This window comes from Giraffa tippelskirchi, chromosome 9 (assembly GCF_054371585.1).
Source record: "Giraffa tippelskirchi isolate mGirTip1 chromosome 9, T2T-mGirTip1v1.2.pri, whole genome shotgun sequence".
Classification (NCBI taxonomy): domain Eukaryota; kingdom Metazoa; phylum Chordata; class Mammalia; order Artiodactyla; family Giraffidae; genus Giraffa; species Giraffa tippelskirchi.
Window position 1 is genome coordinate 124,532,997 of NC_137283.1, and position 72,089 is coordinate 124,605,085.

At 38.5% G+C, this 72,089-nt stretch overlaps 1 long non-coding RNA gene across 1 annotated transcript; it reads left to right on the forward strand.

Moving 5' to 3' along the window:
- Nucleotides 1–12,925: 12,925 nt before the first annotated feature.
- Nucleotides 12,926–45,690, forward strand: LOC145520958 (uncharacterized). Its single transcript, XR_014064950.1, has 3 exons — nt 12,926–13,705; nt 18,284–18,430; nt 44,623–45,690. It is a non-coding gene; the product is annotated as an uncharacterized LOC145520958 (long non-coding RNA).
- The last annotated feature ends 26,399 nt before the right edge of the window (nt 45,691–72,089 follow it).

Below are 72,089 nucleotides of genomic sequence, written 5' to 3' on the forward strand. Positions count from 1 at the left end.
GATGACATTCAAATTTATTTTCACCAATACTGTTATTCTATAACATGAAATGAATCACATGCTTTGTGCCTTATTTATTAAATTTTAAAAATACTAATTTGAGAAGAGATGTAGTTTCTCTTAAAGCAACCTTAAAATTACAGGTGAATTTAGACAGTATCACTAGAAGTGGAAGGCAGCCCATTTGTACTAGGGTTGAATTAAACCTTTTTGTTAAACTTCTTTTGGTTTTGTAACAAAATTCCTTACTGGACTCCATGGAAAGACCTGTAATTTCACTTCCTGGATGAGAGCTCAACTTTTAAATTAACACATAAAATATGCAGCACAAAGCATTCTATATATAATATAAGCAAATCTGAGCTATAACAAAGGCTTCATTATGTAGGCTGATTTTAGAGGATTTTAGCTCCAGGGGACATTAGAGATTTTGAGTACATTTAAGCTACTATAGCACCACTGTCCTCAGATTTAATTTTCCAAGAGTCATAGACCTGAAAGGAATTCACTAATTCACTTTTTCTAATTAGAGCTGGACTCCATTCCTTTGTTATAGACATTTATATTTAATTATATGAATAGTTGATAAATACACTATTTCAAAGCACTACAGAACGAATCAGCTATTTCTCACTTGCTCTCCCAGAATCTTACCTTATCTTAGCATCATTTTCCAAACATACAAACTCCTTTTAGTATTATTGTGTCACTATGATACAGTACAAATTGCAAAGGCCCCTCTACCAAACCACACATGTGCATATTTTTCTTCTTCATATTTAGAAGATTCCAGTGCAGTTGGACACAACAAAGAAACAAGATAATACCCTGAAAGCCATCCTAGGATATGCCTCTGAGGTGCATAATTCCATTTCTCCATGACTTGGTCCAGTTTCCTTATAAACTGTCCAGTCCTTGAAACTTCCATTGGTTCCCTCGGGTCGCCGTCTCTGGATCTGTTATGGAGCTTAACACATTTTACTCTTCAAAAACTTCTCCTGACATTCAGCCCAAATGTTCTTTAGTCTCACTCACAATTAATACTCCCCAGTACTGACCTTTGTTGGAAGTACAATAAACCATTCCTTTCTCTCCTGAGTGCTAACACTCTTTACACCCTGCGATTCCTCCCTAACTTAGATGTCAGTGAAAATATTAAAGTGCCTTCAAGATACACATTTCATTGCAGCTCACCTCTTGGATGATAACAGTTCTTAACTTTCAGAAACCAATTCGATCATTGATCCATTTGTTGAACAAATATTTTTTGAGCAGCTATTGTGTACTCAGCATTGCGCTAAGCACTGAACCTAAGGGACACAAACCTGTCACCTACCCTCATTTACACTCTTCAAAATCCACTATTGTCATCCACCACATAGTGCCAATAAAAGGCTCAGCATGAATATTTGTTTTCCTTTGCTGAAAACTTGGTAATGTCTTCAGGTAGCAAGTATTGCATTTCAAATTGTGAGTGAAAACTAGACCATTTTAATCCATTTGGTGCAAGACCAGGCCATTTAGAACTTTTATTACAGAAACCAGAGATGTCTTTTGTTCTCTTGACTGACTATGAACTGCTACATTATTTATTTAAAATTTTTATCGGAGCATAGTTGCTTTACAATGTTGTGTACGTTTCTACTATGTATGCAGCCAAGTGAATCAGTCTTAGGAATACATATGTGAAAGTGGAAGTGTTAGTCGCTTCAGTCGTGTCTGACTCTTTGCAACCCCATGGACTGTAGCCTACCAGGCTCCTCTGTCCATAGAATTCTCTCTGGAAGCATACTGGAGTGGGTTGCCATTCCCTTCTCCAGGGGATCTTCCTGACAGAGGGATTGAACCCAGGTCTCCTGCATTGCAGGCAGATTCTTTACCATCTGAGCCACCAGGGAAACCCAAATATACATATATTCCCTGTTTTGGTTTTTTTTTTTTTTTTTTTTCTCATTTAGCTCCATGTTCAGAGACAGGGATGGACCTAGAGATTGTCATACAGAGTGAAGTAAGTCAGAAAGATAAGAACAAATATCTTGAATTAACACATATATGTGGAATCTAGAAAATGGGACAGATGAACCTATCCACAAAGCAGACACAGAGACAGAGTGAACTGCTGCATTCTTTACTTCAAACATATACAGACAAATTATTTGGGAATGCTTTTGCTATGAGGGAACAGAAAGTTAAAAAGAAATTCTTTCCTTTTTAAAATCATTGTCCTAATTTCTCTGATTTTATAATAGATGTAATTAAAGCTCTTAAAATATATTCTTCAAACTGAATTTCACAAAATTGAAAAAAAAGAAAAAAAAAATCTCCCCCTAAGACAGAAAATGACTTAAAATAAGAGAACAACATCCAGGTACTCTTATAAAATATATTAGTTTTTACCCAATGCTGAGAAACAGATTTTGGTTCAGAAATTGGTAAATGGAATTGAAACAGAGAGAGACAGAGGGACAAAAGGACATGTAAGAGAAATGAGAAGGAAAAGAGAAGAGTAAATATTTGCAAAGCACAAAGAACACTCTGCTCACTGCTGCTGCTGCTGCTGCTAAGTCGCTTCAGTCGTGTCCGACTCTGTGTGATCCCATAGACAGCAGCCCGCCAGGCTCCGCCATCTCTGGGATTCTCCAGGCAAGAACAGTGGAGTGGGTTGCCATTTCCTTCTCCAATGCATGAAAGTGAAAAGTGAAAGTGAAGTCGCTCAGTTGTGTCCGACTCTTCGAGACCCCATGGACTGCAGTCTACCAGGCTCCTCCGTCCATGGGATTTTCCAGGCAAGAATACTGGAGTGGGGTGCCATTGCCTTCTCTGCTCTGCTCACTAGTAGGTACTATATTAGTGTTTATTAAATAAGGAAGAAAAGACTGTTTAAGTGAAATTCTTTTAAAAATAAAACAAAGATAACCTAGTTTAGGCTCTTACACTTCAGGGTTGGGGGTAGGGGGGGAGTAGTTGCTTTTCCCTCCTGAAGAGGCAGGAGAAGAACCAGTGGAGTTAAAGACCATCCCTTGACCCTCGTAGCACTTGGTAGCTTTGAAGCTGTTTTTGTTGAATATCCACACTGTCTGGAAAGCTAAGATATTTCATTCACGGTTCTGTAAATTTTTACTAGTGTGTAGGAAGATTAAAACAGGGGAAGGAAATGTTGGAATTTTAATGAGGTATTTCATCCCCCTCAATATGGAAGGAATTAATGTTGCATCAGTTACAAGATTATGTATTTCTATTGTAACTTGTACTGACCTAAAAGCAACCATCTGAGTTATAATTCTTTCTGTCTTCTGTACACAAAATCACTTGTTTTGGCTCATTAATCAAAACCACCTGGTAATATAAAACAAATTGGACAATTAAAGAAATGCTACAGACTCACAGGCATTAAGACCGGAGCACGTGCTACCAAAAGATGGCCTATCCTCCCTCCTAGGGTGTTAGGGAATCTGCCAGAGAGAAGCAAACATCATGTTTTCTATTAGCATCGATCATCACAACACCTAATCATCCAAATAGTGTTCAATTTCTATAGCAGGATAAAAGAAACAGTGCCAGATATCTGTTTCAGAAACCGCTATACCCTAAAAAACTGACTGTTAACATTATTTGCATTTTTCTATATACATATGCACTTACCAATTTCAGGCCATATATAAGTCCCTGATGTTTAATTATCCATAGAAACTCACTCCTTTGGAATGAACATTTGGATATTCACAATTAAAACACACTGAAGATTCATATAAGGTCATGTATAATTTCCCACACATGTTACCAATTATTTGAAACACACTTAACACAAAGCATATTGTAAACAAAATGCCATGAAAGCAAACGTTTTCTGAATAATCATGAAATTTCTGAAAAATCATGAATTCCCTTAAAATCTGGCCAAATGATACTAAATTATCAAATGAACTTAATGGTAAGACTGATGTTGTTTTTACAAAAGCAATATTCTAGGAGATAGCAAATGAATTTCATCAAGTGAGTTGGTCTACATCCATGTTCAGCAGCAGGAAGGCAGGAAAATCCTGGGATCAGAAGAATCAAGATGGCTAAATCAGAGACGTGAATGAGAAGTCGATATTGTCTCTCTAATGTTAATGATTATTTTTCGTGGAAGTCATGACATTAACCCACTGACACTTGAGCTACCACACCAACTAAGGTCACTTTTGTTTCAAGCCTTCAAAGCAAAATTTGTGTTCTTTGAGAAATAACAGAAGGACTTGCAGGTGTCTGGGAAAGTGAAAATGCTAGTCACTCAGTCTTGTCCAACTCTTTGTGATCCCATGGACTGTAGCCCACCAAACTCCTCTGTTCATGGATGTCTCTAGGCAAGAATACGGAAGTGGGTAGCCATTCCTATCTCCAGGAGATCTTCCTGACCCAGGGATTGAACCTGGGTCTCTTGCATTACAGGCAGTTTCTTTACCATCTTAAGACACTAGGGAAGCCCAGGTGTCTGTAAGGGTCTCCAAATCAGAGCTCTACCTGGTCATACATGGAACATGTTACATACCTCATCACCAGAATGAGCAAAATCACCAGTTTCTGGCTTTTTAAAACACGGTATATACAGAAGGTCAAGACTCCCTTACTGTGTTGGTAACTCTGTGCTATCTTTAAAAATATATTGAAAAGTTTTTATTTCATTCACTTATCCACAAAATATTTATGAAGTACCTACCATGTACCAGACACAAGTCTAGATGCTGGAGCCACAGCATTGGAAACAATAAAACAGATTAAGGTCAGTGCATTCATAGACACTGGGAGAGCAGAGAGACTCAAGAGAATATAGAAGATAGACTGTATGGATAGTATATAAAATAGTGATAGGTGAAAATGAATGGAAAAGAACAGAAAATGTGGGAAGAATAGCAATGTTAAATAAAATGGCTAGGGAAATGGCGAGTGCAAAGTCCCTGAGGTCAGAACATGTGTTCAGATACCAGCAAGAATTCCCAAGTGGCTGGGGCTGAGTGAGGGGAGAGAAGAAGATGAAGCCTGAAATGAGGGCGGGGTTGGAAGTAGGGAGCAAATCTTACAGTCATGTAAGCCTCTATATCATCAGTCCAGTCCCTGCACATGCGTGCTTCCCAGGACAACAGTCATACACAATGTAATACGGATTATGACCCTGTGGTCCTGGCAGCTATGATAAAGTCTTCATATCTGTGCATTTTCCAGTGGTTGGAAATAGTTATCAAGATCCTATACAACTGTGGAAGCACTTTGAAGAGTGTAACATGTAAATAAAATATCGCTTCTGACTCAGAAAGGGTCACAATTTATATCTTAGCCTGAAATTGCCCTTATCAAGCATAATACTTTAGGTTATATAAAGGCCACCTTGAAGTCACAGTTTTAATTGTCTGTGCTTTAATTTAAATCTTAATGTGATTATCGATATGAAATCCTCTCACTGTTATTTTGCCTCCACATCAATATAACCTATTTAAATTCCTGAGTATCTCCTCTTGAAATTAGAAAACAACTATTTGATGTGGAACACCATCAACAGGTGATTAGAGTAGCTAGTTTGGTCAATGGAGATAAGCAACTGAGTGGAGACTTTCATCTAGCACAGCTGTGGAAATATCCTGGGTAAACCAGGTCACATAAGACCCATATTCCTTTGGCAGTACTCATGGCTGCAGAAAATAGGTCTAAGAGCCATCTCGTTCTGGCCCTTTTCCAACCCAGTGATGAATCCGTTTATCAAAATCACTGTCAGGTAAATGTTCAAATGTTCTAAGACCTTGACCAGGGTATTCCTTAAACTTTAAGAGATGGAACACTTTGTAATATATTTTCAAATTGAAAGTCACTTATCCTCTTAGCACCCCAAGGAGGTTTATGAACCAAATTCATGCTAAGAAATATTTTGAAAAGAACCAGTTAGGCTTAGATGGAAAGTGTCAACACGGTGGATTGCAGTGTATTTCCAATTCTATCTAAAATAGGTTTTCATAATTTAAAGTTTAGGGTTTTATTTACTCAGGAAAAAAAAAGTAAATCTGAAGTACTGGAAACGGGATGCAATAAAACTCTAGGATTTCATCCAACTATTGCTTGGAAATGAAAATTCCCCAATGGGAATAGGTCTTTGAAATGGGACATCTGGGTTTTACTAAGTGGGTAATTAAAAGTTTGAAGTCTTGCCTGGAAAATGGGACAAAAGCTCAAATTACCAAGATAGGTGAGACATTCCCCACTGCCTTTATCATAGGAATGGCAGGGGTCCAGTCTCTAACAAAGCAAGGCAGAGAATGTGTGGAGCGTTAAACCACCCAAGGATAAAGAGAACTTTGAAATCTGATTTCTAGGGGATATTTTTCAGAAAGCATGCTGTATTTCCCACAGCTAACGACACATCCTCTGTTCCAAGTCCAGCATGTAGGGACTAATGCACAGCCAGGTAAATCATCATCTTAAAGCATCCTCTGCTCTTTACTGACTCATGCTCAAGACCTGGGCTTTCCAGGGCAATGGCCAGGCACCAGCTCAGAATGAAAGTCACCAGCTAGCTGTTCACCTGGATAGCCTCCTAAGGCATATAGATGCACCTCAAATTCAGATAGAAGCTGTCTGACTGTGCTTTATTCTAAGAATGAATAAGGTTGCAGGGTCCAATATTGAACTTAAATGAGAATCTGATTATGTATGGACTTTGAGTGGTCTTCCCAAACCAGCTCCTATAGGTATTCTCCCTGTATTTTTTATAACTTACTTAATTTTTCTGTGATATTTTTGTTTAAAAACATTGGGTAGCGCTTCTAGCTGGGTTGAAGGATTAGCAATAATAGACCCAGGAGAATGCTCAGGAAAAATTGCCACTGAATCATCACAGTTCAGGATGTGCCTCATAGTAATAACATTCTACTCAGCAGGTTATTCCATCCAGGGGGACAGTTTATAATATCATCTGACAGTGAACATTGGTATCTTTAGTGTCTTTGCATCACAGTCTTCCAGGAGGCCATGAAGAACCATGGCTCAAAGCTTGAAATATTTCACTTTTCATACAACTTTGTAAAATAGTAGGAAAAGTGTAAAGTATAATATTATGGTAGAAATGTGAGCACTGTGCCATGCTAAGAAAATGTTCAGTTAGTTAATAAGTGTAAATTAGTTTAATTTGGCACCCAAAGTAAGAATTTCCCAAGGCTAAGTGCAAATGTCCAACATTAGTGCTTCACAGTTAGAATTCAGAAATGTTCAGCATTCATCCTAATGTTGCAAATCTTCTAGAAAAAAAATATTTTTCACAATCAAGTCAATTTCAGTCTTATAGTAAGTTCTAACAATGGTTTATTCTTTTCAACCTACACTAAAAGGGATATATACAGCCTGAAAGAATAGATCAGAAAACAAGGCAAGAGGGTTTTCCAAGTTTGATTTTGTCCTTTCTGATGTTTGTGACCTTGAGCAAGATTCTGAAGCTCTCTGGGCCTCAAGTGTTCTTCATACAGGAAAAATCATGTGGCTATTTTACTTCAATCATGTTAAAATTTTGATTAGAAGCTGTTCAATATTTTACAAAAGACAGTACAATGAACAAACCATCTCACTAGGTCAAGGGCACAAGACCCGCTTCAACCATCTGCCTACTTTTGCCAGATGCCCTAGTCCTGCTTTCTAGGCCAGAAGGTGCTGGAGGCAGTTAAGCAAGACCAAAAATTTTTTTTTGCTTGCTTTCATATTTATCAGAACCCTCCAAACATCACAACTGCTACGGTTTGTCAGTTGATCTGGTACCCCACTGAACTACCCTTGACCTCAGGAGCAAACAGAGGACAGAATAATAGAAAGGTGGCCTACTCACCTGCTTTCCAAATACCATGCCAGCAGTGGATATGGAGAGCTGAGGATGAACCTCTGGATCTGCTGGCCCTCACTCTCATGGACGGCGAGATTGCCATAAGGTACCACCTCACTGGTAATCCCAGTGGGCATGTGTCCTCACTCCCTGCATCCACTTCATTACCCCGCCACTATTACCACATCTCCACCCACCCCTAATCCCATCCCTCATTATCCTTCTGGTCATCTCTTTAAAGAGTCTAGTATCACAGAGCTTCAGATCAAGAGCAGATAGACTGGCAACTCTGGATTCAGAGGTGTGGGCTAGACCGAAATGATATTTATTTTGTGTCCTCTTTGCACTAATTTTAACCCATTTACTACTATTCCCACACATGCCTTAAATATGGGACAAAGAAGAAAATGAGGGAAGAAAGAGCAAAAAGTGAGAACTTATACTTTCAAATAGAAGTATTTTGGTGTCAAGTTTTAGCCACTACCTCGGGTGGATAGTAAGGATTAAACTTTATTGAGCAGCTAGAATAAAAACTGTGAACCATCAAAGTTCATCCTTTTGCTTATTCTGACTTTCTGCTTGATTAAATCAACATGTAGCTTTTGAATCTAGTTGTATAACTCTTGCATTATCTCTCAGATTCTGGATTTTTTCAACATCCTTATTATCAAATTGATCAATTTTGTAATCGAATAGAAGTGGTTGTACTTTTCCCCTCCATTGAAGGTATCAAAGATACGAAAATCGAAAATAGTTTTTACTTTTAAGAAAAGTAACCAAAGCATAACTTACAGGTGCTAAATTTTACCTGACTAGACTCTGAACATAGCTTCTCAAAATAAACATTCTGATAAATAAAACAATATGATACATAGAAACATTATGAAAACTCAGTAGTTATAAAATAATTTGTCTCATAAAGCTCAATGCTGATATCCTTTGGAGGTTTAAAAATTCCAGAACTGAACTATAGTATAAAGTGCAAGGAGACTACAAACAAACCTTTTGAAGTGTTTTATTTTTTTTTAATATGACTGATACAATGACTACATGAAATGATCATAAAATGTCAAAGCACAAAATGTGGCTCCAACGTGCACAAATAATACAGTCAAGGACAGGATCTTGGAGTCCCCCATGATGCTACTGTGAATTTCCTGGTGAATCATGGCTGTAATCACCCCCGACTCCAGTTTTGAACACAACAATATAAATGCTGAAGATTCACGTGGTGCTTGGTGAGTTTAGCTCATAATTTAAAGCCCTTGAGGAAATGTCAATGAAAAGCTAGAACCCCATTCTTCAACTCACAAATGAGTGGCTTTGCCTTTTTCTCTGCTTTTATTCATGAGAAATTCCCCAAGAAACCCATGGCACTCTGCTGGTGCCGCCTGCAGTCTGTGAGATGGGGAGAAGTTTGACTCCTGCAGAGCATCCCCTGGGTGTTCCCTCGGAAGAGTTTGCCTAAGTTCACAAATTCTCTCTTGCACTTCCGCAAATATCAAGGAGAGGTAAACATGAAGAAAGAAAAAAGTCACCAGTATAGTAAAAGGATGTTAATGAAGGAAAATAGACTGGAATTAAGAAGAGGGAAGTCTTAGCCTAAATATCAAGAGGGGAAAGAACTTCCTGATAATAAACTCATTGGATTAAGGTGTTGAATGATTTTTAAATGACATAATAATTTCAAACCCATTTAAAACTAGATATCTACGAAAAAAAACACACAGGATTTTTTTAAAGCCTCCATTAGCTCCTAGAGGAGGATTTATCTATGATTAGACACATATTTTTATAATTTAGCATTTTCTAGGATATTCTTTGACACTAAAAATTCCTAATATTTACATAATTCTTATAATTTGCCAGTATTTTCTCTAAGCACTTTGGATACCTTAACTTATCCTCACAATAACCTTATGAAGTTATTACTATTACTAACCCCATTTTATGGATGAGGAAACTGAAACGCCAAGAATCTAAGTGACTTCCCCAAAGGCACACAGATTGAGCAGCAGAAAGATTCAAACTGGGGATATGGCTCCAATATCTCTTGTGCAGAGAGCTGCATAAAAATATCTTGATTTAAAATATCAACTTATTATACAGCTAATTCATCCTTGAGCAATTGTCATCATTCTACTTGGTCAAGTGAGGCAAAATTATAAAACAGGTAAAATCTGTCAACTTTGTACTTTTCTATGCCCTTTTTCTGAGCCTCATCTTCTCTTAGAGAATTGTTCCTACAGCCCCTAACAATTAGGATTCTTTTTTTTTTTTTAACTTTCCTCCTAGCAAAACCTGCTGACAGTTGTCAAAATGATTTAATAAACCTATTCCAAAGAAGGGCAAGTGCCCAGAAAGTGAAAGTCACTCAGTCATATCCAACTCTTTCAGTCCATGGGATTCTCCAGGCCAGAATGCTGGAATGAGTAGCCTTTCCCTTCTCCAGGGGATCTTCTCAACCCAGGGATCGAACCCAGATCTCCTGCATTGCAGGAGGATTCTTTACCAGCTGAGCCACTAGGGAAGCCCAAGAATACTGGAGTGGGTAGCCTATCCCTTCTCCAGGGGATCATCCTGACCCAGGAATCAAACTCAGGGATACAGGGGTCTCCTGCATTGCAGGCAGATTCTTTACCAACTGAGTTATCATGTAAAAGAATCCTCCAAATTTGTTGTTGTTGTTTAGTCACTAAGTTGTGCCCGACTCTATAGTGACCCCAAGGACTATAGACCACCAGCCCCTCTGTCCATGGGATTTCCCAGGCAAGAATACTGGAGTGGGTTGCTATATCCTTCTCCAAGTGACCAGAGCCTCCTGGTAAATAGTCAGTGCCCAATAAGTAGCTATTGAATGACTATTGACTGTTTATGCACTGCCTCTCCCCAAAATTGTCTTAATGACTTTCTAGCACCAAAAGTCCTAGGATTTAGCAGCTGGGCTTAAAAACTTCACATTAATCTTCGCATAATTGAAATAATAACTTCAAATTATGTAGCACAGTTCCGTAAAGCTAATCTCACTTGCCTATACTCAAGTCAATTCTAATGAGAGAGAGAGAGAGAAAGAGAGGAAGGTAGAGAGCAAGCAAGCCTGAATGGTATTGCCCAAGACTAAATCAAAGGTTACCCTTTTACAGGAGTTTGGGGAGTGGAGGCAGTGTTTGGGATACAGGGTGGAAAGTGTGAGAAAAGACAATTCTACACCCTGGAATTTCAACACCTTTCTGTATTCCACAGAAACCAAGAGCCAGCTCAAGGGAGAACATCTGCCAACTGCTTCCAAATGAAGGAGAATCATTCTTCCAACAAGAAAACAGTGATGAAGGGTCATCTTAGACTGAGAAGAAAATTGAATTTTCACAGTGCCAACATCAGGCTTATTTTTAAAATATTCCCTCAACATTTGTACATGCACTGGAAGAAAGAGAATCAGGAATGTGGTTCCTCAGAATTAAAAGCATATTGGAAAAATAGTTCTATTAAGCATGTGCCTAATTTAAAATACAGAAGTTTTATTAGGTTGAGATATACAAAGCTGACATTTTTGTAAACCAAAACTTGTCAAATAGAGGCAATTTCATATGGTTCGATCTAAAAGAGTATGTCATATTAATCGGTAGGTGGCTGTAAATCACAATAATACCTAATACTTTTAAGTTGTGTTGGCTATAAAGTGATTTTCCAATGCCACATAGCTGGCAGATGAAAAGTTTTATGACTAGCAAAGTCCCCCTTTTAATAGACCTGCCCTCGAGCATTTATTCATTTAACAAGTATATCTGAACATTTACCATGTGCCGTGCATGGTGCTCAAGGTCATTCTTCAATGTGGAAGAATCACCTACTATTTCCTGCTCAATTGTTGACCCCGAGAGCAATCAACTGTGAAGCCCTGAGTTTGTCCAGTGTGAGTCAGATCAAAATTGTAGGGGGATGAGTGGTGGTAAGAAATGACAAAGAGAAGTTGCAGACCTGATAATGAGATCTATCCACTTTTTTCAAGGGAACAAATGTGCACTTTAGACGCCATGACAAGCAGAGAAAGGGAGGCAGCCTGGGTAGAACACAACTTTAAAGAAACCCGCCCAGCCCTGTCTTGCAGTCACAGCTTTCTCCACCAAAAATGTCATCTCAGAGGGCTGGAAAGCAAAGTTGAAACAGCTCTTTCCAGGCCCATGGGACATGGGCCTTGGACCTGTAGCAGCATCACCTGGGCACTTGTTAGAAATACACACTCCCAGGTCCCACCCTAGACCTTCCCAACCAGACACTCTGGGGCTGAGACCCAGGAATCTGAGTTTTAACAAGTCCTCCAGAGGGGCCCGGGAGGGGGCGCTTGCAGATTCAAGAAGCTGAGGATCTCTGTTTTAGGGAAAAGGAGAGATCCTGCCAGGGTAGTAAGAAGGCTAAAGCAGCGCAGGACCCCACAAGGTAGCAAAAGAACAGAAGCCTTCCAGTCAGAAAGACAAATCCTGCTTAATTTCCCATTTACTTATGAAAACATGAACGCTGTGTCAGTGAGCATTTAGTCAATGAAAAATAAAATTACAAAATAAAAATAAAGCAAAAACACTCACTGAGTGTTTCTTAGGTCCCAGGATCTTGGCTAAGTGCGTCACAAAGGTTTCATTTAGTCCACAAGACAATCTTATCAAAAGCAGGTATTTAACAGGTACAGAAACCCTTGAAATCCGTGAGAAGTAAAACACTGGGAGGTTAAATAACTTTCCATTTTCCGAGCATCTCCCAAGTCACGGACTCAATTGCAAGTGAGGCCTCCTGATAGCACTCAGCTATCTATCTGCTGTATTTCAAAAGACACCCTAAAGCACCATAGCCCTCATTCCCATTATGAAAACATGACCGTTTATTCATACATTTTTCGATCAAAATACTGTAGCTCCCACGACAAGGTGAGAGGAATGAAGGACCGAGGCTCTCTTTGCTGACTTCCAACCCAAACCAAATACTTTCTAGTTTCATTTAGGGAGAAAGCATCCACCGGAGAACAAAGGATGTAGCGCCACCTAGTGGATGAATGTTCCTATTTATCTCAAAAGGCTTTTCGCTTGTGCAAAGAGCACTGTAATGAAAAGAGAAACTACTCTGCACAAATCACTACAAAGCGAGCAAGCCCAGCAAGGAGCGGATACTCTGTTCAAGAAGCTGGCTCAGCTGTATTTCTCTTCGGTCATGACCTCCTGTGAGTTGTCTGTGCCGCCGCCCGTCCTGGAGGAACACAGGACAGGACACGCCCAGCTAAGAACCCTGTTACCCGCCATCTCTGCGCACCGAATCTTGAAGCACAGAGAAGGCCACTGCAGGAATCTCCAAGAAGGATTAAGCTTGTACAACAGAAATGCTAATTCTGCTTAACTACGCGGACCAGCTAGGCTTCATTGAATAAGACACCCCTTTTATTGTCTGCACACTCTCCTGAAAAAGCCAGAGGGCAAGTGAAGAAAAGGAACACAAGACAGTGAAGTAATTTGACTAGGTTCCTTTAGTGACAAGGAGATCAAAATGACAGATTTTGCCAGGCTTAATCTGACTCTTCACCCAGAGCCATCAAGAAAGGGGGTATTGCCTCTGGCACAGGCCCCAGGGGTTGTCCAGATTGTTCAGGGAAAATTTCAACTTCCTGCTATTTCGTGATCTGCTCCAAATAGATAAAATTCCAATCTGTTGCAAGCCACCCACAGCAGCAGCATTTTCCAAAGTGTCGGAAATATTTGCTGTATGGCAATGGGGTTCTACATTTATTCAAGCTTAGAAGACATTGGATTAAAAAACAAACAACAACAAAGTCTACTGATTGAATCCAGAGCCTTCTTCACCTTTACCTGATAAATCTCCAAATGAAAGGTATGTCCCCTCCACTCCGTCAGGTATCCAGCCAAGGACTCTTTCCTTCTTTTTCTGGCAGAGCACCCAGTAGATTGGGACACACACAGAAAACCCTAACCTAAAGTGGGCCTATCACACCCCCAGCTTTCTTAGAGCACAGCTTAAAGTGAGGCAACCAAACAGGCTGTTGGGGTCAGTGTGGTGACTTTGGTAACGAGTATTTAAGATAGTCCAACAAATATGTCTTGGAGAAAAGCTAAATATCCATTGCCATTTTCCAATTTAATTACAAGTAGTTTCTCTTTATTTGGCTTCCCAGGTGGCACAGTGGTAAAGAAGCTGCCTGCCAAAGCAGCAGACACAGGAGATGCAAGTTTGATCCCTGAGTCAGGAAGATCCCCTGGAGAAGGAAATGGCAACCCACTCCAGTATTCTTGCCTGGAAAATCTCCTGATTAGCCAGTTCCATCAACCCTGGGAAATGAGATCTCTATCCAACCTTTGTAGACAAGTTAGAACAGTCTCTTTTTCCATCTCTGCCTCAGCACACATCTTTAAGTCTGAGTGTACTGCCTGCCCTCTGCCCCTCTCCAGATTTCTGGAAGCCACTCCTATCCGCAGAGTCCAATTCTTCCCATTAGCAATTAGGATGCACTTTGTGGTGGACAGAGGTTCTGGGAATTCATGGAGACCAAGTCACAGTCTCTGGTCTCCAGGAGCCTAGATTCTTATCTCTGGGCTTGCTCTTGTCTGCTCAGCCATGGCTTTATTCTCTGGTTCTAAAGACTGAGGATCATTAGCTGATTTGCCTGCCCCCTGCAGCAGCACCCAAGGGGTCCTGCACAGCTCTGCCCTGGATCTTCCTGTGGTTTCCCAGCATACCTGCAGCAGTCACCTTCGCCCCTACTCTTCACTGATCGGACTGAGGCCCATGTTGAAGCTGCTCTTGGAGATTTTTGCTTGTGTTTTGCATCCCATCACCATGCTCTCTCCTCGAAATCGCAAAGACTGTTTTTTATTGTTTTTCCACTTTTTGTAAAAATAAGTACCAGAGAGAGAGACAGAGAAATGGAGGCCCCAGGAACCCGCATGCTATCAATGTTCTCTTCAGTTCTGGAAAGCCAGGAGACAAAGAAGCTGTCACCCAGTCACTTCAAACACTCTGAACAGGCTGGCAGAGCTGTAGGACCATCCTAACTATAGCCCAAGGCAGTGGCCTCACAGCCTTTCCAGGCTCAGCTCAGCCAGTCACCAGCCAATGGGGAGGTCCTCCCCTGGAGACCCCCTTTCAGTATCAGATTATTATGTTTATCCTTGCAGCACTCTTTCTTCCCACCTAGCACCCAGACAGGATTTCCTTTTATCACCCTAATTTGACACAAAAGTGCCTCTCTTCCCAAATTACATGCAGGAGAGACAGAAAGAAATTCTATTCTTCCTTTCCTTTCTTCTGAGCAGCATTGTCCATTTTCCCTGGTCTCAGACGACTAAGTTGTTAATGCAATCTCGGGCTTGTGCAGAAACAGAACTGCCATTTATAACCTCACTTCTGAGAAATGGCCATGCCTAGGGCACAGACTCAGGCACCCAGGGAGAGAGGCCTATTCCATGATTGAAGGCATAAGTGCACGGGTCACCCTGCTTTCTGATATATAAACTTTCAAAATGGAAGTTTATGAGTTGGGGACTTCTTTCATTTAGGCATTGACAGAATGATCCTCTAAAGCCATTGAAGATAAAAGATTGGGGTCTGTTGAAAAATAAACCTTGCTATACAAGACTGCAAATGTGAGATGGGGGCAGGAGAGGCAAACTACAATTCCCAGGAGATAGGTGGCAGAAAGCCCAGTTCAGAGGGTGCAGAAGCTGACATCTGACATCCTGAGTAACTACCACCTCCCATCTTGCCCTTAATAAGGCTTGGTCCTTCCTCTATGTCTGGATAATAAGAAGTGCCAGTTTCACACTTTGCTTTGAAAGGATGGTGACTCCTGCCTTAGATCTGGGGGCGGGGGCGGGGGGGGGACAGAATCTCCAGTCTAAATTCCGGGAAAATTAGATATTTACACCTCAGGTTTTTTTTTTTTTTCTTTCCTACCATTTATGGGGACAGAGATAAAACACCATTCAGTGAATGTCAAGAGTCCGTTGGTTTTAAGAACAAATACTAAATTATTTAACATGATCATAAGGTCCTGTATGACCCCCTACTTCTTGCTGGCCTCCCAAACCTTGGTGATATCACTGACCATGCATACTTGGCTGATCCTCTTTCAGACCCTCCCAGGTGCCTGGTACTTCCTCCCGTAAGGTCTTTACACAACTGTACTCTCTGCTTAGAATTCACTTATCCCTTCAAATATTGTCCATAGCTCCCCTCACCCAATGAAAACCTCCTCGTCCATCAGTACTCAGCTCAAATGTCTCTTCCTCATCAGCTCCTTCCCCAGTCTTTAGTTGGGTTCTCCCACCCCACCCTTGCTGAGTACTTTCATAGCCCTCTTTGCTTCCTAGTGCTTTTCAAAATGAAAAGTGAGCAACTGCTTGGATAATTGGCTGATTAGGCCTGTCTCCCCCCGCTCTACTAGCAGAAAGAATTGCAGATAGAGGCAGCCAAATTGTGATATGAAGGAAGGCACTACAGGGCTTTGAAACAAATCTGAAAGAAACCTCCCTTAGGTCACAGCTTCTGCAGAGAGGCAATATCTCATAGAATCAAGGACACAAACGCTAGAGTCAGACTGCCTGGATCGTCATCTCAGCTCTGCCACTTGTCAGGTCTGTGACCTGGGGAAATTTGCATAACCTCTCTGTCAGATTCCTTCTTTGTAAAACTGAACTATTTGCACTCTGTGACCTCCGAGCTCTGCTATTTGCTCTTAGTTTGGGGTTTATTTTTGAGCTTTCAGCCAGACAGTAGGTATCTGAGGCCCTGTAAACTTGTGCTTCTTATGGACCGGACAGGGTTCTCTGTTCATGGTTTGGGTTGTGGGATTTCGTTTCATGCCTTTAAATTAAGTATAGGGGAGCACTGTGCTTTCAATGACCATTCAATGCTCTATATAAAGCTTATGGCTATGGACTGAGTTCCTTGACAATGTTTTGGAATATAAGTTCTAGTTTCATTGTCAAAGTTATGACCACAACATAATTTTCACCGAGCAGAGATTATGGATTTTTGTGTAAAAAATTATTTACAAATTATTTTGGAGTCATGATTGAAGCTCATTATTATATTTCCAAATTGGCTGTCTCCTGCACAATCTGATAAGAGGGCAACCTCACAATGTGGGGTGTCTTTCTTACTGCCCATTGCTGGTCTTTTCTGCACTTTAAAAACAAATAAACATGCATAAATATATAAAATGAAATGCAACAAGCTATGTGGTTGAATCACTAGAAAAGCAGGGAGACTGTATGGAGGCTTTCTCTGGGTGCTCAGCCCAGATGTTTTAAATCAACCACCATAGGATCAATGAGGGTATGACACCATCTCATCTTCCCCTTGACTGTAAGGAATAAATTGGCCATGTGACGATTCAGGATGGCCCTGGGTCTCAGGCATCCTCAGTCCATAAATTCTTCAAGCCTGCCTCCCTTTACACTTGACGCATACCTTTCCAGCTGCTCAGAGGCTCCAGAGAAGGCAGGAGCAAAGACTGGGCATGTATTTGCTAATCAAAATTGGCTTCAGTCTGAGTTTGGCACTTGAATTATGTCTCCTCCAATGAATGATTCCACCTGATATGACTGCAAATAACATTTGATTATGTTTGTTTTTAGTTTTCTACCTTAGAGTTTAAATGATTTTCCTTACATTTCATCCCCAAGTTCATGAGATAATTTATGACCTGATATCTACAAAGTGACTCCATTTACTATTATTATAACCATGTCATTCCTCCAAAGCTTCACTCTGGAATATTATGACAAAACAGCAAGAACATAATTTTAACACCCATAAAAATTATTACCATGCAGCTGTGCAAGTATTTCTTTCCTGTACCGAGGTCCACAATCAATTCTATTTGTGCACACGACACAAAGAGAGTAATAATTTAACACCCCTTGATGTTTTTTTTTCCTCCTTTTCCTGAAATCTATTCAGGAGGTAGTAAAAGGCCTCCAAAACCTAAGCTTTGTGCCAAATATCTGCAACAGTCCTCCTGCACAAACTCGAACGGAATAATTAAGAAGCTGCTTAAGTAACCATTTGCCACAAACCAGATTGAGGGATTTGAAATATGTACAAATATTTTTAAATAACCCCCCAAAGGGGAAATTCGTACTAATAAGTGAGGGCTGAGGCAGTGCCTGCTGCCAGTTCTGCGTCCTGGGAGTACATATGAGTAAATATAAACAGGTTCCAACATTTTTTATCTTCCCTAAGGTATCTGAAGGAAAGGCTCTGATTTTAACAGCTACAAATCTGGGGCAGAGCTTTTTCTAATAAGATTTCATAATCTTCACAGCACAATACTCTCTATGTGAGAGCAATCCCACAACTCGTAATTCCCCAGCAGTTAGTGTGCCAGGGTGAAGTTCTGAGTCTCAGATAACATTACGGCTGTGGTTTATGCCCTGATTGATAACATAGTCGATGGAAGCAACCTGTCCCAGAGAAAGGATCCAAAAAGCTTTGCATAGTGTTTACGATACAGATAACCTCCCGGCTGACATCCATGGAGGAAAGCCTTTGATGGATGAAAGAGGCTCGGAGATCCTGTGCACCCAGATAGCGCTGGTGAGTTTCTCGTATATCACTCTTTAGACAATTATAGCACTTTAGTCATTTTATTTAGTCACAAACGCTTAACTGATTTTTATAACAATATGTTTTGCAGAGAGTATTTGATAAATATAATGAAATCATTTTATGCTAGATCCCAGGGGACAGGCCAGGGAAAATGCTGTTAAAAGACAGTATTTCTTTGTTATGCATCATATTAGGTCTGTACTGTTACTGGAGCCTGAGTCTGAATGTTTGAGAGCCTCCATCACCAATACATCCTCTACCTAATTCCTTGCTGCTTAAAAGGTGATGAGTTGACCCCAGCATCAGCATTACCAGAGAGCTTGTTAGAAATGCAGAATCTCAGGTCCCATCCCACACTTACTGAAGCAGAAACTGAACACACGCACTGGTCTATAACATCTTAGAGCAAGCTGCAGCCCCAGATTGGAGCCAGTAAAAAATAGAAGGGAAAAGGGTGTGGACACCAAGTAACCAGGTTTTTTCACGTCCCCCCACCCAGCATCCTTTCCATGGGAGTTTGGCATTGACTAGCAGTTCTAAACTGCAACTGAAATGGCTCCAGTGGGCCGTGGATTACATGTAAAGTAGTAAACACATGAGAGCGTTATGCAAAAAAGGAAGAGAAGGCACTTCTAGAGAACCTGATAAAAGAATGTCCATGGTTTAGACTGAAACTTCTTATGCTGCTTCAGGGCAGTTGAATGAGTGTGGAGTGTGCAGAGCGAATGCTACATCCTCTGAAATCTATCAGTTTCTCAGGTGCCTTACCTGCACTCACAACTTTGATCTACCCTGATTCATTTCATTCCAAATAGGTTTCACTAGTCTCCTAGAGAATAGACAACTAAAAGAATGAGTTATGGTACACAAAAGGCTAATGGGGCATCCTTAAAGCAAAGAGAAACAACAAAAAAGGGAAAAAAATATTATTTAGACTCTAACTTCTGATGCACTTGTGAAGTTTCTGGTTATAGAGAATTCAAGATCAGATGCCATGTGCACCCTCTTTAGAGATTAATCATGACTTGGAGAGGCTCTTAGCTGATTGAAATGAACATTAAGTTTTTGAACTGCCAAAGGGACTCCTTTAGACAACTTGAAAAGATCAATAACCAGTGTAAATAGCATACTGACTACCTGCCTCTCCTAAAAACTGAGGTGAAGTGGCATGTGCAGAATGCTGGAGTTCAAATTGGCCAGCACCATGAAACCAGATGCTTCCAGAAAGCTTCCCAAAAGAAAGATGGCTTTACTGAAGAAAGAGTCTTTAACCTCCATGTGGCAGGTTTCTGAAACAGAAATTATTAGATTTTTCTGTTATTGGCTAAAGGGATGATTCAACTAGATTGTTTCCTTGAAATAGCGAGAGAGCCCCAAACTTATCAGCTTTCATGTTTTGCAGGAAATAAAAAATAATAGAACCAGATTATTTCGTTTTTGAAGTCCTTGGGTCAATCAAGAACAGCTCTGGGGTTCTATCACTATTTTGCATTCTACCAGGCCAGCTGGAGGCCAAGCTGGATACAGCAGAGTGCTTTCGTAAATGGATAGAAATGTCTAACATGAATGATAGGGCTCAAATCTTTTCAAAGCTATTATATTAACATACCAAAGATCCTTCAGCCAAACAAGGTCACAGGGCCATAAGCAAAAACCCCAAAGAAATATTGTTTGTTGTCTTTTGTCTTTTCCTCTAGCATTGTTTTACTTGATGAAATTGAATAACAACATCTACAATAAAGCTTTATGATGTTTACGCTTTACAAAGCACTGCCACATATTCTTTTATTTAATACTGAGAGCATCCCTGTGAGAAATATGTTAACATCCCTGTGTTATAGATGAACAAACACAATTCCCAAAGCTCTGCCCAGCATCTCATGGGTAACAGGTGAAAGAGCTGCTTTGTTTCTTTAAAAGAATGAGGTCAACACTATACTTAATTAAGAAGGAGATATGTCAACAGTCTCTCCCTAATCCCACCAGGAGAAATTAAAATTTTACAGAAAAGTATAGAAAGGCAAGCAATAAACAAAGAATTCAAGCCTTTGTGCAGGGTCATTTCCTAGAGTAATATCATTGCAAAGAGTTTTATTCCCTTATATTAAAATGCAACGTCTTGCTCTACACTGTCAAGCCCTTTTCATCACCCAGAATCCAAAATTAAGTCCTTCCTCCTCCTTGAAGCCTTCCTTGCATACAAGCCAAAAGTGAATATTGTTACCCTCAAATTAAGATGGTAGGGTTATTGATTACACATGAATCGTGATACCCTGCCTATGTGATGACTGCTCATGTCCATGGCTAGCCCGACTATTTGATACATGGGCTCTAGAGTGCAGGAACTGTTATCATATGAGTGGAATAACACAGCCTCCTGTAGACCCCATGGACCCTGGAATCAGCTGTGTCTAGATCCAGATTTCTGCATCTCCCCTTCACAACCATGGAATATTCCTCCCTTCTACCTCTTTCAGACTGCTTAATATCATAATGTCTCTCATTTTCACTAAAGCACTTCTGAGTATCACCATGAAAATATGTATGTCAGTGCCAAATCATTTGTTTCAATTCGAGGCATGGGCTGCTACCATGGAATGCAAAAGTAGGAAGTCAAGAGATACCTGGAGTAACAGGCAAATTTGGCCTTGGAGTACAGAATGAAGCAGGGCAAAACTAACAGTTTTGCCAAGACAACACACTGATCATATCAAACACCCTCATCTAACAACACAAGAGAAGACTCTACACTACACATGGACATCACCAGATGATCAATACCGAAATCAGATGCTAACAATGTTCAGTCAGCATTCTAACCCAGCCAGCACGTTCTAGGCATGGCACCTGCATTTCCTCTTCCTATTAAGTTCTTCAGCAGCAGCAGACCTCTGGCTAGTTTACATTTTAATCTTGTACCATTATCTAATGAAAGAATCTAAATGTTTGACATAGGAATGTAGGCTTAGGTCACTTTGCTTCATTTTCTTATCATGCCCACAGTAGTAGATATAATGGTCATCTGAGTTAAATTCACCCATTCAATCCATTTCAGATCACTGATTCCTAAAATGTGGATGTTCACTCTTCCATCTCCTATTTGACCACTTCCAATTTACCTTGATTCATGGACCTAATATTACAAGTTCCTATGCACTATTGTTCTTTACAGCATCAGACTTCACTTCCAACACCAGTCACATCACATGGAGTAGCCCTCACAGTCAACGAAGAATCTGAAATGCAGTACTTGGATGCAATCTCAAAAATGACAGAATGATCTCTGTTCATTTCCAAGGCAAACCATTCAAAATCACAGTAATTCAAGTCTAGGCCCCAACCAGTAATGCTGAAGAAGCTGAAGTGGAATGGTTCTATGAAGACCTATAAGACCTTCTAGAACTAACAACCAAAAAAGATGTCCTTTTCATTGTAGGGGACTGGAAAGCAAAAGTAGGAAGTCAAGAGATACTTGGAGTAACAGGCAAATTTGGCCTTGGAGTACAGAATGAAGCAGGGCAAAGGCTAACAGAATTTTGCCAAGAGAACACATTGGTCATAGCAAACACCTTCATCTAACAACACAAGAGAAGACTCTACACATGGACATCACCAGATGGTCAATACTGAAATCAGATTTATTATATTCTTTGCAGCCAAAGATGAAGAAGCTCTATACAGTCAGCAAAAACAAGACCGGGAGCAGACTGTGGCTCAGATCATGAACTCCTTATTGCAGAATTCAGACTTAAATAGAGGAAAGTAGGGAATACCACTAGAACATTCAAGTATGACCTAAATCAAATCCCTTACAGTGGAAGTGACAAATAAATTCAAGGGATTAGATCTGATAGACAGAGTGCCTTAAGTACTATGGACGGAGGTTTGTGACATTGTACAGGAGGCAGGGATCAAGAAAATCCCCGAGAAAAAGAAATGCAAAAAGTCAAAATGGGTGTCTGCAGAGGCATTACAAATAGCTGAGAAAAGAAGAGAGGCTAAAGGCAAAGGAACAAAGGAAAGATATACCTGTTTGAATGCAAAGTTCCAAAGAATAGCAAGGGGATAAGAAAGCCTTCCTCAGTGATCAGTGCAAAGAAATAGAGGAAAACAACAGAATGGGGAAAACTAGAGATATATTCAAGAAAATTAGAGATACCAAGGGAATATTTCGTGCAAAGATGGGCACAATAAAGGACAGAAATGGTATGGACCTAACAGAAGCAGAAGATATTAAGAAGAGGTGGCAACTATACACAGAAGAACTGTACAAAAAAGATCTTCATGACTCAGATAACCACAGTGGTGTGATCACTCACCTAGAGTCAGACATCCTAGAATGCCAAGTCAAGTGAGCCATAGGAAACATGACTGTAAACAAAGCTAGTGGAGGTGATGGAATTCCAGTTGAGCTATTTCAAATCCTAAAAGATGATTCTGTGAAAGTGTTGCACTCAATCTGCCAGCAAGTTTGGAAAGCTTAGCAGTGGCCACAGAACTGGAAACAGTCAGTTTTCATTCCAATCCCAAAGAAAGGCAATGCCAAAGAATGTTCAAACTACTGCACAATTGCACTCATCTCACATGCTAGCAAAGTAATGCTCAAAATTCTCCAAGCCAGGCTTCAACAGTACATGATCTGTGAACTTCCAGATGTTCAAGCTGGATTTAGAAAAGGCAGAGGAACCAGAGTTCAAATTGCAAACATCAAAAAATCAAGAGAGTTCCAGAAAAACATCTACTCCTGCTTTATTGACTATGCCAAAGCCATTGACTGTGTGGATCACAACAAACTGTGGAAAATTCTTCAAGAGATGGGAATACCAGACCACCTTACCTGCCTCCTGAGAAATCTGTATGCAGGTCAAGAAGTAACAGTTAGAACAGGACATGGAACAACAAACCGGTTCCAATTTGGAAAAGGAGTATGTCAAGGCTGTTTATTATCACCCTGGTTGTTTAACTTATATGCAGAGTACATCATGCGAAATGCCGGGCTGGATGAAGCACGAGCTAGAATCAAGATTGCTTGGATAAATATCAATAACCTCAGATATGCAGATTACACCACCTTTATGGCAGAAAATGAAGAGGAACTAAAGAGCCTCTTGATGAAAGTGAAAGAGGCGAGTGAAAAAATTGGCTTAAAACACAACATTCAATAAACAAAGATCATGGCGCCCGGTCTCATCACTTCATGGCAAATAGATGGGAAACAATGGAAACAATGACAGACTATTTTGGGGGGCTTCAAAATCACTGCAGCTGGTGACTATAGCCATGTAATTAAAAGACACTTGCTCCTTGAAAGAAAAGCTATGACCAACCTAGTCAGCATATTTAAAAGCAGAGATATTACTTTGCCAGCAAAGGTCCATCTAGTCAAAGCTGTGGTTTTACTCGTAGTCGTGTATGAAAGAAAGCTGAGCACTGAAGAATTGAACTGTGGTATTGGAAAAGACACTTGAGAGTCCCTTGGACTGCAAGAAGATCAAACCAGTCAATCCTAAAGGAATTCATTCCTGAATATTCATTGGAAGGACTGATGCTGAAGCTGAATCTCCAATACTTTGGTCACCTTATGCAAAGAACTGACTCATTTAAAAAGACCCTGATGCTGGAATAGATTGAGGCAGGAGGAGAAGGGGATGACAGAGGATGAGATGGTTGGATGGCATCACCAACTCAGTGGACATGAGTTTGAATAAGCTCTGGGAGTTGGTGATGGGCAGGGAAGCCTGGCGTGCTGCAGTCCATGGGAGAGCAAATAGTCAGACATGACTGAGCAACTGAACTGAACTGAAACAACTGATATATTAGGTTTAAACAATTGGCAGCTCATTCAGTAGAGTTCATTCACTCTCTTTCTATTACGTGACTATCTCATACCTTCTCATCCATCCCCCAGTTTCCAATATCTTCTCTCTCATGACTCTCAGCTGATGAACTTCTCCCCCGTCCTCTAAGAAAGTGGAAGCATCACAAACCAACTCCTGCCCACACGATCACCACATATACTGTCCCAGTTGCATCTGAACACCTGGAATCTAGTTTCCATCTTGTTACTTTGGTGATGGGTCCATGCTCCTGTCTATCACCAGCCTTTTACGTTTTTTCCAGATCACATCCCCTCTCGTCTATACAATCATATCACTGCACCATCACATTTCTCTCTCCTAATCATCAGGATTTTTCCCCCTTATAGGATCGTTCCCATCAACAATGTGCCAAAATTCCCCATGCTATAGCTTGGATTCCAATTAATAATAATTTTTAAAAACCCTTCCTAGATTCCACATCCAACTCCAGCTACAGCTCCATTCTATGACCTCATCTACAACAAAAATACTTGAAAGAATTATCTACATTAATGTGTCTAACACCTTATCTCCTCACCTAGAGGCCATTCAATCAGCCTTTTATTACCAGCAAATGGCTCTCCTCAAGGTCTTCTACAGTGTCCTCAATGCTAATTAATGTCAGCCTAATTCTCAAGGATTAGAATTATCCAGAACATGTAATACAGTTGAGCATTTTCCATTTCTTTGCAGTTTATTGAGATATAGGGACAATAAAAATCATATATATTTATTGTGTACGAGGTGATATTTGGATACACTCACCATAGTCAAACTAATCAATGTAGCCATCACTTTGCACAGCTGCTTTTGGGGTGGGGGACAGGAGGACCAGCTAGGATCTACTCTTTTAGCACATTTCTAGTATACAAGTCAGTATTAATAACTATAGTTACTGTATGTGTATGTGTGTTTAGTCACTCAGTCATGTCCGAGTCTTTGCGACCTCGTGGACTGTTGCCCACCAGGCTCCCCTGTCCATGGGATTCTCCAGGCGAGAATACTGGAGGGGTAGCTACTCCCCTCTTCAAGGGATCTTCCCAATCCAGGAATCAAACCCGGGTCTCCTGCAGTACAAGCAGATTCTTTCTTTACCATCTGAGCCACCAGGGAAGCCCCATAGTCACTATACTGTACATTAGATCTCCAGAACGTATTCACCCTGCACAAGTGAAACTGTGTGCTTTTTGACCATTTCCCCATTTCCCCCACTTCCCAGCCCATGGCATATACCATCCTACTCTCTCTTTCTAAAGGGTTCAGCTTCACTTGGCCATTCTTAGGATGTTTATTCACTTAGTTTGAGTCACCACACATTTAAAACTGTCCTTCTGCATCACTGGCCATTCTTTTCCCAGATTCAAGGCCGATTCTTCCTCTTTTTCGACCTATACATGTTAGAATGGCCCAGATTCAAGCCTACCATCTCCCCTACCATCACTCCCTCCCTGGGAGACCTGATCCTATTCCCTCCTGTCAAATAGACATTGATATGCTGAGAACCTCCCAAACTTGTATCTCCAGTGAGAACTTCTCCCTTGAATCTAGGCCCACTTCTTCCATCTGACTTGACATCTTCTCTTAGCTGCCTAGTAAGCGTCTCAAGTTTAGCATGCATAGCAGTCCAGCTCCTCATCCTCTCACCTATCCTTATGGCAGAGGAGCAACTCCATTTTCACAACTGCACAGGCCAAAGGATCTTGAAGTCATCCTTGCCATTTCTTCTTCTCCCACACCCTATATCCAATCCATCAACCAGTCTTTGGACTTTTACTTCAGAATTCTGCTTTTCGTGATCTGAACCACTATCATCCTATTATTAACTGTACCCTAGGTTATCCTAAAATCTTTTGACTGATTTCTCTGCTAACTTCCTGGCCTCTGTAGAATCATTTCTCTACACCAGAGGCAAGGTGACATTTTTAAAAGCTAAATCCAAACTTGGCATGCCTCTGTTCAGAAAGCCAAAATTCTCAGTGTCCCATGAGGCCCTAGAATTGACCTTATCATCTCTTTACCCAGTTTTCTTAAACTCGTCTCCCCTCCTTCCCCTCTCTCATGTTGCACTGACCTTCTTCTGTTCTGCAAGCCCAACCCACTCTTCCCTCAGTACCTTGTGGCAGATCATCTCTCTGTCTGGGAATGTCTTCTCCCAGATTTCCCCACCGTTTTCCTCCTCGGGGTGTCAGTGATGATCACTTTATTCATCACATGACCATGGAGGCCTTCATTAATTCTCCTGTATAAAAACTTTTCCACATTCTGCAGCCCTCTTTCCTTGTTTCTCCGAACCCTTCATTATCATCTGACCTGAGTTATACTTACTTACTTATGATTTCTCCTTGGAATGAAAGTTATGACCAACCTAGACAGAATATTAAAAAGCAGAGACAGTACTTTGTCAACAAAGGTCCGTCTAGGCAAGGCTATGGTTTTCCCAGTAGTCATGTATGGATGTGAGAGTTGGACTATAAAGAAAGTTGAGAGCAGAAGAATTGATGCTTTTGAACTGTGGTGTTGGAGAAGACTTTTGAGTGTCCCTTGGACTGCAAGAAAATCCAACCAGTCCATCCTAAAGGAGATCAGTCTTGGGTGTTCATTGGAAGGACTGATGCTGAGGCTGAATCTCCAATACTTTGGCCACCTGATGTGAAGAACTGACTCACTGGAAAAAAGACCCTGATGTTGGGAAAGATTGAAGGCAGGAGGAGAAGGAGATGACAGAGGATGAGATAGTTGGATAGCATCACTAACTCAATGGACATGAGTTTGAGTAAACTCCAGGAGTTGGTGATGGACAGGGAGGCCTGGCATGCTACAGTCTGTGGGGTCACAAAGAATCAGACACAACTGAGCAACTGAACTGAACTGAACTAACTTGTGGTTTCTTTTTCTCCTCATTAGAATATGAACCTCATGGGGCTTCTTCACCATAGCACTGATACGTAGTATGTGCTCAATAAATGTTTACTGAATGAATGAATAGCAACTTCTGTGAACACCTAGAAGGAAGAAGAGATTTATGTTTATCACTGTGTATTTATGATGTGTATGCCATCAGCAATGAACCACCATAGATGTTAGTCCAGACTAAATTGCTTAGCCATAAAAGACCTCCTTTTACCCACTTAACAGTTATTGAGGATGAGGATGATATAATGATTTTTAAGGCAAACAGAGAACAACACAATACACTGAACAACACATGGAGGAAATGATTTTTTTATTCTTCAGATACTCTGTAATAGTTACTTGGCTCAAAAATGGTGAAACTAAAATTTTGGACCCTAAAATATAGCTGTCCAATATGACAGCATCTTTTTTATATCGTTCCTAACAGAAAATACAATGCTTACAAAGAACAGTTACTATCCCCTCTGTTCTGGCTCCTGTTTGACTGTTTCCTGTTGTTAGAGCCCATTGTGAGAAACAATACAAAATTTCATCATCAGCTATTAACCAATAGTTATTTCACTCAAGATTTACTGGTTCACAACCCTTTTCTAGCCATTTTATGTCTAGAAATATTTGCTTCATTTTCATAAAGTCTTATTAGCAAATTCTTCAGCATCCCAAGTAACCATAACGATTAAACACATAATAATTGTAAATTGAAAATCTACATATGGGATTAGCTCAATTACTCATTTTGTGAATAATCAAGTCCCCAAAGAAACTCACATTCCATTGCTGTGTTATTTATTCTGGAATTGTAAATACAGCAACACTTGATGTATGTGGGCTACACCAATTTGGAATTCGAAGAAATTCAAACAAGGTGAGCAACGAAGGTTATCTTTGATTAGGATGTTCTTCTTAATAAGGTTGAATAAATTAATTTCATAGCAAAATATAAAGGGGAAAAATACTTGAGAATAAACACTCTTGCAGAACTCTTCAAAATAGGAATAAGACTTCTGTTTTGCTTTGGTTTTTTAAGGTAAAAAGTGCTTAAATATTCATTCAGTTACTTCAATTTCACTTAGTAAAGTTCTAACCTAATAGCAGAATCAACTTTGATACAATGGTTCCCTCAACTCTTTGATTTTATTATTTTAGGCTATAAATTCTTCTACTCGGCACTAATCCTGTAGCCTACACTGAGTTATATTTATTATCTTAGTTGTAGTAGCAGCTTAGAAGTAATAAACTAAATCTGAAGCACCATTAAATAAATACTGAAACTCAATATGCTTGCTATTTTAGACTTGTTTTTCCCCATGTAGTCTGAGTTAGTAATGTTTTAGTACATAAGAATACTCTATGTGGTGAAACCTTTTAAGGATCACCAACATTTTCTGAATAAGACAATTTAGGTGCAATTTACCTTTGATGAAATTGTTTTCAATTTAAAGCAAATATATTTTAGTGAATTTTATTTTTTGTCTTTGAGACATCAAATTGTTTTCTCAGTTAACTTTGCTAATACAAAATTAATTACATTGTCTACCTGCATAAAAATTGCAAATTTTATATTCCACTATAAGAATCATTAGCTATATATATGAAATCAATACTAAGGTTGAGTTCAATTGGGTTCAAAAGACTTTCAAAACTGGTAACTAAATTGGAAGACACAGCTTTAAGCTTCTTGTGCCAAAAAAATGCAAAATATATTTCTCCTTATTGACACTGAATATTTATTAACTCACTATTTATTGGCTTGCTTGTTATTTTCATTACTTGAAATGCCTTAAGGAACCATCAGACCCACAAATCAGATAATTCGGGCACAAATCATATGAATTAAAACTATCTCAGCAGACACCATGTTGGTATGTGGGAAAAAAATTATATTTTGCACCTGATGGTCTGCAAACTAGCAGTTTGCCTTCCAGAAGGGGAGGGAATTTCAGTGACAAGGGTCTTCTGAAACCGTCTGTGCCTGCTTCCCTGAGATTCAAAAATGGCCTTGTACATTCTCTCCGAGCCTCAAGGCTTGAAAGTCATCCAAAAGCTGGGGACCAATCTAAAGTAGATTGGCTTATACCCAAATTTAATGAAACTTCCTTAGAGGAAACTGATTTCCCTCATTATCCTTTATGTAGATAATATGTGGAATTAATTCTCCTTCACTAAGTTATCATTACGTTGAGCAGACAAACACAGATATAATATTATTAAAAGTAATGGAACGAGTTCATCCACTGTTAACTTTAATAGTTTGTATCTTCTCAAGTGTCCCAGAGAAATGCCTCTGTTTCATTGCTTTAGCAGATTAAAGGTCAGGGCTAAGGTTACCACATTTCATGCTCACTAAAGAAAGATCTGTACTCTCTCAGGCCTTAATCCCTTGGAGCTTTGAATGAAGCTGGCCTAAGAGCAAACATAACCTTTCTAAAGACTTCTTTCCAACTGTAGTGGTAACAGACACAGAATTGTATTTCTATATATTTATTTTGCAAAGTAATTCCAAAATATTTTTTTATAATGAAATTATAAAGAGACATATATGAGATATCTAACCTTTGTTATAGATTCTTCCTTTCTGCATCTTGGAAGTAGTATTTCTTAGTTAATATTCAACAATCATACTTATATGCTTATTAATATTCAGAGTGAGTAAAGGCTGGGCAGGTAACATCTTTACATTTTAAGCATCAATCTTGTTGTTCATTTTGCTGAAGTGAAACCTAATCAACCTTTCTTTGCTGCAAAAAAGGTTTTACTAAGCATCTCTCAGCTGTGTAAAAAAAGAGAATGCCAGAACTGAAAGTGCAATGGAAGGAGTATACACTTACACACACATATTCATACATACACACTTGCATATATACAATATAAAATATGTATTATGTACTTATATGTAAAACATGTACTAGATTGTCACAGAAACATGTGCTTACTCTATTTTAGTTTCATTCATTCTGCAAGTATTTATCAAACCTCTGCTCTGCATTAGGCATTGTGTTAGTACAGAGACTATAAAGACAAACATAAAAGTTTGTGCCTTTTAGAATAATTGAGAAGGCAGACTTAAATAGATATTGATAACTATTATTACATGAGAACCACTCAACATGTCAAAAACAAAGTTGTTGGCATAAAAAAATATTAAGAAAAGCAAGACTTCTGGATGAAATATAGAAACAGGATCAAATTTACCATCCTGTTTGAAAAAAAACTAAAATACCAGACAAAATATGTAAAGGCATAGTCATCAACAAGTTAGAAATAAAGGCGAATGACTGCCAAAACAAAAACCAAAAACCATGAAACAAATAAGGGGAGCCTTATCATGGCTCTAGCTGACTCCTCAGAGAAAGTTCCCAGTTTGTGAAGCAGGGAGAGGGAATTCAGGCAACATCTATTGAATATTCTTAGTTGAGGAGACAGAGTAAGGAGTTTAGACAACCCATCGTGACTGGTGTTTGCAGGGTGGGATACTGAAGAGGAGAAAATTGCCCAGAAAGAGAACTCCAAAGATTTGCAGATGGTCCCTACTTAAAGCAAGTAGAGACCAACTTGCATTTGTTACCAACCCTTTTGTGTTGTTACCTATAAGAATCCTTCCTTCCCATGTCACTTGCACCAATCAAAGGAAACCAAGTTCAGTTCAGAAGCAAAACAGCTTTATTCTTTGATCAAAGAATGGAGACGTGCAAGCCCATGCTCTAGAGCACATGCTCTTCATACAAAGCCATCTTGGGGGCTGCATTATGGAATTCTCCTCAGCAAGGAGGGGGCAGAATTCTTGCAGGTCGAGTGCAGCTATGCTGCTCACACTTCAGATCACAGCCCTGGATGTGGCATCTCTGTACAAGGCCCATGGTCACCACACTGAATTGCAATGTTGTGCACAGCACTTCTGCACACACCCTATGCAGCTATTTTGCACTAGGAGCTCTGGTTTGAAATGCCAGGTGTGAGGCCTCTGCACATGGCACCCTATGAGCAAGTGAAACTAGACTAAGCACAGAAGAAAAACAGATTTGACTTTTTTTTTTTTTTTTTACCAGGTTCTATTTTTATTCTCTGGGAATTGTTAATGGGCTTTGCCAGTGATACATTCTTGTGAGGAAACCACCTGAGGCCAGGAAAGGAAATACCCAGAAGGATTAAAGATAAAAGTACCAAGGAAACATATAAGACCAGGAAGCGTGCCTGTGCTCAATAATCAAAATGGAGGGGAGGGAGGTGGGAGAGGGGTTCTGGATGGGGAACACATGTACACCCATGGCGGATTCATGTCAATGTATGGCAAAACCAATACAATATTGCAAAGTAAAAAAAAATTTCTAAAAAATGGAAAATTTTATAATCTTTGGCATCAGAGAACTAAGAAGAGTATTGCCTCAAGAGTGGGGGGCAAATAAACACGGCTGTAGTCTCACATAACAAAGCTTAAAAAAAAAAAGATTTGAACTATTACCAAGTACTTTAACAGTATCTGAGTACAAATTTCAAGAATATTCTTTCAGAAATACAACAATATCCAAAATCACAATGTCTGACACCCACAAAAAACGTGTCAAGTGTGCAAAAATGAAGGAACACACAATATAACAGAGCAGAAAAAATTAACCAATTAAGCTAGACCGAATATGATACAGACGGCATTAAAAAGTAATTATAACTGTATGCCATATATCCAAAAGGCTAATGGAAAGAATGAACATTTAAATAGAAGATATGAAAAAGACCCAATTTGAATTTCTAGAAGTAAAAGTTAAAATTTCTGCTTTGTAAAATACATAGGGTGGAATGACAGATGACATTTCAGAAAAAAAGAAAGTAAAATTGAAAATATGGTAGTATGAACTATCCAAAATGAAGCACACAGAGAAAAAAGTTCCCTAAAGGGAAAGGACAGAAAAAAATATTTTAAAAATAGTGGCTTAAACTTTTGCAAACTTGATGAAAAATATAAACACACATATCAAAGAAGCTTAATAATCTCCGCACAAAAAATATATATAAATAAAACTATAGCCTGGCACATAAAAGCCAATTACTTAAAACTAGTGATAAGGAAATGTTAGAAGCAGATATAAGTAAAGAATTATGTGCAGAAAAGCATATATAGATGAAAGCAGATTTGTTGGAAATAATGAAAGCAAGTAGACAATAAATTTCTTTAATAAAATTATTAGAATTTTGTTTCATACAAAGATATTTTTCAAAAGTAAAGATAAGTTATGTGTTCAGTCGCTCAGTCGTGTCTGACTCTTTATGGCCCCATGGACTGTAGCTTGCCAGGCTCCTCTGACCCTAGCATTTTCCCATCAAGAATATTGGAGCAGGTTGTCATTTCCTACTCCAGAGGATCTTCCTGACCCAGGGATTGAACCCATGTCTCTTGTGTCTCCTGCATTGTCAGACAGATTCTTTACCACTAGCACCACCTGGGAAGGCAAGGATATTGGAGTGGGTTAAAGATAAGTTAAGGACTTTTAAAAAAATTAAGCCTTTATTTTTTAGAGTGGTTTAAGGTTCCCAGTAAAACTGAGAGAAAAGTTCAGTGATTTTTCTGTATGCTTCCTGACCCCACATATGCACAGCATCCCCTGTTATCAGCAGCCCTCACTAGAGTGGCACATTACTTACGATTGATGAACCCTCACTGATACATCATAATCTCTCAAAATGCATGGTTTACATTACCATTCACTCTTGCTGTTGTGCATTCTAGAGATTTAAACGAATAATAGCATGTATCCATCATTACGGTATCACACAGAATATTTTCTTGCCCTAAAAATCCTCTATGTTCTTCCCATTCATCCCTCGCCTTCTACTTTCAATCTCTAGCAATTACTGATCTTTTTACCATGTAAGACTTTTTCAGAATGCAAAAACTGAAAGAATTCACTATGAGCAAAGCTGAACTACAACAAATATTGAAGGATATCCCTCAAGCAGAAAGAAAGTGATACCATATAGAAACACGGATCTTCACAAAGAAATAAAAAGCAATGGAAATGATAAATGCATGGGCAAATATAAAGGCTTTTATTCTCATTAAACATCCACAAAAGATAACTGCTTAAAGTAAAAATAGTAACAGTATGTTGTGGTATTTATAATATATATAAAGTAAAATATACCATGTTAATAGCACAAGATGTACACTGTAAGAACTAAAGGAAGTTCACATGTCAAAATAAAGAGTTATAGTTAATAAACAAAGGAGTCAAAGTGGAATCATGAAAAAAAACAAACCTCAATCTAAAAAAAGAGGGAAAGGTGAATGGGAATACATGAGGCAAATAGAAAACACATAGCAAGATGGAGTACTTAAACTAAACCATAAAAATAATAACATTGTGTGTAAATAATTTAAACACTCCAATTAAGAGGCAAATATTGTAAAATTAAATAAAAGAGTGAAACAACTATATGCTAACAAGCATAAGATGTGCATGCACGCTCAGTTGTGTCTGACTCTTTGCGACGCTGTGGACTGTAGCCTGCCAGGCTCCTCTGTCCATGGCATTTCCAAGGCAAGAATACTGGAATGGGTTACCATCTCCTCCTCCAGAGGATCTTCTCAACCCAGGGACTGAATCCTAGTCTCCCGTGTCTCCTGCATTAGCAGGCAAATTCTTTACCACTGAGCCACCTGAGAAACCCAAATATAAAGATGGAAATAGGTTAAAAGTAAAAAGATGGGGAGAAAGTGTCCTGGGCTAACACTAATCATGGGAAAGCACTAGTAGCTATCTTGATGTTGTTGTTTGTTGCTGTTGTTTAATTGCTAAGTTGTGTCTGACTCTTTTTCAACCCCATGGAGCCCACCAGGCTCCTCTGTCTGTGGGAATTCCCAGGCAAAAATACTGGAGTGGATTGCCATTTCCTTCTCCAGGGGATTTTTCTGACCGAGGGATTGAACCTGAGTCTCTTGTGTCTCTTGCATTGCAAGCAGATCCTTTGCTGCTGAGCCACAAGGGAACTGCATCATGATATTAGGTGACATAAAACAAAGATGATGGCAGGAACAAATAGAAATGGATTGTAATGATTTTAAAAAAATCATCAAGAAAATGTAACAAACATTATCACTTACACAGAGTTTTGAAATATTTAACACATGAAACAAAGTATGAAACTGAAAGTAAAAATAGACAAATTCACAATTACAGTCAGCAGTTTCTACACCTCTGTCTCAAAAATAGCAGGAACAAATAGAAAATCTGTAAAGGTATAGAATACTAGAACAACAACATCAACCAATCTGATATAATTAGAAGTTATAGATTAAACTACCCCCAAAAACAACAGAAAACACATTGCTTAAAGTGAACATGAAACATACTGGGCCACACAAAAAATCTTAATAATTTAAATAGAATCGAGTTATTGAAAAATTTGTTCTCTGACGGTTTTATAGCTGTTCAGTCGTTCAGTTGTGGCCAACTCTTTGCAACACCATGGACTGAAGCATGCCAGGCTTCCCTGTCCTTCACCATCTCCCAGAGCTTACTCAAACTCACATCCATCTCGGTGATGCCATCCAACCATCTCATCCTCTGTCGTCCTCTTCTCCCACTGCCTTCAATCTTTCCCAACATCAAGGTCTATTCTAAATGAGTCAGCTCTTCATATCAGGTGGCCAAAATGTTGGAACTTCAGCTTCAGTAACATGTCTTCTAGAATATTCAGGATTGATTTCCTTTAGGATTGACTGGTTTGATCTCCTTGCAGTCCAAGGGACTCTCAAGAATCTTCTCCAACACCACAGCTCAAAAACACCAATTCTTTGGCATTAAGCCTTCTTTACGGTCCAACTGTCACACCCATACATGCCTATTGGAAAAGTAATGTCTCTGCTTTTTAATATGCTGCCCACTTTTCTCATAGTTTATCTTCCAAGGAGCAAACACTTAATTTCATGGCTGTAGTCACCATCTGCAGTGATTTGGGAACCCAAGAAAATAGTCTATCATTGTTTCCATTGTTTCCCCATCTATTTGCCATGAAGTGATGGGACCGGATGCCATGATCTTCGTTTATTGAATTTTGAGTTTTAAGCCAGCTTTTTCCCTCTCCTCTTTCACCTTTATCTAGAGGCTCTTTAGTTCCTCTTCACTTTCTGCCATAAGGGTGTTGTCATCTGCGTATGTGAGGTTATGATATTTCTCCCGGCCATCTTGATTCCAGCTTGTGCTTCATCCAGCCTGGCACTTCACAAGACGAATTCTACATATAAGTTAAATAAGCAGGGTGACAATATAAACCCTTGATGAACTCCTTCCCATATTTGGAACCAGTCTGCTTTTCCATGTCCAGTTCTAACTGTTTCTTCCTGACCTGCATACAGATTTCTCAAAAGGCAGGTCAGTTGGTCTGGTATTCCTATATCTTTAAGAATTTTCCATAGTTCCTTGAGGTCCACATAGTCAAAGGCTTTGGCATAGTCAATAAAGCAGAAGTAGATGTTTTTCTAAAACTCTCTTGCTTTTTCGATGATCCAATGGATGTTGGCAATTTGATCTCTGGTTCCTCTGCCTTTTTCTAAATCCAGCTTGAACATCTGGCAGTTCACAGATCACGTACTGTTGAAGTCTGGCTTGGAGAATTTTGAGTATTACTTTACTAGCATATGAGATGAGTGCAGTTGTGCAGTAGTTTGAGCATTCTTTGGCATTGCCTTTCTTTGGGATTGGAATGACAACTGACCTTTCCCAGTCCTGTGGCCACTGCTGAGTTTTCCAAATTTGCTAGCATATTGATTGCAGCACTTTCACAACATCATCTTTTAGGATTTGAAATAGCTCAATTGGAATTCCATCACTTCCACTAGCTTTATTCACAGTGATGCTTCCTAAAGCACACTTGACTTCGCATTCCAGGATGTCTGGCTCTAGGCTGGTGATCACACCATTATGATTATCTGGGTCATGAATATCTTTTTTGTATAGTTCTTCTGTGTATTCTTGCCACCTCTTCTTAATATCTTCTGCTTCTGTTAGGTCTATACCATTTCTGTCCTTTATTGTGCCCATCTTTCCATGAAATGTTCCCTTGGTATCTCTAATTTTCTTGAAGAGATCTCAAGACTTTCCAATTCTATTGTTTCCCTCCATTTCTTTGCATTGATCACTGAGAAAGGCTTTCTTATCTATCCTTGCTATGCTTTGGAACCCTGCATTCAAACGGGTATATCTTTCCTTTTCTCCTTTGCCTTTAGCTTCTCTTCTATTCACAGCTATTTGTAAGGCCTCCTCAGACAACCATTTTGCCTTTTTGCATTTCTTTTCTTTGGGGATGGTCTCGATCACTGCCTCCTGTAAAATGTCACTAACCTCCGTCCACAGTTCTTCAGGCACTCTGTGTATCAGATCTAATCCCTTGAACCTATTTGTCACTTCCACTGTATAATCGAAAGGGATTTGATTTAGGTCATACCTGAATGTTCTAGTGGTTTTCCCTACTTTCTTCAACTTAAGTCTGAATTTGGCAATAAGGATTTAATGGTCTGTGCCACAGTAAGCTCCCGGTCTTGTTTTTGCTGACTATATAGAACTTCTCCATCTTTGGCTGCAAAGAATATAATCAATCTGATTTCGGTATTGACCATCTGGTGATGTCCATGTGTAGTGTAGAGTCTTCTCTTGTGTTGTCGGAAGAGGGTGTTTGCTATGACCAATGTGTTCTCTTGGCAAACTCTGTTAGCCTTTGCCCTGCTTCTTTTTGTACACCAAGGCCAAATTTGCCTGTTACTGCAGGTATCTCTTGACTTCCTACTTTTGCATTCCAGTCCCCTATAATGAAAAGGACATCTTTTTTGGGGTGTTAGTTCTAGAAGGTCTTATAGGTCTTCATAGAACCATTCCACTTCAGCTTCTTCAGCATTGTTGGTCCGGGCATAGACTTGGGTTACTGTGTTATTGAATGGTTTGCCTTGGAAATGAACAGAGATCATTCTGTCGTTTTTGAGACTGCATCCAAGTACTGCATTTCAGACTCTTTTGTTGACTATGATGGCTACTCCATTTCTTCTGAGGGATTCTTGCCCACAGTAGTAGATATAACGGTCATCTGAATTAAATTCTCCCATTCCAGTCCATTTTAGTTCACTGATTCCTAGAATTTTGATCTTCATCCTTGCCATCTCCTGTTTGACCACTTCCAATTTACCTTGATTCATGGATCTAACATTCCAGGTTCATATGCAATATTGCTCTTTACAGCATCAAACTTTATTTCCATCACCAGTCACATCCACAGCTGGGTATTGTTTTTGCCTCAGCTCTGTCTGTTCATTCTTTCTGGAGTTATTTCTCCACTGGTCTCCAGTAGCATATTGGGTACCTACCGACCTGGGGAGTTCATCTTTCAGTGTTCTATCTTTTTGCCTTTTCCTACTGTTCATGGGGTTCTCAAGGCAAGAATACTGAAGTAGTTTGCCATTCCCTTCTCCAGTGGTCCACATTTTATCAGAACTCTCCATCCTGACCCATCTGTCTTGGGTGGCCCTACAGGGCATGACCAAGTGGCACTTACCTCAGTAATACAAGGCTGCAAGGTTTTTTTCATATTTAAAATTTGATAAATGTCATTCACTTTGTAGAGAAACTAAAAGGAAAAAACAATATGATCATCTCTATAGATCAGAAAAAAAGATTTGACAAAATTTGAATTTTAGCATCTATTCCTGAATTTAAATAAAAATAAAATTTCTCACCAAATTCTCTATAAAAATTAACTTCCCCAGTCTGATAAGGAGAATTAAAAAAAAACAACTACAAACCAAAGCATAGTTAATTATGAAAGACAATGTTTTCCCTCTATTATAAGGAATAATGCAATAATTTTCTTTTTCACCATTTCTATCTGACATTGTACCAGAGATCATACCTAGAGAATAGATCAGAAAAAGAAATAAAAATCTTTCACATTGGAAAGGATGACATGACATTTATCTAAAAAATCCTATGGAATCTACAAAAAAGCTACAGAACTAATAATGAGCTTAGCAGGTTACATAGTACAAGATCAACATATAAAAGTCAACTGTCTTTCTACATAGTCTAACAAAATGTGGTGTTCCTGTCTGCTCAGTTGCTCAGTCATGTCTGACTCTTCGTGACCCCATAGACTGTAGACTGCCAGGCTTCTCTGTCCATGGAATTTTTCCAGAAAGAATGCTGGAGTGGGTTTCAATGCCCTTCTCCAGGGAATCTTCCCATCTTCCAGGGGACCTTCCCAACCCAGGGAATGAACCCACTTCTACACTGGCAGATGTGATATTTACCACTATCATCACCTGGGAAGCTCATGAGCCTCCTGAGCATGGTATCAAAAAACAATGCCATTTACAATAGCAAAAATAATCTGAAGCACTGAAATAAACCTGACAAAGAACATACAACATCTGTAAGCTGAAAACTGTAAAACATTGCTGAGATGAAGAAAATTTAAATAAATGGAGAGATATACCATATTCATGACTGAGAAGATGATCTAAAGTTCATACAGGAATGCAAAGGGCCCAGAAGCCATTTGGGAAAAGAAGAACATACTTAGAGGATGGCACCAGCTGAGTTTAGGACATAAAAAGCTATAGTAATCAAGAGAGTGGAGGGCTGGCATTAAGATAGACATATAGGTCAATGGAACTGAATGGAGAAATATATCCACATTTACATCATCAGTTAACTTTCATTAAGGAGGCAAAGACAATTCAGTGAGTAAGGATTCAACAAACCATGCTGGAATGTTCAGATTCCATATGCAAAAGACGAACTTTGATCCATACTTTACATTAAAGATCTAATCCAAAAATTTAAAACAATTTATCTGGAAATGAGTTGGTAGTTTTTAAAACAGTTATATATACACTTATCACACAACCCTGCCATTTCACTTCTAGATATTTACTAAAAGGCATAAAAGGAAATATCCCTATAAAGACATATATGGCTATTTATAGCCATGTTATTTGTAATAGCCCAGAATAGAAAATAACTCAAATGTTTATTAACAGGTAAATGTATTAAAAGATTGAGATAGATCCATAAAATGGAATACTACTCAGCAATAAAAGGTAACAGACTGTTAATACAGACAACAATATAAACTAATCTTAAAATAAGCAAGCTAAATAGAAGACCAAAAAATGCAGATATGCTATATGTATGAATTTATATAAAATTCCAGAAAATACAGAGCATCTGATAGTGAGACAAAGCACATCAGTGATGGCTTGGGAAGATTGGGCAAGGAAAGAATCAAGTAAGGTGAGGAAATGTTTAGTGATAATGAATATCTTTCTTATGTAATCCAGTGATGGTGTCATAAGTTTATAAACATTCAAACTCATTAAAATATAAATTTTAAACATATGTAGTTTATGTCAATTATACCTCAATAAAGCTGTTAATAAAAGAGAGAAGGATTTTGTAAGTCCAAAATTAAGGTAAAATGTAGATCAGAAATGAATCCCAGAGTTAGGCAAGGAAAAATCAGTTTAAAGAAAAAAAGAAAAGATAAAAAGGAAGAGAAACTCTAGAAGGAAGTGGTCTTCAAAATATTGAAGGGCTTAGATATATCATTCAGAATATAGTGGAGAACATCAAGCCATTTCTCAGGCACTGGTGATTTTTAGGAACACAGCTTGAAAAGAATAATGCGAAGTCATGTTAAAGTCAGTCTTAAGACGTAAATGGAGGTTATAGAAGAGACATGGTCAGAACACTCTGAGGAGGAATGAAAGGAAAGGGATTAGGGAACAGGAGTCCAGGACTATAAAAGAGGGTGTTCTGGGATGCGAATCCTCAAGTGTGTTTGACAGTTGAAGGCAAGCAGCCTGTGGAGAGGAAAACTGGAAGACTTAAGAAAGGAAGGAAGGAACAGATGCAGCAAAATTTTAATTATAGGTTGGTATGGAATTAAAGGCACAGTGGTAAAGAATCCACCTTCCAATGCAGGGGACACAAGAGACACAGGTTCAATCCCTGGGTCGGGAAGATTCTCTGGAGTAGGAACTGGCAACCCATTTCAGTATTCTTGCCTGGAAAAGTCCATGGACAGAGGAGAATGGTAGGCTACAGTCCACGGAGTTGCAAAGAGTTGGACATAACTGAGCAACTGAGCACACCAGCACATGGAATTAAGAGTGAAAATGAATCAGGACACTTCAGAAAAGAGATAACCCTTGTTTTCCCCTGAGGGTAAAAAGGAGAAACAAGAAAAGAGAGATGGATAGAAATCCTGGGCAAAACAGTTAAAGAAGAATTAGTAGAGGGGGTGTTCATATAATGAGAGTTCCTATCTTCTAAGTGAAAAAGAAGGTCAAGGTAACTAGCTAAGTTATGCTAGGTGCCTTAGAGGACAGTTAGAAATTTAGAGTAGTTGCTATAGAATCATCCAGAGACAAGTAAAATGTTGGCAGGTAATACTGAAGGCTCAACCAAGTTTGAAAAAACACAAATTACTATAGGGAGAGCCAGCAGCAAATAAAGAGATATGGTTTTCTTTATTCAGGGAAAATAAATGGTTAGTTTGACCCAGAGCTGGAGGTTAGTCAGTGACTACAGCCAAAGGTCAAGAGGGAACAGATTGTGGTTGCTTCTTAAAGTGTATTCAAAATGGTTTCCTTGGTTCTGACACATCCATCCATTCATCAAAAAAAAATATTTACTTAGGATCTGGTAGACCTGGGTTGTGGAGCATGCAGGAACAATTATCTTCAATGAAGGTTAACAATATATAATCAGGAGGAGAATAAATACATTTATTGATTCCTGTTCTTTGCTGTGGACATTCGCCTGCAATTGAATCAAAGCATCTAAGGTTCCAGAAGAGATTTTAACGGTTATAAAGTTCAACATCATCATTTTATTGATGAGGAAATAGACATAGACTATGCTGGAGATTTTTCCAAAGGTAATAAGAAATATAACAAAATCCTTTAGATCCTGGTATTTCAACCACTCACCAAACTTATTTTGCAAAGTTGCTAGTCAACTTTATAGGCAGTATAAAGGACATTATACCTGGAAACACCAAAATATGTGCATTATTATGGAGGAAAATTTTGCTTAGGGAACTCTGTTCTAATGATGACTATAAAAATGCACTAGGCAGTGGCCATATCCATATATTCAAGGAAACTGGATAAAGTAAATTTTAAACTTGGGACAATATCATATTAGATAATACATATTCTTAGCATACTCCAGCTATAATACTGTTCTTTTACATTTACAACTGAAAACATGTGACTGTTTCTAATAAAACTATTTCACTGCCCAGTTTTTCCAATTTCTAGCTAGTTTCTTCACTATAAGGAGTTTATTTGGACTAGAAATTCTGCATTTTCAGCAAAAAAGAACAGGATCAGAAAGTTATTCCCAAATGGGAAATGAGATTATATGTTCCTTGAGGTCAGGTATCATGCTTATTTTATTCACTGCTATATTATGCAGCACTGAGAACATTATCTGTCATATATTAAATGCATAAAAGTATTATTGAATGAACTCATAAAATGAGGCAGATGGACACAATTGATCTTATTGGATGAAGAACATGGTGTCCAAAGTAAAGGTAAATGCAGACTTGACTCATGGAGACACTGAGGGATGCAGGGAGGTCTAACCTAGAAGGTGTAGGTACAGGCAGAGAGAAGCTTCACTATTTGGTACAGCAAACACAGCCAAGAATACCCAAAAGCAGAAGAGGTAGGAGGTTTTTTTGTTTTGTTTTGTTTTGTTTTATGACTCAGTGGCGTTATGGGTCATAATGACTAGTCCGTGGCACACAGAATAAGCTCTGTAAGATACAGGTGACAAGGATAAATTAGGGGAAAATCAGTAAGGTAGAAAAAGCACTGCATCTGAAGTCAGAAATATTGGGTTTGAATTTTATTTTTGTTTTTAATCAACAGTGTGGACTGAGCAATTTGCTTGACCAGCTGCTATTCTATATCCATTTTCTTGCTAATGGACCAGTAGCCACCTAATTGTCAAAACAGGGATAGGGTGGCTTAAACAATGAACATTTACTTCTCACAGTAATGTAGCCTAGGAATGCTAAAATCAAGACTGGCAGATTTGGTGTCTGGTGAGAGCCTACAACCTGTTTCCTAAGACAGTCATCCTCTCTCTGTGCCTTCATGCGGCAAATGGGGAGAGGAAGCCGGGTCTCTTTTGTAAAGGCAATAATCCCATTCATGAGCACTCTACCTTCATGATTGCATCACTTCCAAAGGCCCCATCTTCAAATCTCATCAATCAGGGATTACAGTTCAACATACAAATTTGGGGGAACACAAACATTCCACCTACAGCATCATTCTAACCTTCAATTCCTTCTCCTTTATTCTCTGTGTTGTATAATGACACTAGCTAGTAATCCAGACCAAGATGGTCCTGGATGCCTCCATCTCCCTCACCCTTATATACTCAAGCAATGATTTCATCTTTATTTTCCATTTCTTAAATATCTTCATACATATTCCCTTCTTTCTTCCATACACACTGCTTCCCAGGTTAGACTAACCTCTTCTTCTTCTAGTGTTTCCGACTGTAACTGCAATAGACGAGACCCCAGTTGGATTCCTGGGTCGGGAAGATCCACTGGAGAAGGGATAGGCTACCCACTCCAGTATTCTTGGGCTTCTCTAGTGGCTCAGCTGGTAAAGAATCTACCTGCAATGCAGGGGACCTAGGTTTGATCCCTGGGTTGGGAAGATCTCCTGGAGAAGAGAAAGGCTACCCACTCCAGTATTCTGGCCTGGAGAATTTCATGGGCTGTATAATCCATGGGGTTGCAAAGTTGGACATGACTGAGTATATATATATATATATACACCATACTCTACTATACTCTGCTATACTATACTATACGTTACATATATTTAACCACCCTACCCACATCCCAAAAGATAAAGTCCAAACCCATTATCATTGTATGCAAAAATCTTTCATGACATGAACCTTATTACCCCTTTAGTCTCATCTCAACACCTTCCCCTCTGTCCCAGTCATATTGAATTACTTGCTGCTTCTGTGTGTACTCTCCTCTTTTGTGTCGTGGAGAAAACCATCCCTACCAGAGTAACTACATCCCCATTCTTCCTTTAGGACTCAAATCAAGATTTTCTATGATGCCTTGCCTAGGCTCCATGACTTCTCTGGAAAGAACAGACCACTGTCTATTGTGCGTTTAATTCTCTTATAACAGCCACATACTGTCTTTCTTTCTTTTAACCATGTCAGTCTTTATGACTTTGTGATTCCTTAGAGGTCAGGAGCTATGTCTTATTTACCCTTAATTTCTCAACACATAGCACAGTGCCTGGCACATAGAAAGTACTTAATAATTGTCAGAAGGACAGATGATTGGATTAATGAATGTGTCAGAAAGTTCTAGAGGATGAGAAAATGGGCATGAGCAGAATTTTAAGGTCAAGGCAGTGAGTCAACATGGCAACCTATGTTGGCTTATTTCACACACTGTGTCTGGCTTTAATCTCCCAATTCAAATTCCACTATGTATAGAAGTCTTTAGCTTTGAAAAATTTCACCAGTAAAGCTACCCTCTGGCATTACTGGATCACACAACAGGAGAGAAGGGAACCAGCTGCCTGTAGGAAGTTTTTTTTCAAAATCAATTTTCAATTAAAACAGTAGGGAGCTTCCATTTAAATAATTTTTTGCTTTGTTAAAAGCTTGCAACCTGGAATGAGTCAATCTCAAAAAATTAATAAATACTATCAATAATTTGAATTAGGAAGCTTCACTTCCACCCACATAAACTGCTTATTCCTCTAAGAGAAGTTCATGATTTCCTTTCCCAGTGGTTTAGCTCATTATTTCAAAGTTCTATAGGCCTTATTCCAGGAAGATCTTGGTCTTCTTAAACACAAGTCAAAGAATCTTCAGAGCTAGACTGGTCTTTAGAGATATCTAGAACAATCCCTTCATTTTTATAGATAAAGAAACTGAAATCTAAAGACTGTAAGTACCCAACACCACACTTGCTGTGAAGTCAGGTCTTTCAACTCTCACCTAGTTCCATTTATCACCCTCATCATATTAGAGTCAAATAAAACCCATTCGAAGGAGGCAAGATGAATATCAAACCCCAAACACTACCTAACTCTGCCATCATGGGAAATCTTATGATACTAGAAAGTTTCTCAATGTTCCGCCAGTCATTTTACAAGAGGCTAGTTTGTAAAAAACACACATCCTTTACCATGTGTATTAAGACTGGTGCAGAAGTAATGTTGGTTTTGCATTGTTGAAATTTGATAGGAATACATTCTTAAATAAACATGGTTATATTATTCATAATTTTAATGCACATTTCTTGCTTTATATTTTTTTACTAATGAATTGTTATTTGCTCTTTATTTTATACCTATTTTAGACTATGGAAATGATGTTAGACAAGAAGCAATTTTGAGCAATTTTTTTTATTTGTGTTCAAAATGGGACAAAAAACAACAGAGTCAACTAACAATATCAACAGTGCACTTGGTCCAGAAACTACTAATGAACAAACAGTACAGTGGTGGTTCAAGAAGTTTTGCAAAGGAGATGAGAGCCTTGAAGAAGAGGAGTGCATTTCCTGGCCATCAGAAGTTAACAACAACCAACAGAGAGGATCATCGAAGCAAATCCTCTTACAACTACACAAGAAGTTGCCCAAGAACTCAACGTCGACCATTCTGCAGTCATTTGGCATTTGAAGCAAACTGGAAAGGTGAAAAACCTTGATAAGTGGGTGTCTTATGAGCTGACCACAAATCAACAAATAACTATCTTTTTGAAGTGGTCATCTTCTGTTATTCTACACAACAATGAACAATTTCTCGATTGGATTGTGATGTGCAATGAAAAGTGGATTTTATACTACAACCAGTGACCATCAGCACAGTGTTTGCACAGAGAAGTCCCAAAGCTTTTCTCAAAGCCAAACTTGCACCCAAAAAAAGGGTCATTGTCACTGTTTGGTGGTCCGCTGCTGGTCTGATCCACTACAGCTTTCTAAATCCTGGTGAAACCATTACATCTGAGAAGTGTGCTCAGCAAATCAATGAGATGCATTGAAAACTGCGACACCTGCAACTGTCATTGGTCAACAGAAAAAGCCCGGTTCTCCTCCACAACAACACCTGATTACACACCAAACAACCAATGCTTCAAATGTTGAACGAATTGGGCTATGAAGTTTTGCCTCATCTGCTATATTTACCTGAGCTCTAACCAACCAATTACAGCTTCTTCAAGCATCTTGACAACTATTTGCAGGGAAAATGTTTCCACAACCAGCAGAAGGCAGAAAATGCTTTCCAAGAGTTCATCAAATCCTGAAGCATGGGTTTTTATGCTAAAGGAATAAAACTTATTTCTCATTTGCAAAAATGTATTGATTGTAATGGTTCCTATTTTGATTAATAAAGATGTGCTTGAGCCTAGTTATAATGATTTAAAATTCAGGGTCCGAAACCATGATTATTTTTGCCCAACCTGGTAACATGCATTATTGTCTCCCTCTTTCATGGAATCCTCACTAAAGAATGGCACTTTTTCTTCCTTTTCATCTATGAACTGAATTGACAACTGAGAAATGACTCAAGGAATCTTACAGTCCGTTGGTCTATAGGGCCTATAAGGCACCGTGCTTTATATGAAATATTTGCTATTCTTTTAACTTCACTACCTGGATTCTACCACTTCTTCCTCTTTAAGGTGATAATTATAGTAATGACCTGACCATCAGGTATTTCTTGGGAATTAACAATCAACTGAGGTTAATGGTCCACAGAATAGCCATGGTCCATCAACTCCACCCAGCCTGTCATTAATCCCCAGGAAATGTCCTGCTTCCCAATTGTTATTGCTTAATTTAGACTCTTTTCATTCTCATCAAGCCTTACAATATTGCTACCTCCAACAAGAAGCTTTGTGTTTTATTAGTCCATGTCCTAATGGTTCAGCAAGGGTTATTTCCCTAACTGGTGATCACATAAAACTAGAATGTACCTTATTAAAAGTTACCTTAATAACCATTACAACATCTCCAGACTTTTTAATATTTTATATATTTTATATACGACTTTTAAATCAATACATGGGATAGGGTACTGTATCTTTAATGTTACAACCCTCAACTCATTCTCCAAATCCCTCTTAACCCTCTCCTCTCTCTTTACCTTACAGAATAAATCTTATTACTTTATTTATTTTTACAAGTTACTCTCTCCATTTAAAGTGGTTTTAAACTTCAAATGGTGTCATAAGTTGTCTACAACAATAAATGTTACACATCCCTTACAAGCAATTTCCAGACATTACACAGCCCACACCACTGCCACCTCTTTTACTTGCTATGCAATTCACTGCAATGCTTCATTTCATTCAAAGATGCACAAAGCTTTGCTGGCCCTATTTCTGGTTCATTTCCTTCTTCAGTTTGATGAATGGAGCTACAGGAAGGCTAAGAGAGGTGAGAGTGTGAGGCACAGAGAGAGAAGTCTAGGGATAATATGTAAATATTCAGAGTTCTTTCAGCATCAAAGTCAATTTCAAAAATACATCCAAATCCCTATTATGAAAAATATATATTGTCAACAAATAGTATTTAATAAAAAATGGGCTAAAATGATGCCAATTTTGTCATATTTTTATATGTGTATGAAGCAGAGTAAGAAAAGTCTGGGGGTGGGGGAGGGACAGGGACCATGATTTTTGTTAATTCCATTAATAGTTCTTTTCATACAAATAGAAGACAAAAAAAATATTAAGGATTCAAAAACAAGTATAGAAAGACATAAATGGGTATCAAGAGACCCAGGAGATAAGAGCTTCAGTCTTACATTTGCTGGTCATTAGTTGTATGACTTTTAACTGGTTATTTATTCTCTCTGGATCTCAGGTTCCTCATCTAGAAAATAAGGTATTGAACTAGATGATGTTATCATTTCCTCTTAACTGCAACTCAACTCAGTTCAGTCACTCAGTCGTGTCTGACTCTTTGTGACCTCATGAACCACAGCACTCCAGGCCTCCCTGTCCATCACCAACTCCTGGAGTTCACCCAAACTCATGTCCATTGAGTCAGTGATGCCATCCAACCATCTGATCCTCTGACATTCCTTCTCCACCTGCCCTCAATCTTTCCCAGCATCAGGGTCTTTTCAAATGAGTCAGCTTTTCACATCAGGTGGCCAAAGTATTGGAGTTTCAGCTTCAACATCAATCCTTCCAATGAACACCCAGGACTGATCTCCTTTAGGATGGACTAGTTGGATCTCCTTGCAGTCCAAGGGACTCTCAAGAGTCTTCTCCAACACCACAGTTCAAAAGCATCAGTTCTTTGGTGCTCAGCTTTCTAGATAAATAGATAACAACAACAACTAGATAATGTTTATCATTTCTTCTCTTGGCTTCCCTGGTGGCTCAGACTGTTAAAACTCTGCCTGCAATGCAGAAGACCTGGTTTCGATCCCTTCATAAGGAAGATTCCCTGGAGAAGGAAATGGCTGCCCACTCCAGTGTTCTTGTCTGGAGAATTCCATGGACAAAGGAGCCTCAAGGGCTACAGTCCATGGGGTCACAAAGAGTTGGAAACAACTGAGTGACTAACACTTTCAACAGCAACGTTTTATGATTATTTTAATCCATAATTAACTGTTTGAATAATCAACTATCAGATTTTAATTATATCACAGATTTTTATCAAAATAATTATTTTGTTCTACTTCAAGCTTATATCTGTACTTATATGTTTCCTTATTCATCAAATAATAGATGACATCCTATCAGTACACATACTAAGTCAAGTGAGCAGTATAAAAGACAGTAGTGTAAAAAGAAAAAGTACATGGAAGGCAGTAGATGATTCTTGCTCTTATACCATTTACCTTACAATCTAGTGGGTAAAACTTAAAATGATATTGATGATAATAAGTGGAGATAGGTAAGAAGTGAAGAAGGTAAAAAACATAAAATAAAATGGGCTAAGACAGAGAGTAGATAAACTGAGAATAGAAGAAACTGGTTGTGTATTCAAATCCAAGGTAGCCAAAATTGCTGGGAGAAGAGGTGAAGTTGGCAGGCTAGATGAAGCTGGATCTCATAGTTCATGGTAAGGAGTTTGAGTCCTATCTGAAGTAGAATAAGGCACTATTGGTGACTTTTAATATGCAATTGTTAACTGGAAAATTGACTGCTGACCTTTCCAAAAGGAATATAAAAATAGTTTTATTCCATCATTATATTAGCAATAGAAAGTATTTCAGTTAACCAAGTTTGAACACAACTTTTTAAAATTGTATCTTTTTAAATACCTGTGAGCAACTATGTTAGGTAAATGACTATGATGATTAGTTATATCTTCTATGTCAAATTTCTACTTATGCAAAGAAACTCAAGTGCTGCTTTTACCTTCAAAATGTGCTATAATTCTCACTATGATATATTTTACAATTATTTGGAGAGGATTCAGAATTCCATACAAGTCAAATGGATTTATCAAGGGAGAAGGGACTTAATCTGTACAGATATGCAACTAATAGAATGTTCAAAGACAAGGCCAGAAATTAAGAGCCATTGAGGACATTAATGAAAAAAGAAGGGAGCTGGGTTTAGGCAGCCAGATCTCACTAATGACAGCAATAAATGAGATTACTTTGGGTTTCAGAACTGTTTGGCATGTACCAATCTACTATGTGAGATATAATCTTCAAAGGGAATTGATAAAAGCCTAAGCATTGGGGACTTTTAAACTCAGACTGGGTCACACATAAGGAAGGATTTTCAAGGAATCAGTTCTGCACTAGGAAGAAACTGAACTCCATGACATGCTTCATCCTTATACTTTTCTACTGTTCAATAAAACTTTAAAGAATAAGGGAGGGAGAATTATTCATAATTCTTTTTATCTTCACATATACACAGTTTTTTCAAAGATAACTGTACAACTAATAAAAGTGAAAATATAACTTGCATTATACACTGCAATTTTAGATGTACAGTGGGTTAGATGACATAGAAGCAATAGATGCAATTCTCAGTTGACTGGATTTTAAGGAATTATGATTCTCTAGTGAGGCCTGAGGAAAATTATTTAGTTTTTTTACCACTCAGAATTTTCAACTGTAAAAATGGGGGGAACTAAGGGTGAAATTCTATACAGCATGTTTACATATCAGAGATTTTTGTCTGCGTTGCTCACTTAAACCCAGATTGTGAAACAGTTCTTGATATGTAGTAAGCACTCATAAATATGTTTTGAAATAATGAATCAGTGAGTGCACACATATGTAGAAAAACATGTATAAAAATATGTTAATGGTGTGCAAGTTCACCAAAACTCTGTTATAGATTGCAATAGCATAAAAAAAAAAAAAAAAAAGCTTAAAAGAAGCTTCTTCATCTTCCACAAATGATTTGAATAGAAAGAACATGAACTGTGAAGTCACACAGATCTGGATTGATGTCACAGGTTCATCACTTATGCTAACTCTGTGACCTTGGAGGACTGATCTGGTCTGCCAGTGCAGGAGATGCAGGAGACACGGGTTCAATCCCTGGGTTGGGAAGATCCCCTGGAGGAGGAAATGACAACATTCTCCAGTATTCTTGACTGGAGAATCCCATGGACAGAGGAGCCTGGTGGAACTGCAGTCTATGGAGTCACAAAGACCCATGACTGAGCACACTCCACATGCACGCATGCACTGACACTGAAGATGTCAAATACGGTATGGTTGAAATTTGCAAGAGAATTTAACTGAGTTAAAATATGAGAAAACACTGAATATTGTATTGCCTGACATATAATGAGCCTTCATTAATGGTCACTTTTTCTCTGTTTTCAATTAAATTCTGTATTCCTATATACAACTTGGCCAATTACTCACTAAGATTACTTTCAAAAAGAATCTTTGCTTCCCTGTTATCCTTGGCTGGGGCTGTTTGGTGCTCACAGCATATAAAAGCAAGAACTAGATATTTGAGTTCTACATGTTTAGCCCAAATCTCTCTTTGGTAAATTTTTACATTCAAATGTATTAAAGTTAAAACTCTCAAAAGGAACCCAATAATAAACAAAGCTCTTAAAAAGAATGTTAAATATTACAACATGTCTCTGTTAATCGTGGACATATTTTTGTTCTTACAGATATATGCACACATAAAATAAAGCATTTATTTGATTGTGAATTACAGGTTGTTAAGATTTGGCATCAATTACAAAAATCCAAATTGAAAAAAAATAAGAGAAATAATATAACATAACCCACATCTTTACAAATACAAACACAAATAAAACGCAAACAAAAAAGTCTACCTAATTTTTAAATTCTTACATTTTTGCTTGCTTTAGTTGCTATAATTCTAAAAAGAAAGAATAGACGGATCACTCAAACAAATTAAGTCCAGTTAATATACATGTTATCTTTCAGAAATCATCTAAAGAAATATTTGTGGCAAAGATAATCACTGATGGTTGAATTTACTGGAAAAACTAATTTTGAAGTAGGTCAGGAATTTCTTCAAAGCAGTAAATACACTTAAAAACATCTAACCTGTCAACTATAAATGGACTAACAGTGTTGATCCTGCAAAATTTTTTCACTGTCAAGAACCAAGAAAATGGTCAGCACCATGAAAACTATAAATTGCTTTTAGGATTTATAGTTTCCCATCCTTCTAGAAGTAGCATTTAATAAAATAATCTGGTTCTTACTCCAATTCAATCATTATAGAATAGAGATTCTCAAAACCAATTTGCTTTTATTTCTTTACTGAGTTTTAAGCACCTTTCATCCTCAGAACCAGAGTCTTGCTATCAAAAAAAAAAAAAAAAAGTATTTGTTCATAAGCTCAATAAGATTTATGAATTTTTGAGAGAAAATACCAATGACCTGCAGTGGAGATGTTCTCCCTCCTAAGTCGCTTGTATGGACAGCCCATAAAATGACACAAATCCCTGGGAATTTGCTTGACCTGGGTTTGTGAGGGTTTTACTGTTGTTTCATCTCTTGATGGAGAAGAGCAGGCAGGGAAGTGGTATTTGCCGAGCACTTACTCTGTGCCGTATACTTTATATACATTATAACATTGTATCCTCAGACAACCTGAGCAAGAAGAAGTTCATATGTTCACTTTACATTGGAGAAATTGATGCTCCAATAGACAGTCCATCTAGAAAGTGGCAGAACCTGACCTAGGCAGGGCTTGAGTCTGTTGGCTTCTATCTTTCCAATAAATCATCTCAATGACACATCTTCACCTGAGAAGATAGCTAAGGACAGCTAGGAAAAAGATACACTCTGCCAGGAAGATGTGGAAGGCCTGCACGTTTCAAAAACAGACAATTATTTCAGCAAACAGCCTAAAGTACAGAGCTGGCATTAGCAAAGGAGCTGTAAGGGTTTTAGTTTAGCAAAATAGATGTTCAACTCTTCATGAATTCTTCCTGTCTGCTCTCTCGTATACCCACAATACCACAGATCTCAAACTTTACCTTGTGATTCCAGAGATATTTCAGTGAGCAAATGTTTACAAACATTTTACCTCAGATGTGCAGCTAAGGGAATAACAAGAATCAGATTTCATTTCAGCATCTCCCTCTGCTGTGGTCAGAATCACAGTAAATACAGTGGTGACAGTAACATCTTCCACTTGTTGAGATATTACAAGTCATTATGCTAAGGGCATTTCAAGCATTATATTAATGAACCTTCAACAACTTTTTGAGGTAAGAACTATTACTTCTCCCACTGAAAGGTGTAGGTGATATGGCTTAAGAGGTTAAACAAGCCAGCTGAGGTCCCACAGCTGGTGAGTGGCAGTTTGGAGATCCAGAATCTCGTATGTCAGACACCCACATTCATGCACATGGGTGCTCTGTGCCCCCATCACTACTTGGTTCCCTTGGTCTCTCCTCCCCAAACTTCACCTCCACCCAAAGATGGGTTTTTACTCAGGCTTCAGAGTGGGTACCACAGAAATGATGGCTAGAAAATGTTGTCAAATTTATACACTAATTATTTTCTGTAATTTGTAAATTGTATGCAATTTATACCAAAAAAATTCTGCATTTCCTTTTGTTGAAATCAGCTTTTTACCATCTTGCCAGGCCCCACATAGCCCAAAATGTGTTCATGATATTAAAGATGTTTGCTAAACCCAAAGGTAAGAAGGGGTTACCTGTCTCTCAAGCAATATGATTCAGAAACAAAAGAGACCACTCATGAGAGATACAAAAATGTTTTCCTATTAATTTTCTTCATTTATCTTTTTTGGAATATTTTCCAATTCCTTTGTTAAAGGAGTGTCTTGCTATCTTTCCCCTTTTATTACATTAGCTGTTTCAGGTTTCTCTTGTTATCAGCATTTTTCCCTATCTTAAAAGCAGAGTTATGAGTTTTCTGTCCCTTTAGACTTTATAAGAGAGTAAAAAAAATAGAACTCTATGGAGGCTTTGCCTTATTCAACATTTTACTCAACTTGCACGTCTGAATCAAATCATTCCAGTGTTAATTGATTGGAAATAGTGTTTACTAGTTCACAACTAGAAATAAAATTTGATGGACTTGACCTTGTTCCTCAGGACATATATCACCAAATTTAGAGAAGTTAAAAATGGAAGCAATCAGATGAATTTTGTTGGTGTGTGAGTTCAGTGGATGTGTGTCAGAGTGTGGAATACACTTGTCGACTCTCACAGACACTCTGCGTAACTTCACACAATTTTTAAAACTCACAACTTTGGTAAAGAAAATACAGCCTCTGTTATTGATAGTAAGTTCTCTTGTTTTTCCTACCAGTCATCCTGATGACTTGAATTACTAACAGGATGACTTCTTTTTAACTGCTGAAAATATCCTCTCTAATTTGGGTTTAAAGGGGTTTCTAAATGACTTGTATTTCCTATTCACATGTGGGGAGTTAATACTCTATTGAAACTTGAAACTCGCTTGCAAAATTAAAATGAAGAAAGTAATGCTTCAATGATATAACTTCCTTGACTATTTTTTTTAACCAAGTGAAATAGGGGACCATCAGTTAAAGCTCAGGCACTCCTATGAAGCTGAAAATACTTAGCATCCAAAAAAAAAAAAAACTGCTGTAAGTGGGAAGTTTCCAGTTCTTTCTTTGAAATAAATCAACCGGAAAGTGTCAGGAAACAAAACTAGGGTATTATCTCATGGTCTGGAATCATCTGGCCACAGGCCCTAATTCAGAGCTTCTAGAAAGTTTAATATGGACAGCAAGTAGTTTTAGTCGTGGCAGATCCCAGCTGGGAAAGAAGGAAGCTTCTGTTGTTGTCTTGGATAAGCTGACATTTCTGTCAGTCTCTCCAGCTATAAAATACACGTTAAATCCTTGCTATATAGAACAGTCATGTTTTTAGGATTACTAGGGGAAGATCAGAGCCTTAAATATTCACTAATTGGATTTCAAAAAGATGATCTGATATCATGACTGTAGAGTACCAAAATAGAGGGAAAAAATAAAATCAGTCTGGCCTTTTCTCTGAAGGCCCCCATTTTTCAGGATCTGGGAAAATTACTACTATTTCAGTAGTAACAGAAATAACAATTGTTTTTTGTTTTAAATAAGAGGATAATTAAAAGCAGCTTTAAACCTCTTTACAGGGTCCTTTTTTTGTTTTTTATTTTCCATGTTCTCCAGTCTTCAAAGATTATATTATCCCCAAATGTATTTCATATTCCCAAATAATGGTTCAAAACTCCATCTTCATGACCTCAAGAGTCTAATATTTTGCCTAATCCTCCTCTCCACTGAGGATATTTTAATATGTTCAATAAACAATTAGTGAAGCAGAAAGACATACTGTTCTGTACACAGAAATCGTACAAGAAGAGTTTTCTAAGGAATAATTAAAAGCAGAATTTAAGGGCTATTTCTATGTCATTCACACTGTGCCACTTAAATTGCATTCCACCCCATATCTAGGTAGGATCCTGGCTCCCTGAGCTCTCAGGAGACAGTGTATATTTCTCCGTTATAGATAGTACTTAGCACGGTGGAGTATGGAGGCTCACCTTTGTGACTCTTTTCCTATAAGACTCTTCAAAGCATGCCAATATGTTCTGTTTCATAGTCCTGATATCTATCACAATTCTTAGCATATTAACAACAATCAATAAATATTTATTGTGGAGATATTGCATCCTTGAAAGGAAATCTTTAGAGTTAGAAATTTAGTTGATATAGCAACTGTTCCCAAGTGTTTATTTGTGATAAACTTAAGTTTCTTCAATTTTGATCTACTCATAGATTAAAATATTATAAATATCTCCCCTTCATTGTTGGAAGACTCAGGGGGCTTGGTTGCCTCAGCAACTTTGGTTTTTCACATTCATGGGAGAGTCAGAATAACATGAGTGATGGTATTTATTGACCACATGCTGTGCTGTTCTAAGCCACTTCAGTCAGTGTCTGAATCTGTCCAAACCTATGGACTGTAGCTCTTCAGGCTTCTCTGTCCAGGGGCTTCTCCAGGCAAGAATACTGGAGTGGGTATCCATGCTCTCCTCCAGGGGATCTTCCTGACCCAGGGATTGAACCCACGTCTCTTATATCTCCTGCATTGGCAGGCCAGTTCTTTACCACTAGTGCCACCTGGGAAGTGCTTCTTGATCACCTACTTTGTGCTAAATACAGGAAAGAGAGAGAAAGAAACTGATTTAAGTCACTTATCAGCGTTGGGAGGTAGATGCTGAATCTGAGAGAAAATAGATTGAAAAAAATAAAAGGATTTACTGCACAAGTTAGACATTTTCATGTAATTGAGATTCTAAGTAATAGATGTTTAAAAACTAAAATGATCGATCATGTTCTAAAATATATTCTTGCTGTTCAAAAATCTTAAAGACTCTATTTTTTGTTGTTGATTTATATCTCATATCAAAACCTGCTTCAGGCCTCTCCTTCAGCATCCACTGTATAATCTGCATTTTAGATTTTTTTCAAAAAGAGTAACAAAATATTTGTGCATGAAGTTACATTAAACAGGCCCATCTCATTTTTTATAAGGTTGCAAATGAGTGTACTCCCAGCACCTCTCCATTTGAATATAAACCCTTTAGGTCAATAATTTGTTAAGGTTTTATATAGTCTCAGAACCCTTACTTCAGACAAAATCTTACTATAATCTTTCAAAACAAAAAATTGCCTACGTGGCTCCACTTCCCTAGGCTGCTGCTAGGGCTCAAAGTAGAGTTGAAAGCTGTTGTCCTAAAGATCAAGTTGATTCCTATAAGAAATGAGCTCTTAGAAAATCTTCAGGTAAATAAACATCAAGCCCAGTCTTATTGACATTTATACATAAAACAAATAACTGTGAAAAGTTTATTTATTGAAATTAGTTTATCTAAATAACTTCTATATTTCTATGATGATGAGAATAGACATTGGTTCCCTTGTGTCTGTAAAAAGGCAAAAATGAGAAAATGAAGCAGTGATTGAAAATTAATGTGTTCAATTATTCTTCTCATTTTCATTCTTCTAATTTTATTTGGTTTCCTGGGATTGTCACTATGTTATTAAAACAATCTCACTGTACTAAACATACATAAAAAAATGTCAGGATATAGTAGCTCTATAGCAAATATTAATACACAATTTATATTTCATTTTATAGTTTAGAAATTGCTTTCACTTGATTTTTTTTTTAATAAATTTATTTATTTTAGTTGGGGGCTAATTACTTTACAATATTGTAATAGTTTTTGCCATACATTGACATGAATCAGCCATGGGTTTACATGTGTTCCCCTTCCTGGACCCCCCACCCACCTCCCTCCCCATCCCATCCCTCTGGGTCATCCCATTGCCCCGGCCCTGAGCCCTTGTCTCATGCATCGAACATGGAATGGTGTTCTGTTTCACATATGATAATATACATGTTTCAATGCTATTCTCCCAGAACGTCCCACCCTCACCTTCTCCCTCAGAGTCCATAAAATTGTTCCATGCATCTGTGTCTCTTATTCTGTCTCGCATATAGTACCAAGTCACTTGATATTTAATATTTGCCCGGTCCTTGGCAGCAAGCACCCCTATTTTTCAGATAAAGACACTAAGGTTCTTCAATGTGGCTAACTATAAAACAGGCATTTATAGTAGGCTCAGGATTAAATTGTTCATACCCAGAAAGACAATTTTTTCTATTCTGCATTGTTAATGAATAATTTTTGAAAGAGTAAAATTATGATCCTCAGAAAAAGATAAATGAACACATGCCAAAGGTTTAATATAACTCGCTAATGAAGTAACTAGTAAGATGTTAAAACCAGTCCAAAGGTCATTTAAGTATCTAGCTCTATGAAGGCAATTAAACAGATTGCTGAGTTAGACACAAAACTGGTTAATGTTCAACATAGCCAAACCCCACAACTTTGGGGATTATCTGTCTCATCACACAAAAAGCATTTATAACTATCCCAGACAAAAATCAGCAAGTTAACTACTGCCAATACATACTTTAAAAAAAATAGCCAAATAAATAAGAAGTCAAGCTCAGCTCTGTTATGAAAGAATACCCAGTATTCTCTTTTGCTTATTTCTACATTTCAGATAATTTTACAGTATATTATATAGCTGCTTTACTAGAGACAGAAGAAAAAGACACATCGCCTTGGATTTCCAAATAATGGGAAATTGGCTATGAAAAGTTGAGAAATTATAGTACAGAACAAGCTTGGCCTGAAGGCTTTAGGAATAGTAGCTATTAATTTTCAGTGAAGGAATCAAGAGTGTCTGCCTAACAGGAAGAATTGCAAATAATGCCAGACTTGGAAAACAACCACGACAGCCATAAACCAAAAGTTTGTCTTTAAGAATCCATTTTTATTAACTATTTCTTGGTGTTCCTGCTCTGTGCCAAGAGAAAAGACTGCTCAAACAATAAAGATAAAGTCCCTGCCTGCCCTTCAGGTCATCCCTGTATTGAGGGGAAACTAGTTCTTCAGCAGTAATCTGATTATGATACTAGTTAAGTTCCTATGGAAGCATAGGTGAGGGACTCCATTTGAGAGAAGAGGTGAAGAGATCAGGAAAGGCTTCCTGGAGAAAGTGTCTAGCCATTGAACACTGGTTTGAAGGAAGCATAGAAGTTATCTGGGAGAGGGGAAGGGAGTACTATGGGGAGATTCATGGGCTTTTAAAGTGCTCGGGGTTATAGAGCAGGAAGTGAGGGTGAGGAGAGAAATAAGAAATGAGGTTGGGGAGCCATCAGGAGGGAGACAAGTTAGGGGCTTCTCTGCACTGCTGAGATCGCTTCATCCTGCAGACAAAGGAGCCTATTGTAGCATTTTCAACTGAGAAATACAGTAGGTCTCTGGTGGCAGGATGAAGAAGGGACTTAAAGGGGAAGGGAACAGGAAGAGCAATTAGGAGACTGATATGGTTATAAAATAAGGAGATGATAATGGAGATAAGAAAAGTGATCCAAGACTGTGATAACAGGCTAGGGGAAGCTGTTATGCTTCCTGGGGATGCTCGCCTGACTAGCTGTCTTTCAGCTTACTCTGTCTCCCTCTTTGACAGCAGAGGAGATGGTTTTCTGCTGTATGGGATGGCTTAGCTGGAAGAGAACCAAGGTCAAGTCTCCCCTGGGAGCCATTAGAAGCAGGATGGGCGGGTAGGGGGGAGGCAGGCAGGCTTCTCTCAGATGCCTGTGAAGCCCTGACAGTCCCTTGCCTTCAGGACACCTCCCGCTCCTCACTTCTCTGCTCTCCGCTGATCCCACTCCCTGACCCGAAGTCACAGACATTTATTTCTTTTCTTCACTTTTTAGTTTTCACACTCTGGGCTCCATCAGTGACTTCTGAGAGGAAGCACTTGTTCATAAAAGAGCCATCCATTTCCACACACGGCAGACAAAGGAACTTCAGCAGCTTTATTCCGCCGTTTCTTCACAATTACCCATTTCTTTCTCAGGGCCAAAAAAGTTGAATCGGCTTTGAAATCCAAATGAAACTCCCAAGCACTTGCTAGGTACTTCATTCTGAAAGTAAGGGAGCCCAGGAGAAACAGATTTCTTCAGACACCTAAGAAAAATGGAAAGCCCTTTTCTCCACCTAAATCCATCAGCTCTCTCAGCCTTAGTTCTTCCTCAAACTTTTCTGTCTTGACATCTCCTAGGAAAATGCACATTGTCAGCTTGACTGTTGTTTATTTTTGGTTTTATTTTCTTTCTTCTTCTTTTTTTAATTCTTTTTGTGGTTCTTAGCCAACTCAGTAAGAGTTACTCAACAGGTCTCCTGACATTCTGAGTTGTGCCGAAATGAAAGCACACAGGCCCAGCTGAAATGCAGAAACATCCCATGGGTGCTGAGAACCACAAAGATGCTTTCTAAATTTGTATCCTTCAAGGCAAGAGACCTTTAATTAAGAAAGGATATAAATATAACAAATGTAGATGAATTCCCTGAAGTTTTAAGTAGGGACCCCAAGATTATGCCAGGGATAAAAACTGTGCCTTGAAAATTCTTGATTGACTCCACTAATGAGAGCCTGAGATTTCTCCCTCATAACCCCATGCCTATCTCCTGATTAATTTCCTTCCAATACTTAATCTTCAGTGCCTGACACTTTAACCACTAAGTTTATTATTCTAAAAATAGTATTCTAGCTGTGCCAACTTAGCAGATACACATGTGACAATCTCATTTCTACATCATTTCCTTAGGTGTTTAAATGTTAATATCAGACTTGTACAAAATGTAATAAACAACCACCCTAACAGAGATAAGTAATTTTTCATCCAGCACTATGTCCTAACTCCTATATGTGAAAGGACTTCCACAAATTTTTCCACTCTGAACCCTCAGTGGAATGGATAAATGATCTTTTACGGGAACAAAAAGGAAAGTCACTATATTTCCATCTGTGAGCAGGAATGGATCTCTAGCTATACAAACCGATCAAGGTAGCTTATCCCACTCCACCTTGGGCTGTGCCATGTCAGTGAATTTTTATGACAACTTCTAAGATAAAAATAAATTATGGAGGATTTTTCTCGAGACTCTAGGTTAAGAAATTCATTATGCTGGGAAACAAGGCAGGAGTCAGGCATCAAGACAAAATCAGAGGGAACAATTTAAGTTGGGTAGTAAGATGAGATTTATGTCTCAATCCTTTTTCCTCTCTTGGCAGTGATAGGTGAATGGATACACAGGAAGATAGTTCAGTTCACATAAAACCTTTACTAGGAAAAGGAGACATCGTTACACCTCACCGTAGTCTACTGAAAGCCCAGCGCTTGTAGTCATGAATGTGGTTGCCTCGGTGCACCTGATTTTCCTACAATTATAATGTGCCGCCTGCTATCACCACCTGCTGGAAGTACTGCCCTGCTTCCTGGGCACACTGCTTCCTCCCTCACAAGCAGAAGACTACAGTTGCTGGAATGAAAGATGAGTTTGGCTCCTTGCCAGTGTGCCCAGGAACAGGTAATCAATAGGAAAAACACACCAACCTTGGATTTCTCCTTTAGCAGTCTTTTAAATGAAGGTCTCTACTTCACCCCACCCTCTACCTCCCCCCACCACAAAACAAAAATCCCTGTAAATTACACATATAATATTTGAGGCAGCATTGTTAAATACAGTTCTCAAAACTCCATATCTCCATGGTGTTTTACAGCACACCCTAAAACTTTTTTCTCTTCCTCAATGTCATATTAATAACTTTTTAACTCCAGTGGTTCAGATATGAAAGAAGGATCATTTCATAGTCACTTCACAAGTCTGGGAAAGCATAAACACAGGTGAACAATATTGTACTGTCAATATGTTTCCATGCAGACTTTAAGTAAGTTGTAGTGAGCTATTTACACTCTTGTGTGTTGCGCAAGGACCCTTGAAATTGCACCGCTTAATTATGTGACATCTACTTTAAGATAGTCAGAAAATATCGCATGCGTCTCTCTTTATCCTCTTACCCACCACAACAAAATAGAGAAAAAGATGGAAAATGTGCAAATTGAAAAATCTTTGGGTAGAATATTGCCTAACATAACACGTTTGCTGCCATGTTTCAGTAATGCAACAAATTATTGGTGTCATCTTGGGACCTCTGGGTCACTCTTATCCATTCAGATCTCTGTCTCCAGCTCAGGGTTGCCTTCTCTCCCTCTGAGTCCAGCATTATCCTACAGGCAAGATGCAAACCACCCAAGATGACTCATACAATAACTTGACTTCTTGGTTCCTTGTAGCTCCATCTTTAAGGACATTCTCTTTCACTTATACACAGCCATACATTTTATGTCCATATTATAGACACTGACTCCTTCACTTCTAAAATATAAATGTAGACATTTTGCTCTTTCACCACAGCTTTGTTATTTTCTGGCATTCTTAGGCTTCAGTACAAATGAACTTTTCTTCAAGCTTTCTGAACCACAGTCCGATCTTCTCTCTCCATCTTTATCAATCCCCGACGGGTTTTCTTTTCTTAGGCAAGTGAATCCACCACTCCCAGAATGCTGCTGATTGTATCATCAATTTCCTTTTCCTATCATTTTCCTGTCCACCCACTTGGCAAAATCCAGAAAATCCAGTGTCTGTCAAATGAGGCAGATTGCTGCCAACATTAAATAGCAGTCACCAGTCTCAGCTGGGAGCTCAACAGGTCCAGATATTATGCTCTATTTCTCTATCATTCACTCCAGTTCTCCACCAGAGCTAGTTCAACATTATGAAACTGAAGAGATGAGGCTTGTCTGAGATACAGGTGTTGGGGTTATTAGTACACAGGTGGTAAGTGAAGCCCCGGATGCAATTGCCCAGGGAGAATTTGAGGAGTGAGAAGGAAATGGCTCAGGAAAGAACCTTGAGTAACACTAATATTGGAACAGGTGTTCAGAAGAAGAAAACACAGACTTGCAAAAGAAACTGACAAGAAATGGCTAAAACTAGGGGAGAAAACCAAAGAAAAAGTGGCATTGGTTTTGTCAAGCAAATTGATCACATTAAGAAGGAGAGGACAATGAAAATGTCAAACATTATTGACAGAACACATGAATTTTATAGACTAACCCTCCAGGTTTAAAGAGAGAGATGTCACTGAGGATGGTGGAGAGGGAGTTTCAGTGGGAAAGAGGGCAGATGCCAGATTTCATCAAGCTGAAGCCTAAGAAGGGCATAAGGAGTAGGGAAAGAGTATAATCAGTTTTGACAAGAAGTTTGGATGGGAAGGCAGACTCAGGAATACTAATTGAAAAGCATTAGATCTTGAGATAGAGGGTTGCTATTAACTCAAAACCTACCTTTGAAGTATTTAAGAGTGACTGGAGAGTCTGCAGAAACTACCTGAGATTTCCTCCAGAGAAAGAGAAAGAGCTAGTCTACAGAGTTGAACAGAAAGGGGCAGTGGTGAGAAAGATGGCATCGTTTTCTCTGTGCGTCCATCAAAAAAAAAAAAATACTGTTTGCTTAAAAAGACTTTATTAAATCTCTTGGTTGTTTGCCATTGCTGTAAGCATATGTTCAAACTCTTTAAAGTGGCTTAAAGCCCCTTGCTGACCTGGCACTGGCCTAGCTCTCCTGGGCAGTCACCACTCTTCCCAGACCTTGTTCCAGCCATGGGGAACAATTTCTCACCTCCATGGTTTTGGATACAAAGTTCCATCTTCCAGGAAGTCTATCTCCACTATTGTCCTGGCCAACACATATCTACCTCTCATTGTAGAATTCCTTCCTCAAAGGAAGCTTTTCCTGTTTCCAAAATCAAGGTCAAGGGCCCTGTCTCCACATTCCCAAAGCATCCTGCACTTGCCTATCACACCTTCTTTCACAGGTTATGCTACAGCTATGTCTGACTGTTTCTTTCACTGCACATTTGAACTCCATGAGAACAGAGGCCATATCTACCTTATTACCATTATATCACCAGAACCTAGTACATGGCTTGATGTATAGTTGCTCAATAAAAACAATTACCCAAGTGACAAATCGATACAATTTAAAGAAAAGCTAAAGCATTTGGTTAATCATATGACAATTTTATTCAAAATTAGCTGAGATTATTGAAAATAAGAGTATTTTATCTATTACTACTATAGTTTAAACATTTTTAATGACATCTAATACTTCTTACCCTACTTGAGTCATTTTTATAGCACATTTCATATTCTAATATGGGCTTTCCAGGTGGTGCTAGTGGCTAGTCAGGTAAAGAACCTGACTGCCAATGCAGGAAACATTATTTATTTATTCATCATGCTGACTATGAGAGTTCCTTCTCTAGAATATAAGCTTCCTGAAGGCAAGGACCCTTTCTGTTTTGTTCATTGATGCATCCTCATACAAGCATGCCCTGGAACATGAATAAATAAAGGGATGAATGAAATGTTTCTCCATGTTCTTTTCATTAATTAGGAATTTAATAATATAAGATTTTTTACCCTACATCTGAAAGTATGTAAAATAACTTACATATTCAAACATGGTGCAACCTAACTCATCTCCATTTTAAATAAATTCATTTTATTATGCTAAGTGAAATAAGTCAGACAGAGAAAGAGAAATATTATATGATATCACTTATATGTGGAGTCTAAAATACAAAACAAACTAGTGAATATAACATAACAGAAACAGACTCACAGAAACTGAGAATAAACTAGTGGTTACCAGTGTGGAGGGGGGAGTGGAACACAGGGGTGGGGAAGTTGGAGATACAAACTATGGGGTGTAAGATAGGCTCAAGGATGAATTGCACAACATGAGAAACATAGCCAATATTTTATAATAACTTTAAATGGAAAGTAATCTTTAAAAATTGTTTTAATTTTTAAAATTTAATATTGAAAAAGAACTAGCAAAAAATAAAACAAACAAATAAAATAAATCCAGTCCATCCAAAAGTAGCAGAGCTACTCTTTCCAATAATTACAGTTGGGAACAATAAATTCAGTACTAATTTTTACAGTAGATAAAGTTAAGTGGGAAACCTGCAGTATTATATCATTTTTACCTCCCTGACAGGAAAAAGGATAAAACTTTCATCTGCAGAGTCAAAACTGTTCTTGCAACTGTTCTCATATAGGAATTTATGGCAACACTCCTTGCATAAAGTACACAGAGTCTTACAATGGATAATATCAAAAAATTACATTTTTTCACTAAAGGCATAAATAAAATGGGCAAAAGGACAATTCTCACATCAACAGAGAGCACAACATTTTGTCATAACTCAGCAAAGGCATTTTTGTAAAAGTCTGGTGAAATCGTCTAGACACTCTAGTTATGTTAGCCTAAAAATACAGAGAAAGATAATCTCTGTTGATTAAAATGAGAATAGAGGTAAATTAAAATTTTATTTGAGACAGGGATCAAGAAAATCCCCATGGAAAAGAAATGCAAAAAAGCAAAATGGCTGTCTGAGGCGGCCTTACAGATAGCTGGAAAGAGAAGAGAAGCGAAAAGCAAAGGAGAAAAGGAAAGATATTCCCATCTGAAAGCAGAGTTCCAAAGAATAGCAAGGAGAGATAAGAAAGCCTTCCTCAGGGATCAGTGCAAAGAAATAGAGGAAAACAACAGATTGGGGAAGACTAGAGGTCTCTTCAAGAAAATTAGAGATATCAAAGGAACATTTCATGCAAAGATAGGCTCGATAAAGGACAGAAATGGTATGGACCTAACAGAAGCAGAAGATATTAAGAAGAGGTGGCAAGAATGCACAGAAGAACTGTACAAAAAAGATCTTCACGACCTAGATAATCACGATGGTGTGATCACTCACCTAGAGCCAGACATCCTGGAATGTGAAGTCAAGTGGGCCTTAGAAAGCATCACTACGAACAAAGCTAGTGGAGGTGATGGAATTCCAGTTGAGCTATTTCAAATCCTCAAAGGTGATGCTGTGAAAATGCTGCACTCGATATGCCAGCAAATTTGGAAAACTCAGCAGTGGCCATAGCACTGGAAAAGGTCAGTTTTCGTTCCAATCCCAAAGAAAAGCAATGCCAAAGAATGCTCAAACTACCGCACAATTGCACTCATCTCACACGTTAGTGAAGTAATGCTCAAAATTCTCCAAGCCAAGCTTCAGCAATATGTGAACCATGAACTTCCAGATGTTCAAGCTGGTTTTAGAAAAGGCAGAGGAACCAGAGATCAAATTGCCAACATCCGCTGGATCATCGAAAAAGCAAGAGAGTTCCAGAAAAACATCTATTTCTGCTTTATTGACTATGCCAAAGCCTTTGACTGTGTGGATCACAATAAACTGTGGAAAATTCTGAAAGAGATGGGAATACCAGACCATCTGACCTGTCTCTTGAGAAACCTGTATGCAGGTCAGGAAGCAACAGTTAGAACTGGACATGGAACAACAGACTGGTTCCAAATAGGAAAAGGAGTACGTCAAAGCTGTATATTGTCACCCTCCTTATTTAACTTACATGCAGAGTACATCATGAGAAACGCTGGGCTGGAAGAAACACAAGCTGGAATCAAGATTGCTGGGAGAAATATCAGTAACCTCAGATAGGCGGATGACACCACCCTTATGGCAGAAAGTGAAGAAGAACTAAAGAGCCTCTTGATGAAAGTGAAAGAGGAGAGTGAAAAAGTTGGCTTAAAGCTCAATGTTCAGAAAACTAAGATCATGGCATCTGGTCCCATCACTCCATGGGAAATAGATGGGGAAACAGTGGAAACAGTGTCAGACTTTATTTTTGGGGGCTCCAAAATCACTGCAGATGGTGATTGCAGCCATGAAATTAAAAGACGCTTACTCCTTGGAAGGAAGGTTATGGCCAACCTAGACAGCATATTTAAAAGCAGAGACATTACTTTGCCAACAAAAGTCCGTCTAGTCAAGGCTATGGTTTTTCCAGTGGTCATGTATGGATGTGAGAGTTGGACAGTGAAGAAAGCTGAGCGCCAAAGAATTGATGCTTTTGAACTGTGGTGTTGGAGAAGACTCTTGAGAGTCCCTTGGACTGCAAGGAGATCCAATCAATCCATCCTAAAAGAGATCAATCCTGGATGTTCATTGGAAGGTCTGATGTTGAAGCTGAAACTCCAATACTTTGGCCACCTCATGTGAAGGGTTGACTCATTGGAAAAGACCCTAATGCTGGGTAGGATTGGGGGCGGGAGGAGAAGGGGACGACAGAGGATGAGATGGTTGGATGGCATCACCGACTCGATGGACATGGGTTTGGGTAGACTCCGGGAGTTGGTGATGGACAGAGAGGCCTGGCGTGCTGCAATTCATGGGGTCGCAAAGAGTCAGACACGACTGAGCGACTGAACTGAACTGAACTGAACTGAACATTTTATTGTAGATGTTTAAGAGGCAAATTTTAAAACAGATGGCTTACAATTTAAAAAATAACTTTGTCATATTGAGACAGCAGTACCTCTTTATTGGTCAAAATTTGAGGAGTAAAATAATGTACACATGCAAAGTACCCAAAATCCCGCCACTCTAAGGGAACTTACTGTAGTATACACACTAGCACATCATCCCAACACACATACATACACACACATTTTCAGCCAGCTATGTCTAAAATGAAATTATAGCTCTCCCTGAAGTTTATGATTCACCTTATACTACATAACTATATGTATTTTATAACTGAAATAAGATCTTAATATTCATGATATTTTTAATTTGGTTTTCTCCCTAATTATAAATGCACTATGACCACCATTCACTTCAGACCAGAGAACATGTGCTTTATACAGAGTATCTATACAGCTGATTCTTGAATAACATGAGTTTGAACTGTGTGAGTCCACTTATAAGCAGACTTTTTTTTTCAATTAATAAATACTATAGTACCATATGATTCACAGTTGGTTGAATCTGTGAATGTGGAACCACAGATATAAAGGAACCATGGATATAAAGGCCTGACTACAAAGTCATACTCAGATTTTCAGCTGTATAAAGGATTGGCACCCCCTGACTTCCATGTTGTTCAATATATTATACAAAATATATAGTATATATACATATACTTCATTACTAGTGAGTCATTGTAACCTCAAAGTTCTACACTATATATAGCATAAAACAAGGTAAGGTGAGCCTGAAAATGTTTTAGATTTTTTTAATCCAACTGTCCCCTTCATTCAAAGAAGTAAATATCACTAGGACTTATAGTTATTACTTTGTATTTTCAACACAGAATGTCACTAGACCAACCAAAATATTTTACTTGCAAAATACATCTCTGAATAGCTAAATAAGTTAATCTGCTGACCAATATATTCTAATCTTTAAAATAAAGTATGTTTTCAGCCTAAAGGAGAATGCTAAATTTTAAGGAGAATGCTAATCTCTTTGGTATAACCCAATATCCTTTACGGGCTTCCCTGGTGGCTCAGAAAGTAAAGAATCTGCCTGCAATGCAGGAGACCCAAGTGTGATCCCTGGGTTGGGAAGATCCCCTGGAGAAGGAAATGGCAATCCACTCCAGTATTCTTGCCTGGAAAATTCCATGGACAGTGGAGCCTGATGGGCTACAGTTCATGGGGTTGCAAAGAGTCAGACATGACTGAGTGATTAACACTGTCACTTTTGTTTTCAATATCCTTTATATATCCAATTTCTTATTATAGCAAACTATGGTGGAAATTTTAAAACCACAGCTCTAATTTGGAACAAAAACATTATGTGCTTCTATTTCCATTGTTCCAAAGTTTCTGAATTGTTTACCAAGTTGTTTCAAAAAAGGTTTTAAAAGAGCAGTGATAAGATGTTGTTTGTTTTATACACTTTGAAATCACATTTTATGAGACCATTTCTGCCTGTTAAGAGTTTGGCAGCAGTATTTAGAGACATGCTTACAAATATATATAGTATACTACATAATAATAAATAAATCAAATAAAACATTAAATATTGAGGTTCTACAATCTGGCCACACAGATGACTCTTATCTGTTGTGCCAGTGTTAATGATGAGTTGATGAACACTGAAATATCCTTGAGCTAGTCTAATAATTTCATCAATAATATGAAAGAGAAACATCAGTGATTAACATAATTGTGTCTGAATCTAAATCACTCTTCGTACAAAATATTACTTTGAGAAATCCTAGCTCTGTCATTTAGGCTGTTGAGGGAAATGTAGCGTGTTTTTCTAAACAATGTCTAATAAAATGATTGGTGTGTTCATCAGAGATAATGAAGTATCTTAGTCTTATAGATGAGATTGGCTTTGATTTATATGAATCTTGAAGGAATTAATTCCAGCCAATGGTTTAGCAAGGAAAAGAGACCATTCATAATTCTGGTCAGCTCGGGTGGTCATAACAAAATGCCATAAACTGAGTGGCTTAAAAAACAAAAATTTATTTCTCACAGTTTGAGGGCTGAAATCCAAGATCAGGATTCTAACAATGATCAAGTTTTGGTGAGAATTCTCTTCTTGGCTTGCAGAAGCTGTGTGCTTATCTGGCCTTTCCTAGGGGAGTGCAAATTTAAAAATAAAATCATTTCTTCTTTTTATAAGACCACAGATTGTATTGGATTAGATCCCCAGCCTTATGACCTCATTTAACTATAATTGCCTCCTGAAAAATTTTCTCCAGATATAGTTACATTATGTATTAGGGTTTCTACATGTAAATGGAAGGAAATAATTCACTTCATAGCATTTTTCAAAACAGTCTTTGAAGATTCTAGCAGAAATAAATTTTCTTAGTGTTTAAAATTTTATTTTGACAAAACAGAAATGCAGAGCAAATGAAGTTACTAGCTTCTTGGATGGAAAAATTTCTAGCACCTGAGAAATATGTAGATGATTTTAGGGGCTGAATTTTTGAAACAAATATTGGTTGAAAGAGATAGAGATTTGAGTTTCATAATTCTTCTTAACATTCACTCAATTCATTTAACAGATATATACTGAGTTCCAAAAATGTACCAGGCATTGCCTGATGCTTTTAGCATGTTTCCTAAATAAAGCAGACACAAACCTCTGCCCTGATTTAGCTTACTTTCTAAGATAGGACAATAAATGATTGATAAACTTAAAAAATAATTGTTTTAATAGAACATTAGATGTTGAGCACTGTAGAAAAAATATAACAGGGTAAGAGGAGAGATACTTGGGGGTATAATTTTAAATAGAGTGGTCAGAGTTAGGACTCTGCAGGTGGTTGATGGATAATTCTAACTCATTTTGGAAACAGAATGTGGTTCCTGAAAGTATTTTTTTTTTCTTTTAACCAAAGGGCTCAGTATTGATGTTGGCCCTAGTATTGAAAGGAACTGATAGGAATAAATATTTCTATTTCCTGCACAGAGGAATGTAGGCTGGCATAGTGGAGATAAAATGAACTAGATAGAGTTAATGGCATTGGAAGTATCAATGAAAATGCGCAAAGGAGGCCAACTAGAGGTTTTGAAAGGCATAGGGTCCACATATCTATTATCTCATAGAATTTCAAGAAATAACCCTTAAATTTCAAATACAGGAAAAGGGTGTTAAGAGGAGAGCCAAAATACTTTGTATTCAAGTGTCTTTCCCCAGTACTTAGGTAAATAAGCACAATTCTCGTATAATTCCTGATGATCCAGAAGGTAGCCTAAGAGTCAGTCTAAGTGACTAAAACTTCCCAAGTGATGCCACTTGGTGATGTCACAACATAAATGAGTTAGAGGAAGTATAAGCCATAGAGACTGTAAACTGTGATAGCCTAGTTTGAGAGTTACAGCGAATTTTTATGTATAAATTATCTTGTAACAAGATAGAGGGACAGATCACGTTACCAGCAGTATCTGGCATCCATCTGGTTGATGCCCTTTGTTTGGGTGACGGTCTATCGGTGGTGGACTAGGGACATGAAACTTAAGAATCTCAAAGGTTTCCCCATGCACATGAGAACTGCAATCACTTCAGCATCCCATGCCTCACTCTGTGTGTGTGCTCAATCAGTCAGTCACGTCTGACTCTTTGTGACCCCATGGACTGTAACCCGCCAGGCTCCTCTGTTCATGGGATTTTCCAGACAAGAATACTGAAGTGGGTTGCCATTTCCTTCTCCGGGGTATCTTCCCAACCCAGTGATCAAATTTGTGTCTCCTGCACTGGCAGGCAAATTCTTTAGCACTAAACTACCAGGGAAGCCTCCCTGCATGTGTACAAGTAGAGTAATACTACAACAGCTCTATGAGGTAAGTTGAATTATTATCCCCATGTTACTGATGAGAGGAGACTGCTGTTCTTCTACCTTGAAATAATGGTCTCTGGATTGTCACAACTATCAAAGCAATTCTAGGAGTGGAACTCTCTCATTTACCTTATGGTACTCTGTTTCTTACAGAAAGCATCTGCCTGGCAGTTTCGGGCTACCTGACAGAGAGTGGCCCCAAAGAAGCATGGGTCATGGTGAAGAGTTCTGACAGAATGTGGTCCACTGGAGAAGGGAATGGCAAACCACTTCAGTATTCTTGCCTTGAGAACCCCATGAACAGTATGAAAAGGCAAAAAGATATGACACTGAAAGATGAACTCCCCAGGTCGGTAGGTGCCCAATATGCTACTGGAGATCAGTGGAGAAATAACTCCAGAAAGAATGAAGAGACGGAGCCAAAAAAAAAAACAGCGCCCAGTTGTGGAAGTGACTGTTGATGGAAGTAAAGTCCCATGCTGTAAAGAGCAATATTGCATAGGAACCTGGAATGTTAGCTCCATGAATCAAGCTTAATTGGAAGTAGTCAAACAGGAGATGGCAAGAGAGAACATTGGCAGTTTAAGAATCAGTGAACTAAAATGGACTGGAATGGGAGAATTTAATTCAGATGACCATTTTATCTACTTCTGTGGGCAAGTATCCCTTAGAAGAAATGGAGCAGCCCTCACACTCAACTAAAGTGTCCGAAATGCAGTTCTTGGTGCAATCTAAAAAATGACAGAATGATCTCTGTTCCTTTCCAAGGCAAACCATTCTATCTCACAGCAATCCAAGGCTATGCCCCAACCAGTAATGCTGAAGAAGCCAAAGTTAAATGGATCGATGAAGACCTACAAGACCTTCTAAAACTAACACCAAAAATTCATAGGTCACAGGAGACTAGAATGCAAAAGTAGGAAGTCAAGAGATATCTGGAGTAATAGGCAGATTTGGCCTTGGAGAACAAAATGAAGCAGGACAAAGGCTAATATAGTTTTGCCAAGAGAATGCACTGGTCATGGCAAACACCCTCTTCTAACAATACAAGAGAAGACTCTACACATGGACACCACCAGATGGTCAATGCCAAAATCAGATTGATTATATTCTTTGCAGCCAAAGATGGAGAAGCTCTATACAGTCAGCAAAAACAAGATGGGGAGCTGACTGTGGCTCAGATCATGAACTGCTTATTGCCAAATTCAGACTGAAATTGAAGAAACTGGGGAAAACCACTAGACCATTAAGTTATGACCTAAATCAAATCCCTTATGATTATACAGTGGAAGTGACAAATAGATTCAAGGTATTAGATCTAATAGACAGAGTACATGAAGAACATGGACAGAGGTTCTTGAAATTGTACAGGAGGAAGTAATAAAGACCATCCCCAAGAAAAAGAAATGCAAAAGGCAAAACAGTTGTCTGAAGAGGCCTTAAAAATAGCTGAGAAAAGAAAAGAAGCTAAAGGCAAAGGAGAAAAGGAAAGATATATCTATTTCAATGGAGAGTTCCAAGAATAGCAAGGAGAGATAAGAAAGCCTTCCTCAGTGATCAATGCAAAGAAATAGAGGAAAACAATAGAATGGGAAAGACTAGAGATCTCTTCAAGAAAATTAGAGATACCAAGGGAACATTTAATGCAAAGATGGGTACAATAAAGGATAGAGATGGTATGGACTTAACAGAAGCAGCAGATATTAAGAGGTGGCAAAAATACACAGAACAACTATACAGAAAAGATTGTCATGACCCAGAGAACCACAATGGTCTGATCACTCACCTAGAGCCAGACATCCTGGAATGCGAAGTCAAGTGGACCTTAGGAAGCAACACTACAAACAAAGCTAGTGGATGTGATGGAATTCCAGCTGATCTATTTCAAATCCTAAAAGATGATGCTGTGAAAGTGCTGCACTCAATATGTCAGCAAATTCGGAAAATTCAGCAGCGGCCACAGGACTGGAAAAGGTCAGTTTTCATTCCAATCCCAAAGAAAGGCAATGCCAAAGAATGTTCAAACTACCACACAATTGCACTCATTTCACATGCTTGCAAAGTAATGCTCAACATTCTCCAAGCCAGGCTTCAAAAGTACATGAACTGTGAGCTTCCATATGTTCAAGCTGGGTTTAGAAAAGGCAGAGGAACCAGAGATCAAATTGCCAACATCTGCTGGATCATTGAAAAAACAAGAGAGTTTCTAGAAAAACATCTAATTCTGCTTTATTAATTACACCAAAGCCTTTCACTGTGTAAATCACAACAAACTGTGGAAAATTCTGAAAGAGATGAGAATACCAGACCACCTCACCTGCCTCCTGAGAAATCTGTATGCAGGTCAAGAAGCAACACTTCAAACTGGACATGGAACTATAGACTGGTTTCAAATTGGGAAAGGAGCGTGTCAAAGCTGTATGTTGTCACTCTGTTTATTTAACTTCTATGCAGAATACATCATACGAAATGCCGGGCTGGATGAAGCATAAGCTGGAATCAAGATTGGCTGGAGAAATATCAATAACCTCAGATATGCAGATGACACCACCCTTATGGCAGAAAGTAAAGAAGAACTAAAGAGCCTCTTGATGAAAGTGAAAGAAGAGAGGGAAAAATTTTGCTTAAAACTCAACATTAAAAAAACAAAGATCATGGCATCCAATCCCATCATCCCATGGCAAATAGATGGGAAAACAATGGAA